This window comes from Pseudochaenichthys georgianus, chromosome 16, assembly GCF_902827115.2.
Source record: "Pseudochaenichthys georgianus chromosome 16, fPseGeo1.2, whole genome shotgun sequence".
In the NCBI taxonomy this organism is placed as follows: domain Eukaryota; kingdom Metazoa; phylum Chordata; class Actinopteri; order Perciformes; family Channichthyidae; genus Pseudochaenichthys; species Pseudochaenichthys georgianus.
The window spans coordinates 27,478,447-27,550,535 of record NC_047518.2 but is presented as its reverse complement, the minus strand read 5'-3'; the positions used below and the strand labels follow the sequence as shown (position 1 = coordinate 27,550,535).

At 41.3% G+C, this 72,089-nt stretch overlaps 2 protein-coding genes across 3 annotated transcripts; one reads left to right on the top strand and one right to left on the bottom strand.

Moving 5' to 3' along the window:
- Positions 1-15,078: 15,078 nt before the first annotated feature.
- On the bottom strand, positions 15,079-61,447 carry galnt1 (UDP-N-acetyl-alpha-D-galactosamine:polypeptide N-acetylgalactosaminyltransferase 1). The gene is made up of 14 exons (XM_034102717.2): positions 61,017-61,447; positions 41,907-42,020; positions 30,893-31,032; positions 30,637-30,805; positions 23,892-24,058; positions 22,699-22,826; positions 22,514-22,593; positions 22,071-22,241; positions 20,077-20,194; positions 19,637-19,817; positions 17,586-17,725; positions 17,341-17,439; positions 16,658-16,792; positions 15,079-15,740 (listed from the first exon to the last, which is right to left on the bottom strand). The coding sequence occupies exons 3-14, from the start codon at positions 31,029-31,031 to the stop codon at positions 15,594-15,596; spliced, it is 1,674 nt and encodes a 557-aa protein (XP_033958608.1). The 5' UTR covers position 31,032; positions 41,907-42,020; positions 61,017-61,447; the 3' UTR covers positions 15,079-15,593.
- Positions 61,448-68,662: 7,215 nt separating this feature from the next.
- Positions 68,663-71,844, top strand: sun2 (Sad1 and UNC84 domain containing 2). 2 transcript variants are annotated; one of them, XM_034103326.2, is made up of 9 exons: positions 68,663-68,812; positions 69,122-69,212; positions 69,440-69,729; positions 69,855-69,926; positions 70,102-70,200; positions 70,365-70,477; positions 70,579-70,752; positions 70,848-70,937; positions 71,066-71,844. In XM_034103326.2, exons 2-9 carry the CDS (start codon positions 69,124-69,126, stop codon positions 71,189-71,191), a joined length of 1,053 nt encoding a protein of 350 aa, XP_033959217.1. In that variant the 5' UTR covers positions 68,663-68,812; positions 69,122-69,123; the 3' UTR covers positions 71,192-71,844. The 2 variants fall into 2 exon arrangements, with proteins under 2 accessions (XP_033959217.1, XP_033959218.1); XM_034103327.2 differs by lacking the exons at positions 68,663-68,812; positions 69,440-69,729 and having other exon boundaries at positions 69,123-69,212.
- Positions 71,845-72,089: the final 245 nt, after the last annotated feature.

Here is a 72,089-nt window from a genome sequence, read left to right as displayed (position 1 = left end):
TTGTTTGACTGAAAAAACAAGGTTGCTAAATTAACAAATACTTCAAAAGAGCAAACAAAAACAGTGACTGCTTGGCTGAATATAAAATGAATACTATTGAAGCAAGAGGCTGCAAGTAAATTGAACTGCAGGACTCCATCTCCTTCTGCTCTGTTGATGAAACAATTAAATAAAATGTAAACAAATACATTTTTTATAATAAAAAGGAAAATGTTTTTATGCCTTATTTCAGCTAAGGAATACTTTATACAACATTTACTTTCTCTTATTTGTATTATATTATCAATATACAGCAGGGTCTCAAAATAATACTTGTGCTTTGTTTTAATACACCTAAACCTATTTGTGTATTTTAAGTTACACATTATGTTAAGAACATAACATGTAAGCCTTTTCCTTGAACTTGTTGATATTTATCTTTTGAGTAAAACAAAGCTATACTAATTGACATGTACGTGCAACTAGCTCAACTATGTGTCACACATTCACTAATCAACATGTATGACTGTTAGAGCACTTCCATATTTGACTAGTATGTTCAAGATAGACCCCCAACTTGTCAGCATTTTTGCCTTGAAACGTTTCTTTACCTTATTATTTTTATTAGATCTTAGCGTTTGACACTGTTGACCACAACATATTACATTAGACCGACTAGAAAACTGGGTGGGACTTTCGTCAACAGTTCTAAATGTGTTTGAATCCTACTTAAAGGACAGGAAAAACGTTGTTTCTATAGGTAACTACACACATCTGAGTTGACAAATATGACACGTGGGGTTCCTCAAGGCTCCATCCTGGGGCCTCTTTCTCTACCACTGGCTCGGATAATGAAAAACAACAAAATAAGTTACCATGCAGACGACACATTCATTTACATAACCATTTCACCAGGAGACTATGCTCCAATTCAAGCCTGAGTACATGCATTGAACAAATCAATGACTGGAACTTTCTTCAATTAAACAAATATAAAACTGAGGTAAATTAAGCTCAGCGCAAGTTCTTTCAGGAAGACTGGGTATATATACATTCACTGCGCAGCTGCATATAATCAACTCGTCACGGGCGTCTCTTTAACCTATTACATGTCACCTCTTTCTCCAGCAGCCAAACTTTAAAATGGTTCTCCTCTCTCCAGCAGTCAGCATTGATTCAGGTTTCCATGCTGCCGCCCGCCTCCTCCCCATCCACCTCCTTTCATCATATGCCAGAAGAGCTAATCCAAAGACCTCATCACACCTCCTCTTCATCCCATCTCCTCATCAAATCCAGATCTTCAGAATCACCACCAGTGTCTAGACCCCGGGGGGGGGGGTTCCCTATATGCTCACGGCTGTATTTCCCCCTTTAGATATACGATTTCATGATCGGGGTCTAATCGCCAAAGACTTAACATTTATCATATGACATGTGTCAATAAATGTTCTTTAAACAAAATGAAGTCTCTCCTGATTGAATTGTTTTTGGAGCCAAGGAGGAACGAATAAAAGTCAGCGCTGAGCTTCAGTCGGCAATGTTCAATACATCAGAAATAGCCAGAAATCTAGGTGTAATCATGGACCTGTATTTTAATAGTCACATTAAAACAATTACTAAGTCAGCATATCAGTTTAAGAATATATCTAGGATTAAAAGACTAATGTCACAGCAGGATTTGGAAAAACTTGTCCATGCTTTTATCATCAGAAGACTTACTGTAATGGTGTCTCTATGGGTCTCACTCAAAAATATATTAGAAAGCTGCAGCTAATTCAGAACGCTGCTGCCCGAGTCCTCACTAACACTAAGAAAGTGGACCACATCACAAATAATTGATTTTAAAAAACTGCTGCTAGTTTATAAAGCATTGAATTGTTTAGGGCCAAAATACATTTTTGATCTCCTCGATCATCACATCGATCCATCCAGATCTCTCAGGTCTTCTGGGACGGGTCTGCTTTTTGTCCCCAGAGTCAGAACTAAACAGCAACATTCAGTTATTATTATGCTCCAAATATCTGGGACAAACTACCAGAAACATGCCGGTCCACTGCAACTCTTATTACTTTTAAATTCATTTATTTTTGCGGCTGCTTTTAAATGAACTATTCATATCTTTCACTGCACAGTAACTTTTATTCATCTATTTTATATATAAGCTTGTTTTAGGTTTATTTTATTCTCTTTGCTTTTTAATGGCTGTTTTCAAAATGCAATTGTATAATGTGTTTCCAATGCACTATTTCTAAATGCTCTTAATGTCTTTCATCTTTGTAAGGCACTTTGAATATCCTTCTGTTAAAAAGTGCTATATAACAAAACTGACCTTGCAGTAAGGTCAAAATGAGCCAACTAGAGCCACTAGTGGACATTTTGACCTTTACTGGTTAAATAGAAATAGAAGTGATCCTGACTACTTAACTAGAAGGGTCAAAATAGACTCCAGTTATTTAGACACTCAATATTTGTTCCTAATTAATTAGTTGCAGTTTCTCAGGCCATCATGTCAACTACTGTGCAACAAATAAAGCAGGAAAATCAGATTTGTTGGTATTTATTTTGTGTTGAGAGCCAATAGAAAGCTTCAAATCACACTGACTTCCACCTTCATATTAGCATTTAATGCCAGTGTGACTTGTGAACGTTTTAAACTTCACAATATATTTAAGACACTTCAAATATTGAAATTTGACTAGTTCCACTCATAGACATTTTGAGTCTCACTAGTAAGGGGAAAAGGGGCTTATACTAGTTAACCTTTTTGCCATAGCTTGTTAACTAATTGAAGAAAGTGTGTACAACTAGTTAAAGGTGGGGTATGTAATTTTGGAGAAACCAGCTTGAGTGCGCTAGAATTTGAAAATACACAACCGGAAAAAATCTGCCACATCCTTACAGAGCCCCTCCTCCAACACACACGGACGCGCACATGACCAATGAGGGCACGAGATAAGTATGTGCACAGATGGAAGGCTGACAGGCAGGTAGGCCATCCAATCAATAAAATGATTGGTCGTGCTTTTTACAGCGCTACGGCTTCCACAGATGACATGTTTGTATGTATTTATTGTCAAAGCATTTAATATATTCATTGCTATCGGGATGTTAAGAGCATTCCATGGAATATAACAAAAAGTGTTTCTGAAATAAATTACATACCCCACCTTTAACTAGTAAAGTCAAAAGAGACTCCTACAGGTTAACTATGAGCATTTTGGCTTACACTAGTACACGCCACGCCACTGTGAATTTCTAAAATGGGAACTGTGGCTTGCTAAAGTTAGCAATGTCGAATTTGATGGTTTACATGAGAAAATCTCCTGTCAAAAAATGTGTTAAACTCCTGATATTCTTGTCCTTACAAAATGCTACACCACTACTCAATATTACTACACTTAAATAAAAGTTCTTAATAATTAAGTAATATATGCTGGTTGTACTTTTAAAATGTTTTAACGTTTTAAATAATCTAAATTCAATAGATTTGATCAGTCTAAATACATTCTCAGCATCTTAATAATAAAATATTCGACCAACACAGATTATTAAAACAATAAAACAACTACATTAGATTGACACATGTCTGAGATTCACTCTGATCCTCAGGACATGTTTCAATATTCTGTTTATAGCCTTATTCAGCTTTGATCCATTTCTTCAGATCAAAGTCTGCAAACAGTTCTTTTGAAGTCTGCAGCACATAAACCAGAGTGCAGTCTTCCTGATCTGATTGACCGTGATGTTAGCATCTGGTTAGCGAGCTGCACTAACGGACATAAGGAGCTGTTTCCACAACATGCTGGAGGAGAGTCCTCCCCTGTCAGACTGAGCGGCTCAGGTGAGCTAAAGGACTCTCTTTTGTCACAAATTATTCAAAAGATTATTTCCGAGGCACACCTTCATATGATCATTATAGTTATACAAACAATAACAGAATAAATGAAAAACAGGTATGAAATACTATATGGCACAACACACTCTCACTCCCTAAGCGTCCAGGAGTGACGTTTGGTCAGTGTCCGTGGCGTCCAGTTGTGACGTTCCTAGGCTCCTTCAGCGTCATAAAGGGACGCAAATAGCTTTCAACTGATTGCAATGTATTCCCATCTGCGGCGGGATTTGACGCTCATGGAAGCACGGCATTCGTTTGTGTCGGCTGCCCTTAAAGGCAATGTGAGCGTCCATTCCCATTGGATAACGGAGAATTGTACACCCGGAAGTAAGTATTCCTCTTACTGTCGATTGATTTTACAGTGATATCTGCACTACTCATCGACTAAAAAACACCAGATTATCCTTGTTAATTACACAACATTGATTGGTTTAAATTGTGTGCAATGCTTTTGTATTTTTCCCCTTCGATTCGGAGAAACAAATATTTTTTCTGAGTAAAGGATGGCAGAAGACACTACACTACCCAGAATCCCCAGCTATCGTTTGGACTACACCATGTGCTCTGTTTGACAAACCCCGTTTTTTTTCACCATTCATTCCAATGGCTGGCGTCTATGTCACGTGATCTTCACATTTCTCCCTGCAGAAAAAGAAAACATGGCCAAACTTCGTTTTATTCTCGGTGGAAAATGCCTATTTTAAAGTTAGTTTGGCCATTAAAATGCGTTTTGATGTCATTTGATGCGAGAAATATGAGTTGTTATTTCAGATTATGTGTGCAGTGGATGTACATGATCTTTAGTTTGCTAGTTATGACGAAGATTACTTCAGGAAATCGCGACGTTTTCATTGTTACCAAGGTGGTTGCTAGGGACGCTGCTATCGATATTATTTCTGTTATGTTGTGTAACTGTTTAATGGTGTTATCTTTATTGCTACCCCCTTCCCCGTCAATGTATAGTGTTGGTCCACAGCGCAAACATATTAGTTTAACAAAATCCGCATCTAAAGATAGCCTACGTTATTTTCCCCTGTGCAATTCCAGTCTCACATCTCAGAGCACATCGTCATTAACAAATACCGGAAACAGATCGAAAACATTTAAAAAAAATATTGCTAAAAATAATACTTTATTCCGAGTGTGCTTGCTTTTCTCTTTGAAAGGCATCACATAACGGCATTGTAATACACGGTTCGGCTGCATTAAATATTACATATCTGCCGTAGTTCTGTATTTATAGAGCCCTGATGAGAAGACTTCTAGACAAACATGAGGAACTGAAAACGTGACGTGGATCATAAATATATCAGCCATTAAACAACATCTTACATTTATTTTCACACAATACGTCTCCTTGCAGTATCAACACTAATTCGGCTGACTTTTATATTTGATCCAATTGGTAGATAGGCTGTATTTACACCATAAAGGTGCACAGCTGATATAAAGGGACACCTAGTGGTTAAAGCATGTTATTGAATTTCATTATTTTTATTATTAGATATTAATAGGATCCCTATAAAGTATATTCATTACTCGTTATTCTCTACTAATAGTTAATTAAAGACTGTATATAATGACTATTTTGCACATCCCTTTCAAGATTTTCTAAGGTTTATTGACATATCATATAGGCCTACACAACTATGGTGTAGTTATGCATTGAATGAAAAACTTGGGTCGCAGGTTCCTCAATAGTGCATTACAAGACATCTATCAATATTTGTGCATACCTCCAGCAATGTTAACTATGTTGAAGCACTTATTTTAACTGATATTATACATAATGTATTATACTCTTATAAGATGTATGTAGATATTTCATCTCCGGCCTTGTCAGGTATTGAACAATCAATAAATAAAGAACACAGAATTGTTGAATATAAAACACAGAATTTATGTGATTATACTAAATGATTTACAAATAAACACCACTGCATATTTACAACTGTTACACATGCTGATGTAACGCAAATGTTCCAACTTGGGATCAATAAAGTATATCTTATCTTAAGCTGATCGATGGCTACTGCCATATTTGCAAAATTTGCCTCTGAACCTTGACAAGTGCATATATCAGGCTTATCAATTAATGTAATGTAATGTAATGTAATCAATTAACAACAGGGGTCACAAACATAAGACCAGCTGTTAAATAAAGCTCTTCTGACCTTAGCTGGCATGTGTGTATATATATTAATGCTGCCCATTATGGGCACAAGCAATTTTCACCCATTTATTAATTATATGTTTTAAATTTGAGTGTTTCCTGTCCCCTAAACCTCCAGGGATGTACACAGTTTAATACTGGCAACTTCTTATTATGGGAAATACGAAAACGTCTTTTAAAACTACAACTCCCATTAGAGACGTGCCATAGATAGAGAACATGTTGCGAAACAGAATAGCCAGCATGTGTAGTTCTGGGGACGGGGTGGGGGAGGGGGGGACGCGGTGGACCCGTTCAAATCCAGTTTTGGACAGTCTGCCGTGGTTCCATCCCATTTCAAGTGCTGTTCGAGAATCGGCGTAACCCTTGGAGCACACTCTCCAATCACAGAGCTTGAGGACTATCATGGGGTTTGTAAAACAGAGCACATGGTGTAGTGCAAACGATAGCTGGGGATTCTGGGTAGTGTAGTGTCTTCTGCCATCCTTTACTCAGAAAAAATATTTGTTTCTCCGAATCGAAGGGGGAAAATACAAAAGCATTGCACACAATTTAAACCAATCAATGTTGTGTAATTAACAAGCATAATCTGGTGTTTTTTAGTCGATGAGTAGTGCAGATATCACTGTAAAATCAATCGACAGTAAGAGGAGTACTTACTTCCGGGTGTACAATTCTCCGTTATCCAATGGGAATGGACGCTCACATTGCCTTTAAGGGCAGCAGACACAAACGAATGCCGTGCTTCCATGAGCGTGTTTAGAGTATAGGTGAGGTCCTGATAATTTATTCCGGTAAATTACTCAGACCTACTAATTGACCTGACCGAAGTTACTGAGTCTATGTAAGTTTACTGCTTGGCTCAGATCCACCAAACGTCAGCAAGATCTCACCTCTATTAACTCCCCGAAGAACCGGGTTCAATTAACTGCTGTTTCATTTTCAGACAACTCAAACGTGTGTGTGGCAGGGTGCAGTCTTACCTTTGAAGCAGGAGAGGAGAGCACAGATGTCCTTTAAATTGTCCCAGTCCAAAAGGTGGGATCAGTTTATTTGAAGAAAAATAGGTCCAAACTAATACAGGGTTTTTACCTTCTCTCTTTACAACATTATAATCATACTAAACAAAAAAAATGATGCTGTGATCATGTTCAAATATGAAACTTTAATTCACAGTCTTACATTTATTACCAAAATGTTTCACTTCAACTGCCCAATTCAGTTGTGACATTTAAAATCTCCCGATAGAATTTAGAGGCATTTCCTCATAAAAAGACCGGTGATAATAAAAAGCACATTCAACCTTTCATTCACGAAATCGATTCACATCGATTCCATACCTTTTTATTTTCCGTCACAGATGGCGGGGACTAACATTCAAAATCCCACAGTTTTCGGAGGCAGTTCCTCACGTAGGTAGGTACTAATACTCACAAACGCATACCTATCCCACAGTTTTTCAGAGGCAGTTCCTCACGTAGGTAGGTACTAATACTCACAAACGCTTCTTCCATAAAATCATTCCATTCAGCATTCAAAGAAATTCCCTCATTCAAAGCAATTCACTCAGCATTCCAACCAAGAAATTCAAGAGATATTTACCAAGTTTGAGAGAACCTTACTGAGAGCTATTAATCCAGCTCTGAAGGACAGAGCTTACCGGGAGAGAGTATACCAGGGGTTTCCCCCTCTCTCCCCCCGAAAATCCAAAAAAGCCAGTCTTTATATGCTCAAAAAACCGGATAGAAAACCCACAAACACCTCCTCTATACCCAACCAACATATTCTATTGGCTCTGGCATAAGACACACCTTCCCAAGTTTGTGTAAAACAAAACATGACTAGACATATTCTATGACTATGACATAACCACCTTTTTGAGGCCTCAATGTGTTTCTGCTTAAGTCCAGAGCCCCCCTCCCTGCTGTGAGAGGAGAGGGAAGAAACTGCCTACTCCCTTATCAGTGACACCCATACATCATTATAAGTCTTACACTCCATTTAACAAACCACTTGGTTTATACTGTAAATATAGAAAAACATAACATATGAAACATTTTCTTTAGAGTTATATAAGAATATAATGGATTATATTTGATTATATTCGATTATAACTAACTTTCGTTTTAAGTATTCAACCTGTTATGGAGATCTCAACACCCTCTTTTCAAAACGCAAAGTTATCAAACAGCAACAACTAAAATTGTAAGCATACATACATATTCATCAACCATCAAGAAGTATTTTCATTATGGGTTCATACAAGAATATGATTGATTATATTTGATTATAACTAACTTTCGTTTTAAGTATTCAACCTGTTATGGAGATCTCAACAGCGTCAAATCCCGCCGCAGATGGGAATACATTGCAATCAGTTGAAAGCTATTTGCGTCCCTTTATGACGCTGAAGGAGCCTAGTAGCGTCACAACTGGACGCCACGGATACTGACCAAACGTCGCTCCTGGACGCTTAGGGAGTGAGAGTGTGTTGTCCAGGAATGAAGCAGTAACATCAGCATGCCTCGATGACACTTCAACTTTCAGAGCGTTTTTCAGGGTTGACTTAGTTTTGGCCTCCTTCATGTGCATCAAACATTGATGTTGGTTTTGGGGACAGTTTGTGTAACATCAGATTGTTCGTATCAAATTTGCGATGGCTGGACTGCAAAGCCATAGCTCTGGCATAGATCATCTCTGTGTCAAATAGTTTCATATCACCAACTTTGATATGCTTGCGAAACGCTGCCATCGTCGTGACACATTTCTGAATTGGCGCATGGAAGCTCGCTGGCCAACCTGCTTCGAATGTTTCCATTTGCTTTGTTCCCAGCTCCACGGCTTTGTCAACATTCACAGAGGGATGGTCAACTACCTTTCCTGTCACAATATTTACTAGTCCCTCTGGGTGTTGATCATTGTTGAGTGGATCAATGCAAAGTTCTAACTTCTCTCGAAGATGTTTTCTGTCCTCTCCGTCTGATTTCATTCTCGCTTTCATCTCTTCTTTGTGATGGATATGTGATGGACATTTCTGTTGCTCATGGTCTCTCATCGAATCCAGATTCCCGACAACTTTGTTACACGCATGCATGCTGTAGGCCCATGTTTTCAGAGTTTCTGGCCATAGTGTGATCTCGATGATGCCATTCTGACCATGTCCATATCTCATGAACATTGTTTCAATGGCCATGTCGCTCCATATCCCGTTGAACAAACCTGATCTGTGATGCATCGTATGCTGACCTTTCATGAAGTGTTCGCGTACTTCCTCGGGCATTTCTTCCATTGCTCGGAGATAATATAAACCATATCGGGCATAATTGAAGTGAGCAGCTGCATAGAACAGAGGCATCATCTCCTTGACTGTAGCCAGATGAAGTGGCCAGTCTGTTTCCCTTTCCGCCCGAATATATTGCATAATTGTGAAGACCGGCTTGATCAAACAATCGACCCACAGCTTAGTCGTTCTGTTTTTTGATGCTGCATCCTCCAAGATCTTCATTAGGTCATCCATCCTCTCCAACTCATGTTTCTCAAAGACTGGTTTGAGGAGTTCCTCCACCAACATTCTCAATGCTCTTACGTTCTCAGGGAACTTCTTTCCTATCAGCATCTTCAGCACACAATCGAATGATGAACTCAGTACCTCCACTATACCACTGTCCGCCATAAGGGACCCAATGCATCCTACGTAGCTCATCAAGGGATGCATGCCCCCTAGTCGAATATAGAAGTTGCTGAAAAGAGCCTGATTCTCTCATTGCGCATTTACCGCTATCCTGTACAGTTGTTGGTCAGGGGTGAATATTACATAACCTTGACCTGTTAGTTCCGTCAACGCTTTTGCTTTTAACATAGAAGTCATGATGGTTGCTGGGTCTGCAGGAGCTTCGTCGATTAGTGGTAAGTATACGACCTGTGTCTTGGGCTTTGGCGTATGTCCTTGTTCGCGGCATATTTGTGTATTGTATCCGTTATATTATGGACATTCTTGTATTTCATGTATGTCCTTGCAGAGTTGAAAGTCTAACTCTCTAGCCCTAGCAGTGGATATGTCTTGGTATCTTGAAAAGTCAGAAGGAAGATTTGACGTGGGTACTTCTGGCATTGGAGGGTTTTTGTGACCAACATAGTGAGTGATGACTTCCTCGTTGGTGTTTATTGACACTTTCATGTCAACATGCTTCAGCCGAACAATAGTCTCTTCAGCTTTATCCTCGTCGTTTGACATACCAGACGGCTGTGTCATTATCATTGCCAGTGAGTGAGTTGACAGCTTTCCATTTGGCGAATGTATATCAGCGTCAAAGTTGTCAACTACAGTTTGGACCAAACCATTTTCAGATGTGGATATTCCTTGCATAATAGGGTCTTTCATCGCTGAAACTGCTGCTGATTTCTTGAAGCAGAGCACTTCATCGTAGCTGCATGTTATGCCGAAGTCATATGTATATCCAAGGAGCATCTTGGAGTGTCTGAGTATCATCAATAAACCATAATAGCAGACTTCCAGTGATACCGCACATATAATAATCGATATTTCCCCTTATTTTTAGGAAACTATTATAAAAATGTCCGTAGATCGTCCTTGCAAGACATACATTCCAGTGTCATGTGACTTTATTATTCATCACAAAGACATGTATAATACACCGTTGGAAAGGTATGTTATTCCTTTTTACTATGGTATATCATATGCTGTAATATGTGAATGTTACATTACACTAGACGTCAAAGAGTAGCCCTACCCCCTAATTCAGCGATTCAAGAATATCGCGAATAAGGGTACCTGCACAAAATCGTGAATAATTCAAATTGCCCAAGGATGAGAACTCCACACCACCCTAGATATGTTTATATAGACCCTATATATGAATAATCAGCAGAGAAAAAAACGTTATCAGAGAATTTGGGGTTAGGGTAAAAATAGCCCTTTGACGGCCGGACTATCGTGACGTCTGGATACCCAGTAGCCACGCCCAGAGCGATGATGCACCCTCTGCCAGCCAAGCATACTGTTGGAATCTCAGGTTCAGTTCAAAACAGTGCTAACAAAGTTGCTAGCGTTTACATATATCAACTACAATGTCAGCAGATGGCCTTACATGTTTCTCATAGCACGAGAATGTCTGCATCCACACCTATCATTCACACACGAAATACTCATATACAGTTACTCCGGGTGATTTACCATACGCAAAACTTAATTACATTATATTTGGCTTTCCTAGCATGTATGCTACAAAGCTAAACTACAAGGCTACCTATAGCTAGACATGCTAGGAAAAACATTGTTTTTATGCAAGCTAAAAAGAATGACCGACACGTAGCATTATTGCTAGCCTAATATGAACCACTAGCTTTTGTTCTTAGTAGGTTGTAGGGGTGTAACGGTTCACAAAAATTACGGTTCGGTACGTACCTCGGTTTTTAGGTCATGGTTCGGTTCGGTACAGCAGAACATTTTTTCACAAAACATAAAGTATTTATTTTTAATTATTATTAAACTGTGAATAATGTATTCACTCAAATAAATACAAAATATAATAAAATAAACATTAAGGTGCAGCATTTCGATGAACTGAAATAATCTGTATTTGAACTTTACTGTACTAGTATCTAAGCAGCCAGTTTGACATTGGGACTTGCTTGTCATTGTATTTTCATGTTTTTTTAAAGAAAAATTAACTTGTCAACATTGCTTGCCAAAAGGGAAGATCTGCTGGCACTAACAATGTCTCCTGCTGTGGAGAACACCCTCTCGCTAGGGACAGAGGTAGCAGATACAGCCATGGTGCTTTGCTAACATGACAACATAAGGATATTTGGCGTTTGAAATAGCTTTGGCTCGGTCTAAACTTTTTGCGAGTGGTGGAGGCTTAAATGCTAGTGGGAGTTGGGTTTGCACTGGTCTTTTTTCTTTTGGTACCGGTGATATTCGGTAATGTAATTTTAAGTTTGCACATCTTTATTTATAATTTTCTTCAAATGTACAAGTCTTCAGTTCAAACTTTAACGCACAGCCTACTGTCCACCTGAGTGGACATATAAACATTTATTTTTCTAAATTTGAAAAAACTAGATAAAAAGAAACTAAAGTTGAAATCAAATCAAATCAAGTTTTATTTATATAGCACATTTATAAACGATTTTTGTTCGAGTCAAAGTGCTGTAGGCCTATACATATAATAAAAATAGCATACAGTAGAGACACTTTACAGCTAATACAATAGCACAGATTGTTCAGAATATCAGTATGAGAAAAACGACACCCTCTATCCTTAGACCCTCACATCGTACAAGGAAAAACTTCCGGAGAAAACCCAGTTGAAGGGGAAAAAAATAGCCCCAAAAGCAATAAAAACACTTGGTAAAAAAATCCTGACTGAGGCTTTCGTAATTCATGCATGAAAGGGTTTTTAAGACTACAAATATATATAAAATAATGTTTTATTTTACATTATTGCCTCTGCATTGGATGATTATCGGATAGGGTAATAACTTCATAACGTCTGAAAGCAGAAGTCTGGGGCAAATAACTGCAAGTCTCTTCAGTGTGCATGTCACACAACGAGATGCATTGTGGGACATGTAGTTTATGGACAACGTGCTCCTATAAAGCGGCATGTAACCGTATAAACGTATTTTATTCTTTCAGAGCTCTGGCGGCCCGGCCACTGGCCACATACAATTAAGTCGAGGCCGAGGGCCGGAATTGGCCCACGGGCCTTGAGTTTGACACCCCTGCTGTAAGGTGTGCACAAAACCCTTTTGTCTACACGTCTTCCTAATGGCTCTCTGCGGGTCTAAACCACAGTCTATGGTCTATTGGTATTGGGGATCACTAATACATGGAAGCTATTGAAAATAATCTTCGAATATAAGTATTCATATAAAAAATAAAAAACACAAGTCCTACTTTTTAAAATTATACTTACTTGTCCAGAGTAAAAAGGCCGTATCTAATGTCTCTCCAATATCCAACCTACGAGTAATTGAACGTTGTGAGGAAATTGTGTTTTATGAGTGTGTGTGTACAGACAAAAAGAGACAGAAATCATCATGTCCTGGTATTATTCTGTAAACTTTTCACCTTTATTTTCTACATTTGGATCAGCTCAGTGTGGAAGCCTGGACATGTCAGTATAACTTCAAACCCCCCAAAGAATCTGAACATCGTTACACACCCTCTGTCGCACAATCAAAAAAAACTTTCACATCTTTCCCATACAGCCACTCGCTCAGAAATAAAATCAGTCGACAGCCTCCTCTCACCACCATGTCAACAACGAAGATGATCCAGTGTCCTATGTGTAAACCCTCCTCCACTGGAGGAAGCTCAAATGGTGAAAACCTTTATGAAACCACCTCTCCTGCTCTGACTCGCAGGAGTGATACAAAGAAACAGAATAAAGAAAGCATGATGGTTGAAAAAAGACACACTGATGTAAGCGCTCAGCTGTCTGGCTGACTGAGATATGAATAGTGAAATACTGCGGGTGAATTTGCACAGTGAGATATGTAGTAATGGATTAAGATATGCCTGCTGCCGCTGCTGCTGTGCTCTCTGTAATCCACAGTTCAACTCCACACTCCCTTCAATGCTCCATAATTATTAATCTGTCCCTGATTAAGTCTGCTAACACCTCAGCGACGTCTCGTTGATATTCTAACAACCGCTTTCCAGGCTTCATTTCCTGCTGCAGATATGTCCCCGGGAGAGTGCAGAGACTCGGCTCTGTTTAGAAAATAAAAGCAGCTTCTGCTCTTATGTACAACAGACGCAGGGACACGCTGATCTGACGTCAGTCTACGCTACAGGCTCCGTTTGTCCAACAGCGAGGAATCTGAGAGCTGTTTGTTCTGGTAAACAGGGATCTGATGGATAGGGGATTAGTACTGCAGACATAACCTCAATCTCAATCACACACACACACACACACACACACACACACACACACACACACACACACACACACACACACACACACACACACACACACACACACACACACACTCGGCACACACACACACACACACACACACACACACACACACACACACACACACACACACACACACACACACACACACACACACACACACACACACACACACACACACACACACACACACACACACACACACACACACACACACACACACACACACACACACTCCACTGGAGGAAAGAAGCCCTTGGAGTGAATTTTTTAAGAGGTCATTGAGAAGAAGATATGACAAAATGGATTAAAGTATCAGGCTAGAGCCGCCTTTTCCTATATGTATACAGGATGTGTGTGTGTCTATGTAGTGCCTTATGGGAGATTTCCTATAGTTTAACACTACATAAGGCAGTGAATATCAGTTAGTGTTCTGTGTGTGTGTGTACTGTATGTAAGCTCTATGTTAAACATCTTTAAAGACGACAGACAGACAGACAGACTAGGGTTACTGCTCTGTGGCACTCTCACAGGACAAAGCAATGTAAAAACTTGACATAAAAATCTCAAGATATCACAAACATCATATTTCTATCTCTAGATCTCTGCGGATGGCAGACGTCGGGTCCTTTCCTTTTTTTAGTTTGTGCAGTCCCGTAAAAATTCCTCAGTGGGGAAGCTTCAGTCTGTAGGATGAGAAGCCGAGGAGTAACACCAGAGGGAGACATTCACTGCTGCAAGACTGTAGGAGGGGCTCTGACACACACACACACACACACACACACACACACACACACACACACACACACACACACACACACACACACACACACACACACACACGCTCTTCTTCATAGTCGTTCATTTTCAAAATCCTTTACAAAATTAAATAGAAAAAATCAACAAAGGACTTCAGCCCCCTTCTCAAAAGCATACATTCATATCAGAGAACACACACACACACACACACACACACACACACACACACACACACACACACACACACACACACACACACACACACACACACACACACACACACACACACACACACACACACACACACACACACACACACACACACACACACACACACACACACACACACACACACACACACACACACACACACACACACACACACACACACACACACACACACACACACACACTCTCTCTCTTTCGTAAGAGGCAGTCAGTAAACGTGATGAGTTGAAGGGTGGACTGCTGTGTCCAGGGAAGCTGTGAGTGAAAACCTCCTCTCCACTGGTCTCATATCCGCGCCCAGCGAGCGAGTCACTCTCTTCAGTTTAAATTCTCTTTAAAAAAACAAAAAACAAATGTATAACAACAGCCATCGTCTCCTAGAGGGAGTCTTTCCTCTTCTCTCGCTCTGAGGAGGGTCAAACACGCTCCTCCCTCTGATCTCTGGCAGAGGTAGTACCGTCCAATGCGTCCTCCTCTCTTCGCGAATCCCCTCGTGGGAAGTCTTTACTTTCCTTGTGCCCGAATGTAATAATAAACACGTCTGTTCCCCTGATTGCTCACTCTGGGCCGCTGTGTGTATGAGTGTGTGTGTTTGGGAGTGTGCGGAGTGTGGTCAGAAGACTTCCGGTAGTGTGACGTTGCGCAGCAGCCACTGTTGGGAGCGTGTGTGTGTGCAGTCTTTGACGCAGGGCACCTGGCTGTCCTCCTCGTTGGCCTTGTCCAGACACTGGTTACTGTTGACGTGGATCAGGCTCAGCTTCTGAGGAGAGAGAGAGAGAGAGAGAGAGAGAGTGTGTGTGAGGAGGGCAAAAATCATGCTTTTGATTTAATGATTGGAATTCACAAGGGCATGTTAATAAATACCAATCTGGAGGCAGGGTGTCTACTTTTTTTCTTTTTTTATGACTTTAATTTTGAGGCGCAATTCGTTTAGATTTTCTCAGTGCTGTGGTTTGAGTTGTGTAATGTGAAAACTAGGATTTATAATCACCCTAAATCTGACAGCAATAAATATTCCACCAACTGAAATGACAAGTGGTCCTTATGGTGTCACACTGTGTTTACTCTGGGAACAAACTGTTTCAGTTTTTGAAAATATCTGTGAAATTATCTGTGTCCCTTTTTATTTATAAAGAAATAGTTGAAAACAGTTAAAAAAAACAACAACAAACAAGATGAAATGAAAATTAAGGTGTAAACAATTCCTTTACTTAGTTTGTTAGATAATCAGCATCTTATTTGCGTATTTTTCCCATCAATTGTTCTCTTCACAGTATATTATGGGTAATATAGGTATTCTTTTAACAGTGCTTCTGCATGAGGATAATGCTCGTTGTACACTACAGTGATCAGTGTATCCAAAGTGTAGTTAGTATGTGTGGGGACATAACATTGAGATGAAAATCATTTTGTCTACTTTACTGTTTTAACTTCCCCAGGGTTATTGTTGTAGTTCATACGAAACACAACAATGTTAAGACTCCATACTATATCACCTTCTAGGATTTCTGGTGTGCAGTAAAACGTAACTTATTCTGAAGTCTGCAGAACAGAAACCAAAGTCTATGTACCTTTCAAGACCTGCATGAAAACCCCTCTGTGTTTGTGTTCATATTTATACATTTACTGTACCAGTAAATCTGTATTCACAATGTCCTCACAGATTCTCCCACTCACCACGGCGTCGTAGTCCCAGAGCTGGTTGCCTTTGAGGTGATGGCACTTGAGCATCATGACGGGTCCGTTTAGTTTGGACACGTCGAGACACAAGTCGTCTGTCCTGATCTCCTTATTGGCCGTGTAAGAGAAAACCTGCACATAACAAACAGAAGTTTAAAAACACTACTCCATTACTCCTGTTAGAAATAAAGACCATTTCAGACACTTCTTTCTGCAATTTGGCAGAAGAGCGTTCATGTTTAAAGCCCCAACCGACTGGAATACTTTACCTGCTACTATTAGGTCCCTTGCATCATTGGGTATGTTTAAGCATGCATTATCATCTCACCTTCAGCTGGTCTGCTCTTGTTATTGATGAAACTGATCTATTAGACACTACTGTCTATCAAATTGTAATGATTGTATGTATTACTTCATGAATTTTACTTAACAGACTGTACGTGGTTTGTCCTGTTTGTTTGTCATGCTTTGCTTTCTGTTATTTTGTTCATGTATGTCTGTAAGACGTTGCTTTTGTCAGGACCCCCTTGAAAACGAGATGGTGCATCTCAAGGGGTTTATCCTAATAAATACATGTCATCCTTTCGGTCAGTACCCAAAGCTAAGGACCATATTTGAAGGGTTGGAATATGACTCAAATCCTTGTTTTGTGTCAGTATGTTTCTTTCTTCCTCAGATACCTGGTTGCCTCCCATGCCGTGGCAGTTGAAAATGCCGACTTTCTCATTCTCCTTGCGGGCCATGTTGTCCAGGCACTGGTTGGTCTCCACATTACGGATCTGAGCAGAGCACACACAGAAAAAAAACCCCCATTATGACATCAACAAGAGAGCCACACCTCTAATTCAAACAGATTCATTGTGTCTGCTTGGATCTGAGCTAATAGGCAGTGAGTCACAGATGCATCTCTGTCTGAATGAGTTACCTCTCCCAAGGAGTAATAGTGTCTGGGGATCTGAGAGTCGGGGTAGACGTTCTCCAGGTACCAGCTGAAGGGTTTACATTGGAGCTTTTGTCTCAGACCCGTGCGAGACGTGATGTCACCGTAGTCCACTTTGGTCACACCTGGACATACACACACACACACACACACACACACACAAACAGACAGTAACATAAAGGTTAGCCTCTATGGCACTAAACTACCTTCATAATGTCTGCTGACTGGCGGTTAAATCAATGTTACCATGTACGGATTATTTAAGGACTTAACTGGTAGAGTAAAATGAGGTCAGGCCACACATTGATGTGAAGCACCCGGACCCAATATATCATTGCAAAGAGTTTTTATGTCAAATTATTTCAAAAAGCTCAAAAAGGGCTATTGTTACAGTGGCACATGAATATGAAATCTCTATAGCCTAGGTGGAGCTTGCTGCCTGGCAGAGGGCAGCAGCTGCAGTCTGTTTGGTTTCATGACAATTACAAAAGAAGTCCCAAAAACATGTTGTTTTTATAAAAGTGTCCAAACGTTTGAACCAGTCCTGCAGGCTACTTCACTTTGTTGCCAGTAGTTATGTGTGGTTCTAAAAAAATATACTAAATAGCTTGTGTTGGGGTAGCTGCCCTGAGTATGCTGGTCAGATCCCTCTCTGATGAGTGTGAAGTATCCTTGCTGCACATTGTTAGAGGCTGTGTTTGGTCGGACTAGCCAGTGAACATGCTATCAAAGTTCTCCCGAAGAGCTGGAAACATCCCTCTAGTCTAACATGCAGCACAGCCTGGTTACAGATCTCTGAAATGTCCGCATTTCCTTTTTTCTTCAATGATTCATAACCGTCTAGTGTTGATTCCCCTGCTGGGAAACCACCAGAGCTAACCAGAGCCTAGCAGACAGCATTAAGAAAGGGAGAAACGTCTAACTGCGACCGAGCCAGACATCTGCAGCAGAAATAAGGCTCAGAAATAGTAACAGCCTGTACAGGTTGCTGTGAGTGACATGAATTATCTTTGAGGCAGTATCCTCGATTGACATCGTTGTGAGTGCTCTGGGCATGGCTACCATTAATGTTTTCGGTGTGGACTGTATTGACTTTGATATGAAGGACACCTTAGTTCCTACAGACTGCTAATGGCAAAAAAAGACCCCTCCCAAAACTGAAAAGACTAACATGAACACTGGAAATGACTTAAAAACAAAATGATTGTTCACTCTGTCTATCAGGCCTCAGCTGTTAAGAGTCACAGCATGCAGGTGGGTAAGTGTTACAATTGCAGCATCAATTACTTTCCCAGCCTGCAGGGGGCCACATTAAAATATCAGCTGCTGTTACTTTTCTTTATTGTGAACCGAGCAGATTTGGCCGGCTCTGAACAATACCATCACAGCTCCGACGAGAGCGTGCTTCCTGCTAAACAATAATGGAATAATTGAGTGTGTTCCAAGCAAGTTTTTAAAAAGGAGCTTAACCTCTACAAATATTTTCTATTGAGTGTCTTTTGCTTTACTTTTGGCTGCGTCTCCTTTGCCAGCTTGTGTGTGTGTGTGTGTGTGTGTGTGTGTGTGTGTGTGTGTGTGTATGTATGTATGTGTATGTAAGTCAATAGATGCTTCGAGCGTGAAATTACTCGCCGCCCCCCCATCCCGCTGCAACCGCTGCAATATCGCACTGTCACCGGGTTAATGGAAAGATCACACCTGCTACAGAGATTAAACTCCACACATGAGCACATGCAGGCATACTTTCATTAGCGCTCCACACACACACACACACACACACACACACACACACACACACACACACACACACACACACACACACACACACACACACACACACACACACACACACACACACACACACACACACACACACACACACACACACACACACACACACACACACACACACACACACACACACACACACACACACACACACACACACACACACACACACACACACACACACACACACACACACACACACACACACACACACACACACACACACACACACACACACACACACACACCGGGGGAGATGATGTAGAAGAAGTTTTTAAATTCATCCATCCAGACTTCTGCCAGGCGTCGGTTGTTTTTGTTGATGATCTGTCCCGTTCCTCCAGGAAACGTGTAGGGAGTTGCCTTTCTGAACACATGGCCCACGTGAGAGCATGTGACAATCTCTAGAGTCCCACCGCACTGCCAAATCTGTGAAACACAAGAGATTTGGCATGAACACACACATGGGGTATGTAGAATAACCACACTGGGAGAGGTCTGAGTTGTGACAGTCTGAATACGTTTGCCAGTCATTTTGACGCCTGACAGAGTATTAGCTAAGTCAACAATTTAGTCAGGGAAGTCAGTGTAATGTGAATGTGTGTGTTTCAGACACTCCAGTCCTGAATGACTGCCAGTGCATGGAAGAATACAGTCATGTGAGTTGGCAGCGAGTGTGCTCACTCACTCTGAAAGAGATTTCCAGGTTTTCTCCTCCCCATATGTCCATGCCTGCGTCATAAGTGCCGATCTCCTGGAAATAATCTCTGTCTATGGAGAACAAGCCGCCTGCCATGGTGGGGGTCCTGGAAAGAAAGGAGACAGCCGTGTAAATTGAGAGCAAGGTAGGTTAATGGCACTTCATTCACTGAAGGCCTGATTTGTAAGAGGTCACAGAGTACCTTCGGATCCCATCAGGGTTTTACTTTACGCTGCGCTCCCTGTTTGTTGCTGTTCTCCTGCTTTGTCATTCCCTGTTCACCTCCCTGTTGCGTGTGAGTGTGAAATAGACTCGAGGCTCTACCCTATACTTCCCACTAAAAGAATGGTTTCCTTCTTTTCATATCATGCTTATTTTCTTAACTGCCTGTTTTACTTTCATTATACATCCAAGTTCCCTTTCCAACACATAATACATCGCATACTAGCGGCCACACAGATGAGACATATCCTGAGTGCACAGAGGGTAAAGCGTTCGGCTGAAAGTAGGAAATAATAAGAAACAAAAACACAAGCCCATGAACAACACACACAGATGTTTTTTAACAACTATAAATAATACAAACCGTTTATTTATCATGGTATAATAAACCACAATAATAGAAATGTGTGCTTTTCTTTTTACTTTAAGCTCTCTAAACCCTTAGCTTAACATTTCTTATTAAAGACATTCCTCTAAACAGTGACCTAAAAAGAGACGTCAAAAATGTGTTTATTTCACACTGTGACATCGAGATAAACACAAACATGCTACAATAAAACCAACAACTGTAAATACAGCGCAGTATTTCCTACTAAGAATTTAAACTTTTCGCAGCTTTCGGTCTGAAATAACAGCTCAGTCGACACAAGGTCATTCTGTGTGTTCAGAGGACTTTTTATACGTCTTCTTTAAACCTTTGATTCTCTTTTTTCTCCTCTAGCTTAAAAGGAAAACTTTCCAAATGACCTCAGACTTTTGCACAGTACTGTAAATTACAAGGTAGATGAGCCCATAATAACCAGTTCAGCTGTTAAGGTTTCCTCCTCTGCGTGACTGAACGAATCTCATCAGTGTAACAGCAGCAGGCCTGTAGCTTGTCATGCAACACATAATGAACAAAAGATTGTTGAATTAGCAGCTATTTTAGAATCTGTTACTCTTTTCTGACTGATTCCATTTGATCGACTCATCTCCCACATTCTGCACTACAGGAACTATAATGGTGCTAACTCAAACCTTATAAACCGGCTTCATTCAGAATTCGTGTTTATGTGGTAAAGTTTTTAAATCTTCTCTATAATATAGAAAGATTGTCATTAGTCTTAAGCACTTCATCATTTCCAACCCTGATCCTACAAACCATTTTAGTTTTTTAGGCCGTTTACAAAACACCCTTAGGAAAATGCTGTCATGCCTAACTGTGAAAAACAACCGAAAACAGCCGCACAGAGCGTTACACAAGACATATTATGCGTGTGACCTTGAATAATGCCGTAAAGCGAGCTTAGAAAGAAGAGCAGGAAGAAGAGATGATAGACAGGCAGGAATAAGCTCTGCGCCGTGAGAAATTATAGCAAAAAACACAGAGTCTTACATAACATAAGCATCTCGACTTAAGCCACAGAGGAAAGTTCAATCTATTCCATGAGTGTTTCTGCCGAGAGAACGTTTTAAGATTATTAACTGTCTGATTGCTCAGTGCAAATCAATTGTGAATGCCTTTCAGCAACGCTAACGCTCTCAGGCTACAAGTTATTTTAAACAGCTGACTGACAGAGTTAGCGTGAATGATCATGTGGTACTTTACTAATGATACAATCTTGTCCCTGTTGGCACATTCTCTTCTCACTTAACCACACAGGGAAGGGTGAGGGTCAGCTGCACAACATCACCCTGGGGCTGCTGGGGATTTTAAGAAAGTTGAAAAGATTCCTCAAAAAGGCAAGGCCCACCCCGGATCCCCCCGCTGTATCACCCACCTGACGGGCAGCGTGCGGTCTCCTTTGCGGCGGTCCATCTCTCTCTGCGGTACAGGGTACCAGCGGAAGTTGAGCTTCCAGTTGAAGCCCCCGTACGTCATGTCGGATCCCGCCATGTACTCAAACGTGTCATCACTGATCACATCGATGATGGGGCACACCACCGTACTCCTACGACAAACATCAACATGGCAGATTCAATCACAAGTAAACCCTGTGTGTGTGTGTGTTTGTGCGTGTGAGTGTGTGTGTGTGAGTTTGTGTGTGTGAGTTTGTGTGTGTTTATTTGAGCATCTGTTTGCAGGAAGCAGTATACCAAGAATAACTCATTAAGAATGAAATAATCACCGGGACAAGCCCCCTGCAGGCTCAACAAAAGTTTATAGATTTATTTGAGGTAGTCAGAGGTGTGTATGTGTTGTGTGTGTGTGTATGTCTCTTACTTGTCTTGCTTGATGCGGGCGAGCAGAGGCTCCAGCCACCCTGTTGTGCATTCACAATGAGCATCCAGGAAGGTTATGACCTAGAAACATGGGGAGAACACATTAGACAAACGGAGTGGTGCACAGACCATATGGTGAGCAGATCTCTGGGTATGGAAGTCACATATGTGCATGAGCACACACACCTGGCCCGTGGAGAGCGACGCTCCCTTAAGACGAGCGCGAATAAGACCAGACCGCTGCTCCATCCTCACCACTCTGACCGGGACTTCCAGCCTCCTGACGTACTGCTCCAAGGGCCGCTTCAGGAAATCTTAAGATATACAAACAAACACATTTATGTAATAGAATAAGGAAATAAACACAAGTAAGCAAACAAGACAAACTCAGCTAAGGCTGTACCAATTGTCAAAATGTAGATATATTCATTTTTATTACATTCAAAGCTACTATTGTCGTTTCCAATAAAGCTTCGAATGTCCTTCTTGCAAACAATAAATCTTAAATCTTTGATTAAAAATGTATTTTAATTAGTATTTTTTTATAACTTGTCAGTGGGTGCTTGAAATAGTGGAAGGCATGTGGGAACGCAACCAGTTTTACAAACGCAGGAAACCTTGTTTATAAATGCCAACAAAACAGGGTTTCATCTGAATATTTTGATAGAAACATGTTGTTAATTTTGAAAAATATTGCAACAATCTTTTTAAATGTTGACTTTTAGACATTACAGTTATTGGGATTTTTCATAAAACAAGTCGGAAACAATCTCACTCAGCTACTTACAGGAAATCTACTCCTACAAATAACGATGAAAGGAGTGTAGCAAATTTGCAAAAATAAAAGGTTGAAACACAATCAATAGACAAACAACGCTGTGAGGGATTCACATTTTATTAATAAACTGCATTATAAACAAAGCCTCAAAACCAGGAGATGGATTTCAAGCCACTCCTCTAAACTATTCGTCTTGTAGCAACACAGATCAAAGGGAAGTGTGTGTGTGTTTGTATTTGTGAATGCGTCATAGCATGCCTGCCGACAATCCCTCTACCTGCTGAGAGATCCCCTACCTGCACCCCCCCTCACAGAAACACCCACGCCCTCTGATTTGCACCTCGAGGTCCCGTCGGGTGACATGGTGCTGCAGGGTGGCGGGTGTGTGGGGGGGGATTGAGGGTAATAACAGAGTGTAATCCCTGCGGCTGGCGAATTAAAGACCTAATCTCCCCCAAACAGGGATTAGCAGCATTGCACAGGGTGGAGTGGCACACACAGGCCATATATGCTGACGGGCTGTTGGGCATCAGCACGCACGCACGCAGAGGCACTGAAGGAATTATGTGCAGTGTCACTGTGTGTGTGTGTGTGTTTATACCTCTCTCGCTGGCATCGTCCACCAGGACAATCTCCTCCAGCAGAGTGTGTGGAGAACGGTCGATGACGGAGTGGACGGTGCGCAGCAGTGTGCTCCACGCCTCGTTGTGAAATACAATCACCACGCTGGTACGAGGAAGATTATCGGGGTATAGCTTGTTCTTGCACCTACAAAGAGAACACAAAACAGAATCAGAATACATTTTATTTTAAACTACAAATATGGAAATCACTTCAGGACTGAACAGACAACACACAAATCACTAGAGAAACAATAAGAGGAAGTGTGAGAATTGCATCGAACACACACAGACATGTTATATAAAAGGAAACCACATGAAGTTGTTTGAACACAGACAAAAGTGAGCTGACAGAGACCGAGCGAGAGAAGAGAAAAACACTGGTGGAGACATCACAATCCAGCCTCTGTCTAATCGTAAGAGACTGCTACAAAGAGCTGCAGCTAAAGTGAGTCCACACAAGGGAGAGCTGAACTGGAGTCAAACAATTGGGACTCAAACATCAACTCTATCGCATTAGTCAGTCATGGAATCACTACATTCATCAGATCATTGTTTATGGCCTCGTGAAAAAGCATATTTTATGGACTTCAAACGCTGAAAGCAGATAATAATGAGCGAGCAGCCGAGCGTATATTCCCAAATTTAGACGGATAAAGATGGATACACAGAAATATTGGGTCAGCATGATGACAGTTGATTAGTGATGCTAATTAGAGACCGAGTCATTATCAGAGCAGTGCAGGCACACACACACATCACACTGTCTGATTGAGACACACAGGGAAGTAAATGTCTAACAGAGGTAGGAACTAGTGTCAGTGACTTATTTTAATCCTTCTCGACAATATTCCCTGAGGTTTGCATTGTTTACGTCATTAAGTACAAAGGTTGACTTGTTTATGTAACCCCCGACAACATCCCCAAGCAGAATTATGGATTTCATATTTATCTTGTATCTCCCAGGCCGCCATGGGAGGAGTTTAAAATCAGTTTGCAGAGAAACTAGCTTGAGGTTGCTCGTCTAACACATTGAACCCTTACAGACGTTTTTTTTATTGTTTAGTGGTAAAGCAGCACACATTCCCACCTGGCCATCTATAAAAGTGTTCTCACATGCATTTCCATAAAAGTCTCCTGCTGTATTTTACGATACTTTCATTATACGTCGTATACAGTGACAGAAGATTGAAGCCATATTGCAGCGTATAAACACAGTCATTACTTTGGCCAATAAAACAGTTTGGGGTTGCAAGAAAGAGCATCTTGCGGGTTCCTGCAAGAGTGATTGATGACATTTGAGGCAGTTTTATTTCGGTGTTATTGAGACTGGAGTAGATGCTGCACAAAAAACACATGTACACTACACGGTATCTCCTCTTGCACTTTATATGTCGTAGCTGCTACATTGTACTGCCATGTGGTTAATGCGTGTATGCTGCTCATGCTCTTTCTGCATATCATGTATTTATTTTTGCCACTTATATAACTGTCATGTTTATAAATGTTGTTTGTGACGGGACTACGGATAGAAATTAGCTCAAAGCTAAAATCCGGCTCATTTAGATGTGAAAGCATTATGTTGTTTACTGAACATGGCGCGTGGAGCTTCTCTGCTGGGGGATTTTGAGGGGAGACAGGAGGATTGCGGTTCACTGTCCGCAGCTCTCCTGTCTGACCCTGTCAATATGGCATCTCCTGTGTAATGTATTGTGTATGTAATGTCCTGTGTATGTCACAATCAGCTGTCTTAGGAAGTCACACCCCCCCCCGTTATGTTTTGTTTAGTTGTTACATGTTTTGTTGTTTGTTCTGTTATCTGGAGCAATGTCTGTTTATTTTATAACTGCAAAATAAAAATAAATAAAGCATTATTTTGTTTAAAGTGTTCATCAATGTGCATTGTCCCGGGTTCAAATAAACTATTAAATTAAATGAAAATGCGTTATTTTCTCATAAAAGATGTCTCCGAATAAACTATGTGTCGCAAAGAAATAAAAACACCGCTTTGCATATCATGTCCACATTGTCAAAGAAATACAAGTCTGTCATAATCTTCTCACTGACCAAAATAAACAGTGCATTTCCTAGGAAACAGCTTTGAAAGAATGCTCTGTTCATTGTAAACAATACACAGGAAACAGATGGATTGATTAGCACTGCAGATGGCATAAAATATGTTAAATGTTACTCTTCAACAATAAAAAAGAGGAGTAAGCGACAGACACAGAGGCACACGGCTGTAGGTCCAGACACTCTGCAGGAAGCCATGATACCCGTGTCTCATTCACTGTCCAGCACATAATTTATGTGTTTTTGTCAATAGTGAACTGCTCAAACTGCTCAAACCAGCTTATGATTTCCAAACTCTGTCAGATTTAACTCCCAGAAAACCAAATGGAAAATGATCCCTCGTCATAACCCCCCCTCCCCGCGATCATCCAGAGCGCCAGAATGCTTCCTCTCTCCACCGCTGATCCTGACAGGAGGAATGTAAGAGCGACAGAGGAGAGGAGGTCAATAATACACTCTATCCTGCAGCTGCCTCCGGAGCTTGTTAAAAAACACACGCACACAGATTCTCAGTCAGTCAGACTGCATAAAAGGAAAATTGATGATGGCACAACATGATTCACCCACGGATAAGCGGGAGAAGATGGATGGACAACATGATTCACTGTAGAAACAGAGACACCCTCTTAACTTTAATACACAGCGGTTCATTATTTGTTCTGCCCTCAGAAACACAAACAACAACTCAGACTGTTCACTTTTCAGACATGATCGTAACTGTGCAGCTGATGGCATAACACCCTCTGTAACTCCAACAAAACAACATGTGTTCACAGATGATGGACAACACATAGTGTCACATGATGTGGATTGTAACAACTGAGGAGTGGTTGTGAGTCCAGTGGATCCAAAGAGTAAGTGGAGCAACATTTGGCAACGGCAAAGCACGGGTAATGAGTTACAGACTGTTTCTCCAGCCGGTGGATTGTGGGAAAAGTCACAATGGGCAGGCAGACTGGTTAGGATTTACTGCTTTTGCAAATGTTACTAATTTAACTCGGGCACATACACAGCCATACATGTATATAATGCATTCTCATAAAAATGCTGCAGTTAGGGTGTAAAAAAGGAGAACATGCCAAGTTGTCTGAAAGGTGTGGTCACGGAAAGTGTTACATAGTGTCATATATTGCAGCTACACACACACACACACACACACACACACACACACACACACACACACACACACACACACACACACACACACACACACACACACACACACACACCCACACACACACACACACACACACACACACACACACACACACACACACACACACACACACACACACACACACACACACACACACACACACACACACACACACACACACACACACACACACACACACACACACACACACACACACACACACACACACACACACACACACACACACACACACACACACACACACACACAACTTAATGTCTTGTCCTCTCCTGTTTTTTTTTACACTCAATGACTGCACTGCTGAGTATAAGGAAACAAAACATCAGGGAGTTTCCAATTCAAAGTTTGGGCTAATGGTGTCCGGCATGACAACGACGAATCCATTCACGCAGTTTCCCTAAACCTTCTGATCCACACACGCCACACTCATACACACCACACTGGCACAAACAAACACCATCGCACTCGTGCCTACCTACACATTGCTGTGCTTGATATTGACTCGGCCTTATCTCCTAATTGGAAAAGCAGATAGACGGAGAGAAGGCTGAGTGAAAATACACCTAGTAATCAACCCTGGCTCAAAGACTAAAACCCATTTCACGGATCAATGTCCTCTTTCTTTCCCGCCTGTCTAGTGTGCATATGCCCCCGCCTGTCAGTCTCGTGTCTGTCAGTCAGTCTTTCTGCCGATTGCTCTGAAAACCTTTATTACTGATCCATGCATGTTCCTCTACTGATGGCATGAAGGGGCAGAGGGGAGGCCGGGCTGGTTTCCATCTGTTTGAACTAACCTCGACATATCTTCTGAGCTGCAGGTCGGATGCACACCTGTCTAATGACTGAACAACCTGTAGCAACTGGCACTGGCAGACACTTAAGTGACACTAAACTCCTCTTTATAGAGAAGGACTTCCAAATTGCACATATAACCTAGTATTATTGAAGTGAAATATAAAACGGGGCAGCGTGAAATGGCATCATTACCTCCTTAATGTGACAATGTGGGATCAATCTTTTGGGTGAACTAATGGGCTATTAGTCGTGGAGAGAAAGGCATTTTTATTTTATAGGAGAGGATGAAATGGAGAATTATTGAAAAATATGTCATTAATGTATTGGTTGGACCTTGTAGCTAATGCAGCACCAGGTCACCACGTAATAACACTGTGCCATTGGAACAACTTGTACTAATTCTAACTGGTTTTGAGTCTGCACTGTGTTCATTGTACGTGACAATGTGTCTCTTTGCATACTGACAGCGCATCTGTAGTTTGGTCCAGACAAGATAAAGGGGCGATATATTGTTGCAAATGAGTTCTGGCCCTTTTCCTGTTCACACTGGATTTTCTGAAAACAAACCAAAAGCCATAGGTAAGTTATAGAGACTGATGGGAATCTCATTCATGGAGAGTTTTGGCCGCTGTCATGATCTGGGTCATCGGTGTAACGTGAAGCCGCGTTGGGGAAATCCCAACCCAGTGACTCGGCATGGTGCACTTTGATACTCTTGATGTGTTACTTTATGTTCTCCTGTGTCACAAGGAGCTCACAAAGAAATACAGTATGCGCCTTCATACTGATTATATACTGCAAAAGAGGCTTAACAGCAATACTACAGAGAGAAATGACTACAGCATTTTTATTCATAAACTGGCGAAGTAAACAGAACGCAAACGGAACGGATTTAACTGCTTTTGATCAGGGAAATCCCACTCTCGTGCTACATTCATAGCTGATTTACATACATCTGCACGTTGCTAACGCAGGCTTGCTTCCTGTACAGTTCACGATGAGCAGATGGTTCAACAGCAGTTTAGCTTTTTTTTTCATTTGCTTTCAGATCACAAACAAACCGCACCAGAGTTTGCTCGTTTCTCAGACCCTGGTCCTTTCAGCGAGGTTATTAAGTTCTCAGTTAAATCGACAGCTTTCACACCGACCCAAAGGAGTTGCCGTTAACTAACAAAGACTCATTTTGAGCACATAATGTGTACGATCACTTTATGGTATGCAGTTTGGACACTTTCTAGGAAGTTCATATGCCCATGGAAGATGTCCGGCCACCACACCCTTTCTAATTCGCTATCTGTGTTTTATCGTTTTAATCCCTTTGTAAAAGCACACTCTTTACTTTATCTTATATATAAAATTAGAAATATTTGCTGTGTTTCTACTGTAATCAAATCAAGTTTTATTTATATAGCACATTTTTAAACGATTTTTGGTCGAGCCAAAGTGCTGTACATATAATACAAATACCCTACAGTAAAGACACTTTACAGCAAATATAACAGCACAGTTTGTGCAGAATATCAGTAAGAAACGACACCCTCTATCCTTAGACCCTCACATCGTACAAGGAAACACTTCCAGAGAAAACCCCACAGTTTAAAGGGGAACATGGGAGAAACCTCAGGGAGAGCAACAGAGGAGGGATCCCTCTCCCAGGACGGACAGACGTGCAACAGATGCCGTGTGTAAATCGAAAGAGATAATACATTTTACAGCATATAGACCGAATGTTAGGAAATGCGTCTGTAATAAGAAGATGAATCCACGAGGATGTCAGCTACAATCCTGTGGAAGCCATCAGGGAAGCAGCATGACGAGACCCAAGGCAGGACCGCAGTAATGTCATCATTTATTGTCATTTTGTCTGAATGGCTCGATATTGTATTTCATTATATTATACCTAATATGTCCTTTAAAGTGGACCTATCATGCTATATTTGAATAATATATTGTAGGGCCATACCTATACAAAACATGTCTGTGAAGTTTCTTTTTCAAAATACCAAACAGATCATGCATTTTAGCCATGCCTCATTTCGCTCTATTTGCTCTTTTCCAGCCCTGTTTTCACAAGGGCTGATTCTGTGGCGAATGAGATGCAGCTGACTTCACGAGCACGAGCGTCATGTTACCATGCTGTTACCATGCCACGGCAACCTCTCATTCCCCTGATAGGTGGAGAGTTGCCCATATAGGCGGAGCTCCTTATTTCAAATCTGGATCAGTCTGTATCAGATCCGTTACAGCCCCGTTTTTAGAGATTTTGGGTATGAAAAGAGAGAGGGTTGTGTTTTCTGACACTTGGTGAGTTCTCTGACACACCGGGGACACATATTCATGTATAAGAGACGTACAGAAGTGCATTTTGCATGATAGGTCCCCTTTAATAAAACACTTAAAAAAAACAAAAAAGCGAATTATAGTTTTTGTCGAGGTTATCCTATCTACCCTGACTTAGGCCTCTACACATCTGCTGTTCCACCCTTTGTTGTTAATCCTGACTAACCTTTACAGAACAACTGTGGCTCACAGTGTGACTGATTGGCTTGCGGTTTATAACGCATCACCAGTGTGCACTATTCCAACAGTGGATACCAGTGAAAGCCATTTTGAGTGGAGCTTAATGAGTGGAATAAGAGAAAGTGACAGGACAGACGATTAGCTGCAGGGAGGCTGCTCACCCCTCCAGCCGGACGTCAGGCAGTGACCGATTGAGAGCAATCATCTCCGAGGCCATGAGGTTGAACTGGTTGATCTTGAACATCTCCTTCATCTTCTCCTGGTTGTCCTTCGGGATCACCACCGGCTTCCCCCCTTCACCGGGCCCGTCCCGCGGCTTGGTCAGGGTATCTGCAGCAGAAACACACACATTAAACAGGCAGATGACAGAGTGTGTCTCATTGATCACAGTTAATATGTACGGCAATATTCACTCACCTTGTCTCCCGGGCAGCCCTCTCTCCTTTTTGTCATCGCACTTGTTGCACTCGCTGAAGTAGAGCAGAATGAACATGTCCAGCATCACCCACACCAGAGAGGTGGCCAAAATCACCTTGCAGTAGGCGAACCTCCGCATCCTAATAAAGACATGAGACAGAAGTGGAAGAGAGAGATGTTTAAAGCTCTGGCTGAGGTGAGGAGTGATGGTTCACACAATCACAGTCTTGAGGAAAGCTCTGCAGAGGAGATCACACATATTTTTTACTCATATACCCCACTTCCTCCCTTCTTCACATATTTCAACAACTCCATTTGTCCTTCTGCATCCCTGTCCGTCTGTCCGTCTGTCCGTCTGTCCGTCTGTCCGTCTCTTATCTTATCTTTTGGCTGTCAAAATGAGCACTTGCTGAATTTCTGTTTCACTCCAGATAAAAAAAGAGTAAATCTACATGCACATTTGTAACGTTTAGGTTGGCGTTTGTCACCATTACAAGCACAGTGAACATAGATATGTGTGTTTTGGACAGGAGGTTTTATGAAGTCTTAGCAAAGCTTCAGCTGATTTGAAGGCCTTACACGGCGGAAACAGACATCTTGTCAGATTTCCCAAACACCCTGCAGAGTACAAGCCAATCTTCCCTTTATGCGTGTAACATACAAAATCCTTATGTGCTAAAGAGCAGTCGGAAACACTCACAGGTAAGCACACACACACACACAGAGCAGTGAGAGAGGAGCTGTGATAGTAATTGCTTTTCTTTGGCAGGGAGAGACAGACACAGCCACATTGAAATTCCTCTGCTCCCTTTCCCTCTCTCCTCCAGCACCGTGTCTCCTCTCGTTGGCTGACTCTCTGCCTCACTGATCCCTCAGGTTGCCGGCACAAGCAGAAGGGAGAAAATTAATTTGGCCACGGTGATTTCTCTGGTGCTCCTGGGAGGGAACATTTTTTTGTGCATAGCTAGCTTAGCTTAGTTTAGCTTTGCTTAGCGGCCACAGAGGATGAAGAACTGCAGAGCAGCATTTTCTAAATTCAACCTGATAGGATTCTGGCTGCACAAAATGCCTCCCACAGCAGTTCTCTCAAAGTTTTCTTTTTTTCAGACGTTTGTGCCTGTTGAGCCAGATGACAATGTAATAGTATGTGACCAGTTACAGCTGATTAAAGCTATGCAGTATATATTTTGTATGTATGTATGTATTAGGGCTGCTCAATTAATCGTATTTTAATCGCAATTACGATTATGGCTTGCAACGATTACAAAAACAACGTAATCGAAATAAAACGATTATTTATTTATTTTATTTTAATTTTTTTATTGGTTTTTCAGTTGAATTATGCTTAAACTTCAAGGTAATCAACTGTTAAAAACATACTGTTCAAAATTGTTTTCTCCAATAAATTGATGTTTTCAAAGAAAATGGATAATCGTTTTTAATAATCGTGATATCAATTATTGACCCAAATAATCGAGATTATGATTTTTGCCATAATCGAGCAGCTCTAGTATGTATGTATGTATGTATGTATGTATGTATGTATGTATGTATGTATGTATAGCAAGACATGTCTATAAGCAGAAATAACAAATTAATTAGGAAAAAACAATACTAACAACGAATAGCCAATATAACCATGCAAATTGTAATATATACACTCGCAATGAGAGATGAGGTCTGCAACAAATAGTCAATTACAGCGAGCACTATTTGTGAAAAGGTCATGCAGACTGCTGCAGTTTGATAAAAACCTAATTACTGCTGCCGGATGCTGAGCTGACCGCGAGACCTATCATTTCATATTTCTCATGAGGCTTGTCGTGCAACTCACGGGAGTTTTGTAACCTTGCAAGATTTGATCTCTCAAGTTGACAAAGAAAAAATAGGGCAGAGATACCACCAGTAGATAAGTCAAAGGCTTTGCTTGTAAGTACCCATAGAAAAAGAGATCATTCAATCAAATCGAGTCAACAAGGGTTTTGGCAAGGTTAATGAAAGAGCATCATGTTACATCAGTTTTTCATGTCTTTTATACAGAAACATTGTCCCCTCTGTGTAAAGAGATTCTGAAAGTTGCAGGATGAAAGATTTGCTCACTTTTTGTCCTGATCCATTTATTTAAAAACCTGTCTGAAAATGAGCTGATCAGATTTTGGCCACTTTATGATGTCATAACGATTTTTTTGGCTTGTGTAACCATTAGCCAATCACCAACCAAGGTAAACCCCCCCCACCTTATCACCTGAATCTCCTCCTTGAGCACCATTGAGTTCTTTTTAACCAAATATCTTTCAGAGGGGCGTGGGGAGGGGCTCCTTATTTTCATATAAAGTAACAGACACAGAATCAGCGCTTTTGAAACAGGGCTGAAACAGAGGGGTTTATGGGATGCTACAATGCACGATCTGTTGGGTATTTCTAGCCAAACACTTCAGAGACAGGTTGTATATATCTGAGACCTATCATATATTGATGAAAAACAGTATAATAGGGGACCTTTAAATAGAACATGTTTTAAATTGATTGGGATCGTCTAATGAAACACAAGTAAAATATATATACAGCCCAACAAATAGACTTAAGGCCCTGACACACCAACCCGATTTTGGGAGTCAGAGGCCGTCAGAGGCTGTCGGGCATTCGCGGCGCCGTAGTCAGGTTGGTGTGTCCCGCACCGTCGACCGTGACACGCCTTATTTGGACTGCCAGACCCGATGCATGGCCGATTCAACATGTTGAATCGGCCATGCATCGGGTCTGGCAGTCGGACCAAATAATCACTCTGATTGGCTGTTCAGCTAGCAAATCAGTGCATGAGAAGCGAAGCGGAAGTGAGGGACGTAAACAAACGATTTAAGAAGGCACACACAGACTGCTATTCATTTTCATCTCATCATGGCGATCTGGAATGATGCAAACGAAGACCTGCTCATCACCTTGATCCAGGAGAGGCCAGCTCTGTATGATATTACGGAGAAAATATACTCTTCTTCTTCTCTGTCTTCCGGTTGTTGCCTCTTTTGAATGACGAATACACACTACCGCCGCCTGCTGGTAAGGAGAGTTATTGCCACTCATGCACTGAAGTCGGTGCGGTGTGTTCCCGTGCGACACATGGCCAAAACGCAGGAGAACACGGCGAGGCAACAGCCGACTTCAGCGTCGGCTAGTCCTCTGGTGACTGCTTGGTGTGTCAGGGCCTTTAGTTTTATCGTCACTTATACAATGAATCAGCTTATCAAGTTAATGGACAGATAATCCGCTAATAATAATAATAACAGATAGTGATTTCAGCTTTATTATCTTAAGAATTTGCTGCTTTTGTTATGTGAGAACAAACCAAATATCTTTATGATTTGGATTGAACTAGGTCAGTGGTTCTCAAACTTTTTCTGTCAGGCCCCCCCTTTGGAAAAAAAAAAAAGTCGGGCCCCCCCAACACAAATAGTCAGGTTCAGTGGCGGCGCCAGAGATTTCTTTTGGGGGTGCTGTGGGGTAGCTTGACGTTTCATAGAGGGTGCTCAAACATTTAGGGTTTCCCATTAATGTACCGGGCGCTACAGTGGAATCTTCTACTGTAACATTCCCCACACACACACAGTGCACCCGCGACTGTTACAATGAAGCCTCGATAATCAGCTCACGGCATATAGGTGTAAGCAGGGGTAAAGTGCTATTTTTACAGGTGGTGTGTGGACCTCACATAGGGGGGTCCGGGGGCATGCTCCCCCGGGAAGATTAAAAGCATCAATCTGGTGCACTTTGAGAGCAAAATGAAGAGTTCTATGGATACATCTCTCAACACCCAGATGAAACAGAACTGTAAACAGATTTACTTTATGGATATTTTACAAATCACCCTTTTAAACGTTATTCTTTTTTTACTGTCATATAGTATTTCATACCTGTTTTTCATTTATTCTCTTATTTTTGTATAACTATAATGATCATATAAACATGTGCTTCGGAAATAATTGTTTACATTAATGGTGACCAAAACATTTGAGACTCACTGAGAGAGTCCTTTAGCTCACTGAGTCTCTCAGTCTGACAGGAGAGGACTCTCCTCCACTTTGTTGTTGAAAAAACTCCTTATATCCGTTAGCGTAGCTCGCTAGCAACAGAAGCTAACAACAATGATCTCCAGTCCCGGTGAGCTCTCTCGCGCGCACACAAAATGGCTCGTTCCACACACACACACACACACACACACACACACACACACACACACACACACACACACACACACACACACACACACACACACACACACACACACACACACACACACACACACACACACACACACACACACACACACACACACACACACACACACACACACACACACACACACACACACACACACACACACACACACACACACACACACACACATTAATGAAACACAGAGACCCAGACGTAATAGTACTGCATCATATTATTTTCGAATCAATACGTTTTCAAATTATGATTTTTTTATAACCAGTTTTCCTCCTGGTCTCTCGCGCCCCCCCTGGCATGCCTCTGCGCCCCCCAGGGGGGGTGCGCCCCCCACTTTGAGAACCACTGAACTAGGTCAAGCAAAGGAATTACACCACCTCATGTTGGGCTTGTGAAGTTTGTTTCTTTTTAAATAATGGATAAATCAAGAAAATAAAAAGCACAATAACTGACAATTAAAATATGTGCGTACTGCACAAATGCATTTCAATTTGTGTGGCTGAAAGTATAACGAAATATAAGAAAGAAGTATAATTTATTAAATCTAGAAATGTTAAGATACATGTTAACAAAGTTTCAAATCCCCCACCCCTCATGAAGTAAATGTAATAATAATATCACCTTTTAATTCCTAGTTTCACAAGAACCTAATTTACCGTGTGGGATGATTTTCACATGACATCCTGTGTGTGTGTGTGTGTGTGTGTGTGTGTGTGTGTGTGTGTGTGTGTGTGTGTGTGTGTGTGTGTGTGTGTGTGTGTTTTGTGGCATGTTCACACCATTGATTGCAGTTATGGTTCACCCACTAAGGTGTTACTATGTGAGCAGTAAGTGTAGAGACACCACATTTGTGACAGATGAGTGCAATAGTATGATTCTGTATCTTATCATAGCTTGGTTTGTACTTCTTATTTCTTTGTCATACAACCTGTATCTGTATTTTTTTGCAAGCCAACATTCAATACCCAGGTTATCTCCATTTTTAATTATTTGTAACCCTACACATAACAACATAGATGTGGTAAAAACCCTATCTAGTATGTTCCTTTTAAGTAATTGTTTGGAAATGTAACAGATCCTCCCAGATTTCCTCAAAGAACCGAATTGCTTGTCTCACGGTATGCCTCACTCCTCCTACAATTCTTGAAATTCCAGGATCAGCGGGAAGCCTGAAATCAGTCTCTGCTCTACAGTCTCTCTCCTCTCAGTTTGTCTGACCGCTGCTTGTACCGGCCCGGCTTGACCTCCAACAGAAACATGATAAAAACCTGATATCACAGCAGAGACTTGGATCCTTTTCACCTTTCCTGGCGCACAGGCAGAGCTCGGCACATATGCAAAACACATCACAGCACACTGGAGCGAGACACGCTCACATGGAGGCACTCCGCCTCCCTACCACATTAAACAGACACACAAATCTCCATCTGTGTGCTCTCTACCGAATCCATTAACACATCACGTTCCCTCCATCTTTCTTTTATTTCTCCATCCTTGCTCTTTCTCCCTCAGCCACCCCACCCCCAATCCCCTGTTCGTCTCCTAGTGATGTCGTCTCCTTTCAAGAGCGGTTGCCATCACTACTTCCCTACAAGAACACCATTTCCCCCTTCACATCCTTCTCTGTGTCTCTCTTCGTATCCCCCCCTCTCCTCTCCTCCACAGGCGTAATCCCTCTTTAGAGATTGCACAACCACAGTTTCTCACAACCACTTGGAAAAACTGTGGAGCGAGAGGATCCAGGACTTCACAATTTATGACTTGGAGCGGGGTGCCTCCTTCTGGGGTGCTCATGTTTATATGTGTAACAGAAAATGAAGAGGGAGGAGAGATAGTGTTTGTATGAGGGAGTGCCAATGAGAGAGGAGGATTTACGAGTTACTAATCAACACAAAGTTTGCGCTGCTAATTCATATAATAAACTGTTTATTTGCCTGCTCTCAGAACAGCCTAGTTTATTCTTTATGAAACCAGATGCCTTTTAATCAAACCACTCTCTCCGTCATTAACAAGTGTGTACAAATGCTCTTTCAAATCAAATCAAGCTTTATTTATATAGCACATTTATAAACGATTTTTGGTCGAGCCAAAGTGCTGTACATATAATAAAATTAGCCTGCCTACTTTGAAGCCCATTCAGTGAGAACACTAAGATGGTGCTGTTAAAGTAGCTGTCCTTGGCTAACATGGGCTTGATAAGCTCTCTGATGGGAGTGGCGATTTTCAGAACAGTTCAACTGGAGCAGGACGAAGCTAATATTAGGGAAGCGAAACAGAACAAGGCCGCCTGAAGCCCCGCATTGCTGGCTCTCTATGGAGTAGCTGATGTAAACTGCTGCTACTGGCAAATAGGTTGGGGTCACTTCATTTACCGTTCATAAGCTTTACTGCAGAACAGAGACTCCATGAAGCAGGAGAGAGAGAGAGAGAGAGAGAGAGAGAGACAGAGAGAAAGAGAGAGAGAGGAGAGACAGAGACAGAGAGAGAGAGAGGGAAACCTGCTAATGTTGATAGAGAGAAACAGTGTGTCCACGGCACCTGAGGATATTTTATTCATAGAATGCATTCGTACTGCAGATCTAGCATGTGTGACTGAATTCACACTTATATATTGCTTAGTACAAGATGTGCTCCAGGGTTTTGTATTCAATGTATTTCATCTTGTAGTTACAAGTTTTTACACTTAACCTTTAGCGAAAAAGAGCAGACGGTAGTTTCACACTGAAAACACCATAGATAGTTATTTTATGAATGTCGCGATAGTTTAGTCTGTAATAGGAAATTGTATTGATCACAAAATGAGAATGGCCAGGAACTGCGTGTATATGTAACATTTCTTCCTTTGACTCATGACGGGCTTTGAATATTAGGGCAGCCTCCTAAACATTGATGATTTAAAAAAACATTCTTGAAGCCACTCTTCTTTTTTCAAGCAAGGCCATTGTGGATGGAGCATCCAAGGATAACACCATCGCAGTGTTTACACTTTTACTAACACAATCTTGTCTTAAAAGGACCTAACTACAAAGCTACAATGGAGAGGAAATTGAAGCAGAGGGGGTGAAAGAAGCAGAGACGGTAAAGGAGGGCAACTCGATTCAGTTTGTTGCTCCGATGCTCTTTGCTCCTACTCCATTTTGACGCTTGTTTACCTTGAGTGACACTCCAGTTGAAACCTATCAGACGCCATAGAAGCAGGACGCCCCTAAGTGCGCCAAGATCTGAGGCACTCTTCTCTTTTTCTGTGTAGAAATGTGATGTTTTGACATCACAAATGCTGAACAAAGACAATAAAAGAGATTTGCGATCAATTTTAACTATTTATGTTTACTATATAAACTATATATATATATATATATATATATATATTGAAATAGTTAAATAAGCAAATATTGATTGAAAAATAAAACTTCTTCAAACAATAATGAACTGATATAATTGATGGTCAAAAGCAGTGGTTCCCAACCTTTTTCAACTCAGGGCCCACTTAAGAATCTAAAAAGATTTCACGGCCCACATTTAACCATAAAATGCTAAAGAGCATAAGAGGCTAAATGAAGTTCTCAGAGTACTTTTTATTTTAATTAGAAAAGGAGCTGGCCATCCGTAACAGACATTTTTATTACGAGGTTTAGTTGAATACTCGATTCTGATTGGTCAATTCAGAACACGTTGTTAATCCAGTAGAACAGACCGCTGTCAAGGACTGTAATGACCGTTGCTAAGGAGGATCAAGAAAAAAAAAGAAATTCTTAATGAAATGTTTCCACACAAATCATAATATTTTGCAAATTATTTGGCGGCCCACTTGCAAATTGTTGCAATGCCTTCGCGGACCACAAGAGAACAAGTATTGGTCAGACAGAAGGGAGAAAGAAAGAAGAGAGAGACATCGGAATTTAAAAACTCAGCGTAAGGCAAAGAGTGAAGCAGACAGAACTGCCCATGGCAGCGTGAAAGTCCCAGCTGGAATAGATTACCAATGCAAAGCTTGGCACAGGAGCAAAGTGGAATTAAACACTTAAATCTCCAATCACTTGCTTATTTCCGGCCAAAATCAATACACATTATTGTCACAGGGGGTGTTCCCTTGACGGTTGGAGAAAGCGCAGGAGCCTGGCTCTTCAGTCCCAGCAAACCAAAGACACACAGGCAGGCATTGCAACGGCTATAAGAACACACAAACCACAGCATTGTGCCTCTTGGTCTGTGTGCCGCCAGTGGGCTCTCATATCATACCGAGTGGAGGTTTTGTTTAAGCCCCTGTCACACTGTCCCGAAGTTGACACCCGATGGACACACGAATATGGAATTGTGAATTTCGCACGAAGATGGCCCCGAACCACACACGAAGGCAACATTTACATTACATTTAAGACATACAACTGCAACGAAAGTACCACAAACAATTATGTTAAAGTACTATGATACTGTACTGATATTTTCAGACTTTGTTCTTTACTTTCTCCGTCTTTATATGTAGAAGATATTACGTTTTCTCCGTCATGTTGCTGTTTCCATAGCAACAACAACTTCCTGTCAACTCGCCTTCAAAATAATATATTATATCCTTTTCAGTTTCACAGAACACACATTGGGTTATTTACATAATATGTTTACATGATTTTGTTGTGCAATAAAACAACCCGATGGACACACGATAAAGGAAATGTTCAAATTCGGCTCTGATCGTAGCAACATCGGGCTATTCGTGAGGGCATCTGAAGCCTTCGTATGACCGCCGGTGGAGTTTCTCAGGCTCCGGTAGCAACTTCGTGAGCGGTGGCAAAATCTTTGGCATGCCAAAAAATAGTCGAAGGACCTTGCGAAGGTTCATTTTCGTGTTGAATTCGTGTGTCAATTTTGCCCTTCGTAAGGCCATCGTGAGGGCATCTTGTTATCATCGGTGCCATCGGGCATTCGCCCCGATCAGAGTGAGGGCGAATGCACCGATGATAACACGAAGATGACACGATTTGACAAGATGCCCTCACGAGTGCCTTACGAAGTTGCCGCTCACGAAGTTGCTGCCGGAGCCTGAGAAACTCCACTGGCGGTCATACGATGGCGTAAGATGTTGCTACGATCACAGCCGAATTTGAACATTTCCTTTATCGTGTGTCCATCGGGTGTCAATTTCGGGACAGTGTGACAGGGGCTTTACACTGATCGGCACAGTTGAAGAAAAAAGGCACACTAATACTATTTACATAATTAACAACTGGTGTTTCCAGGGTCATCCACAATCACAAACACACCCTGATCAAATCCCAATACTTACAGTCTGAGCAGTTTGAACTGTAGGTTAGTGTGTCTGGCCTCTGCTGTGTGTCAGCTGCTCTCAGCGTTGCTTCTACCGCTACGTGTGTCAAGCAGGCCAGATTTACGAGGCTCTTGCATCACAGCGGGGCTTCCCTGTCTATTAACCTCTACAGTCTACAGTCTACCTGGATTCTTTGAACATAAAAATGTGGAATATGTAAAAAATATTACTGTGCTTTTACTTTCTAGTATTTTGCGGCAGATTGAATCATGTACAGCCGCCCTGAGCAAATAAGAGCAATGTCCCTGAATCTCATTACAGTTTCTGGAAATCAATATTTCATACAATGATTTGTTCTTCGAGAATTGTTGAGTACCATTTCTACTAAGAAATACTTGAAAGGAACATGTTCAGAACATAACATTTTAGCATGCATTAACACTACCATTAAAGAAAATCCGAAACTTGTGACCCCAAAGGAGTAAGTAGTACATTTATATACGCCCGCAACACATCATCGACCACACACATCAGGAAGAGACACACGTGTTTCACCTCCGTAAGCAAGCTAAGGCTAAGGATGCAGTGTTAAAAATAGATTTGTTTTTTAAACAAAAGAGTGATGGTAGATACAACCCTGCGCCAGTGGAAGCTCCTAAGCGTATGGTGATTGAATATGTCCCTGAATATATTAATTGTGCAGTGATGGGTTAAAGGTTAGCAGAATATCTATTTCCTTCATTATAGCTGAACGTTTAACACATATGCACACAACACATATCAACTCTATGTATTCAGACACATAACACTTTCTACTGTAAAAGGTAAGGATAAAGAAAAGAACATGCCTGATTAGCGCAGTCTAACAACCACAACTGAAAGCATCTGCAGTGACCCCAAGCAAGACAGTTACATACATTATTCACTATGGATTTGGTTTGTTAGTCCCATGTTAATTAAAAAGAATACAGCTACATTACTAACAATCACTCTACCAAGTCTATCTGTGATTTGGGAAATAAAAAACATCCACATCCTAATACATTATAATGTGTATTATAAACCTCTCTCTTCAATGAACATTGACCCGAGGCGTTTTCTCCCACTGCAACAGAAAAGGCTGTTCGTAAAGAAAGCTATTATTGAATCTGAACAGCAGTTTGGACTCTGCTAAAATAAGTAATACCCAGAATAATACAACACTAACCATAGTATTGCGAGTTCAGAGATAGGTATAAACATACATATTATACAATATACTTGAGTGAGTGACATCAACAAAACCAAACGCTGTAGGAAGAAGGTTGAGGTGGTGGAGGGAGATGTAGCAGCAAGCATTGAGGGCACCAACCGAATAATAGTGTGGACTGACAGGTTATGATAAACTTCTGAAATAAACATTACATTAACTGTCTTTTCTGCAAGTCATTTTGTTCGTATTGCAGTTCTTTGTCTGTGGAAAAATACGTTGTGATAATTTGCCAACTGTAAAATATAAGTGACCCCCATCATTCATGCTCATACCTGTCCAAGTGACTAATGGGGCTCTCTGGTCAGATGTGCAGGGTGCTCCACCAGCAGAGGGGGCGGAGCTTCAGAGATCCCACTTCCTCCTGTGCGCGTCACTCAAACATGCTCCTTTACCAAAAGAGGAACAGACACAGAATAAAAACATGGTTTCAGTGCAGAAAAACAGTACAAGAGCAGCATGCATGTGAAGAAGTTATGCAACAAATCTCGTGTGATCTTAAACCAGAGAATCTGAGCCAGGGAATAATCTGAAGGACCTTTGTCTTTATTTATCTCTTTAACATTACAGTTACAGTATGTGCATTGGGGACTGTGGTCAAACAGCTCGAGAAAGAAAGCGAAACTGTTCCGATCGTACCTCGGATTGCCAAACCACCAAAGCAACCACAGGAAGCCCAGAGAGAGAGAATGTCAGTCAACGGCCTCAAACATACTTCCTGCTTGTGCTCACACAATAATAACACTTATCTCTCTCGCACTATCACACCGTCAGAGTCACAATGTCAACAGGCATGTTTCCAGTTACATCAACACTTCCCGGTGTTGGTGGAAATGCATCATCCTCTTCCAATCCAACCTTTATGAAGAGAGGACTCTGGAACGTTTTCAGTCGTTTACAAACTGCCAGCCTGGCTGTGTTTTTCTTTACATTGTGTTAAGTCAATTGCCCTTAATCCTTCCACACCCACTTCAAGGTCGAACCTAAATAAGTACTTTCTGCCAGCCTTGGAATAAAAAACAGAAAGGCAGAGAAGACAGAGGGATGGAGGAGAGGAGGGATATGACGGATTGACAAATGACGGATTCTCAAATCTGCTCATTTCAAAGGATTACTGTTTTAAAAAATTCTCAGAGACTAAAAATGAGCGTGAATATGACTCGGTGTGTAGGCATACATGCATGTGTTTGTGCACGAGTGTGTGTGTGTACGATGTGAGAGTGTGTGTGTCCTTCATCTGGTCCTTGGCCTACTTTAAAGCCAAGTCATCACTCCTAATGGGGCCTCATATTGCCAGCCTGTGTGTGTGCTCAGAGTTTATATTACAAAAAAAGAAGCATACCATAAATCTCTCCCTGCCGGCCCACACACTCCTGCGTTAGTGAGTGTGAGGAGGCTGTACTGCAGTGCAGGTATGCTAAAGTGTGTGAAAGGCCCTAACAATCAAAAGCTGTCTGTGTGTCTCATCCTCCTCTCCTCCCTACTTTTATCTTTCTCTCTCTTCCTCTGTCACAGGTCATAAACTGTCTCTCTTTCCATCCCTCTTTCCTCTCTCCTTTTATCTTACACACACCTACACAACGTTTGAGTGGAATGTAATCCATCTGCAAATTGGAAGCAGGACAAGCAAGAGCTTCTATAATAATCATCAGATTCCCCTGACAATCACAAAATGAACCTACAGAACACCACACACACACTCTCACTCTCACACACACTCACACACAATACTGCAGCACAAATAGCAACCAATCTCGGTCTCTGTGGGCAGAGCGAACCTCTTCCTCTCCTCAATCTGTTCGTGCCCTTCTGTAGTCGCTGCAGGAGAACTATATGATTATGAGGTAAACAACAAAGACAGCAACCACAAAGGGCAACAAAGACAGCCAATGAGCACATAGAGACAGAGAAAGAGGAAGTCAACATTGTACAACTGTACTTCATTACTGTAAAGCACGTAACAGTTTTGAATGAGAGATGTCTGTGTTGGTGCTCAACTTTTAAAAAAACACATATTTTGCACATTTTAGGCCAAAATTGAAATATGGTTCACCATTTTGGAAGGAATTACATTTTTTGACAGTTAATCCAGCATACACTATAAAAACATATCATATATTCCTGTCATTGTGTGACATTATGTAAGGGTCTCAGTGTTTCCCCTAGGATGGAGTCATAGCAGCGGTGCTAAGGCACGTGGGCCTAGCATAGTGTGTGCACGGAGCGCGTGGAATTTTTTAGTGTGTGCACGTGCGAAGAGCGCCCCGCCAATTTGTTTCTATGTGTCTGCCAGCACAAGAAAGGCTCTTGAGGCCTAGTACCAGGACCGGTTCTACCTCACTGAGCCTCTCAGTCTGACAGGAGAGCTCTCCTCCACCCTGGTTGTAGAAACATCTACTTCTTATATCCGTTAGCGCAGCTAGCACCAGATTCTAATAACAACAGCGCCGGTACCGGTGCGCCCTCTCTCTCTCTCCCTCGCTCTCTCGCTCCCACGCTCGCATTTTGGCTGTGAGCTACGGGTGCCTGATAAGCCAACATCCCCCACTTTCATCACTTACAGCGCCCATCGTACAGGGCAAATGAAAAGTGTAAACGGGGTGAAAAGGGTGTTACATTTACTTAATTATGAATGTTGTTACACCAAGGCCGAAAATTAGGATGAGCGCCAACGGTAAAAAAAAAATGTTCCCCTCCCAGAGCTACCAGCGCAGCGCCCCCCAGATCTGGCGCCCTAGGCGACCGCCTATGTCGCCAAAAATTGGCCCTGCTTAGTACATACAGTGGCAATGTCTGTTTTTTTGGGTACCTGGCTGGCGCCCCCTAGCAGCGGCGCGCATATTTCAGCAGCGGCGCTGCACCGCCACTATTTGTATATAGGGGAAACACTGGGTCTTAACCAAACAATGTATTTTTCATAGAATAGTATTTGTATTTCTTGACATCTCTGCAGCACCATACTATTAATCAGATTGGTATTTTGACACTTATTTTGCAAACAATTAACGCTCCCCTGCCATTTCTATAATTGTACCAGTTGATATTTCCTTAAAACTCTGATTCATTGTTCAGCTCTCGCCTGTGTGATTCATCGGGCTGTTCTCCAGCAGTTCTATGTTCTATGTTGGGAGCTCTTCCAACATATGCAGCGACCTCAGATTTTCCTCCACCTGGGGATTAACTGCTCTACTATTAAAAAGAAAACCCTGACCTCAGTCACTCAAAACACAATTATTAATAGGACTGCAGCTATAAGACAGACCTACTTTTATACAAACACACTATGTTGGCTTACAACACGAAGACACACAAGTACTCCTCATACATCAGGATGCCATGCCCCAGTGGTCCGGCGACAGATGGACACTTATGGCGCATTTCCACTGCAGCGGGTAGCCCCGTTTAAGCGTCCTTAATAGTCCAGGCCAGTTTTTGGTGGCCTTTCAATATAGCGTAGCACCGGCTAGCAGGTACTTTTTCCCTCTTTTTCCGGCCCCATAAAATCAAGGTTCTATCAGGCCAGGGCTGAACTTGTGACGTCAACACTCTTGACTGCTGATTGGTCAGAGAGAATCGTCACAAGATCGCGCGCGAGATCATCCCTAGCGTCGCATATATATCTAGAAGCAAGCTTGCAGCATTTTTATACACAGCATTTTTGTAAACGGAGGAGCTACAAAAATGGCAACGTCAAAGAAAAGCACACCGTGGTCGACCGAGGAGGTGACGAAGTTCCTACATCTCATTGGGGATGATAAAATCCAGCGGGAGCTCGACGGAACAACTCTAAATGTGAAAAAAATAAATAAAGCCGATCGCCCCGCCTACACTGCGTTGCTACCCCAGGTCCTAAACTGTAATGGAAATGCGCCACGGCCTCGGACGGCCAGCCCGAGGCCTGAGTGAGGACGCTTAGGGGCGCTTAAACGGGGCTACCCCGCTGCAGTGGAAATGTGCCATTAGGCCCAATCCCAAATTACGCCCTACACCAGGGGTGCCCAATCAGTCGATCACGATCCCCAAAATATAATGTTCACTCCGAGTGGGAGGATGATTATTTTTGTATCTATTCCAATTCAAAGTCCATCTGTCTCATCTGCAATGCGAGCGTGGCTTTATCGAAGAAGGGTAATTTAGGAGCGGCATTTCAAAAACAGTGCACAAACGCTACGAGGCGGAATTCCCTCCTAATTCTGCCCTACGCTCCCAAAAGGGGAGGGGCCTGAAAGGACAGCTAAATGCACAGCAGTCCATTTTCACCAGGCCCAACAACAAGAGCAAGGCTGCTACCATAGCATCTTATCGTGTCAGTCACGTTCTTGTGAAACACATGAAGTCTTTCAAGGTAATGCTTAAAACCAAGGTAATGCTCTTTTCAAAAGCAAAAAAGACACCAGAGCCTGTTTTAGATATTGTAACTATGCAAGGAACAAAACTTGAAGTTGTTGCCTGTTACAAATACCTTGGTATCTGGCTTGATGATTGTCTCTCTTTTAAACTTCATGTCAATAACCTGCTAAAAAAACTGAGGGTTAGGCTAGGGTTCTTTTTCAGAAACAAGTCCTGTTTCTCGCTTGAGGCCAGGAAAAGGCTAGTCACTGTGACCTTTTTACCTGTGCTGGACTATGGGGATCTGATGTATATGAATGCACCTGCCCATTGCCTGGTCAAGTTAGATGCTGCGTATCACAGTGCACTGAGATTTGTGACAAACTGTAAAGCATTAACCCATCACTGTACCCTGTATGCAAGGGCTGGTTTGCTTTCACTAACTGTACGGAGGCTCAGTCACTGGTACATTTTTATATACAAAGCCATGCTAGGGAAACTTCCATCTTATATCTGCTCCCTGATCTCACGGAGAATTGTAAGTGGCTACTGCCTGAGATCGCATGCTGTGGTTTTATTAAATGTGCCAACTGCTAGGATTGTCTTAGGGAAGACAGCTTTTAGATGCGCAGCTCCTCTGTCTTGGAATAGTCTGCAAATTAAATGGAAACTGAACAATCTGGTGCCACTAAATGTTTTTAAAGCTCAGTTGGATGCTACTCAATCGGAAGCTATTGGTACCTGTTTATGTGGATAATTATGTAAATGATGCTGTATAATGTCCTTTTGTTGTTCTGTTTATGCTTTTATGTTTCATGTGGAACTACTTGAACAGGTCTCCCTTGAAAAAGAGATCAATGATCTCAATGGGATTTATCTGTATAAATAAAGGTTTGAAATGAAATGAAATGAAGTTAGATACCATTATTAATCAGCTGTAAGTTTTAGTTTGTTTGAACTTATTCATTATAATTATTGTACAAAATGGTATAAGATAAAGATTATGGTCTATTATCAACTCAGGTTAAGAAACTAGTGTTGCTTGCATCCTATTTTAAAAAAGGCATTTATTTTTATACTCTACTAAAATGCAACAAAAAAAGGGTTTGATTCTATTAATTTTGTCTTTTTTATTGCACTTTGGCAGCAGATTCCTGTGTAGCTTCAGATCGGAGTTGTCTTATTAGTAAGCCTAATTTATACTTTTGTATAATAGCAACACTACTCAGTTTTATACAAGTAGAAGTGTGTATTTACCTGGCAGTAGGCTGTCAGTAATGGCTACGCCTCTCTATTTGGACTGGTAGATCTCGGCAGACTGGGAACTTTAAAAGTAGCTCTCGGTTAAAAAAAGGTTGGGCACCCCTGCCCTACACCCTGACCCTACCTCTACACACTCCCACTCAGTGACGGAGTGAACTCTGTGGAGTGACACATGAGGCTCCCTCCTGTCAGATGGAGGGAGTAAACACAGCAGCAAGCTTTGAGACGGCCTCCCCTCTCCCGCAGAAACAGAAAATGCCGAAACTGTATGTAACAACGGTTTCAAATCAGCATCTATTTAGACAAAACATTCTATCAAGGATGTAGAATACCTTGGTTGAAGGACATTCTACCCAGAGACCCAAAACAAGAACTGATTGGTTGCTTTCTTTTCTAACACAAAACCACTGAAATGCGTAGTGCATGGTCCGAGAAAGACAAACAAATCAACACTGTAATATTACAGATCAACAACACAGATACGATTCTCATTTATTCATTTTATATACATTTAATTACATTTTATTTATATAATTAAATCGATTTTTTGTTTGTTTTATCTGAGTGTTCCAGGGTATTCTCTGAATACCTTGAAGGCCCTGACGGTTCGCCACTGGTGGATGTTTGCTGGAACTACTTAATGTGGCGGACCCTCGGTGCGAACAGAGGGGTAGTGTGTAGGGGTAGGGATGGGAATTTCAAAGCAATTGTATATTCGAATATTCGACCCCCCAAAAAACGGTTAACCGAAATGTACATATTTTTAAAAAAAAAAATTGGGTACACATTTTTTTTTCAAACAATGTTTCAGAATTTTTTTTTTACCCAATTTTTTTCCAATAATTTTTTAGAAATACATACATGTTCAAATAAGTGTAGAAACCAAGTCAAATTTGTCAAATGTATTGAACTGGTGATCACAGTTTGACAGCTATAGGCCTACAGCTTTCATGTCTGGAGGCGATTCACAATCAGGCCAGCTGTAGAGAAGACCCTCTCAGCTGGAACGGAGGTTGCGGGTATAGCAAGGTATAGCATGTATATATCAATTTAATTTGGCATAGTTTGACCTCTACACCGCACTCACTAACCTGGTCGAAATATTTCCACACATTACTCCTTTTTGACGCCATGTCTGTTGTGTAGGACTCTTCTTAGAGTAACATTTGTGATATTGGGCTATATAAATAAACATTGATTGATTGATTGATTAGAGTGTAAATAATTACCGGACTATGACTGGTAAAATATGTTGAATACCTGCAAAACTAAATCTCTCCTGTCAAAAAATGTCTATGTACTTTGCCGCCACACACGGTTGCCAAGCAGCGCTTATTGTTGTTTAGGCTGGCCACTCATGTGTCGCGAGTGTTGACAGGGAGCGGGGGAGCACGCTCATGAACTGTTAGCGCCGGAACCTCGCAACGGCTGCAGAGCTCATTTGCACCACATTTGGGCCTAAGATGAGGTTTGAGTCTGCGTGATCTGCGTGTAGGGAGGGGCAGCAGCCATGTCATTGGCTAGAACTAGCTAGATCTGATGGATTTGGACATAAACGCGAGTGAAGTATAACCGGACACGAGAGAGAGAGATCAGCAGCTGCAGCTCTGCCCGCTGTGAGGGACCGGTGAGCGGAGCAAAACACACCTTAAGACGTCACCCAACACATTTAGCTATGGCACAGTCGTATATATATATATATACACATTGAATTATTCAATTTGATAAGTATGTAATCAACTTAGGCATCACTCCCAAAAAAAAAAAAAAAAAAATCATAACTCATATTTGAATAAATGAATAATTTCGAATATTCGATTAATCGTTCCCATCCCTAGTAGGGGGCGGTTTGGGATTGGGCCTTGGTCAGATGTGTAATGCAGAGCAAGTGAGCAGAGATGGACATGTCCAAACAGTGAGCTGTGCCAGTGGAACATGACATTATGTCGGCCAACGCTACACTGAAACAAGGATCTAGAGGCAGAAATACTGAGTCCACTTTGTCGCACAGTTGGAGGATTGGTGTTGTTGTAAGGCCTCACAACTTCTGTTATAAAAACATCAGAGCATAACGTGAGCACCATTTTTACAACACCAGTTCTCCCTTGAGCACGACAATTACCATTCTCTGTAGAAATAAACCAATACAATCTGTTGGACTTTGTGCCAATACTGACCTTATTAGGGCGGATCAAGTATCGACCAGAAGTGAGCAATTCACATTCATTTGCTGCAGTGCGCTTGTTTGATGTGGTAAGCCCTGAAACCTGGATACAAAAAATGTTGCTTAAACTGTCTTGCAGCATAACATTCATAAAAGAATAAACAGAATGAACATGTTTGAATGTTTACACTAAGAGTAAAGACTCTTACAGTGTAATGCAGGGAGGAAGCGTCACATTGATATTCGTCCAATCGCACAACCCTACAGCTGAACTTTGCTCCAGCTGTGAGCGGCTGAGAACAAACGCAGCTAATGCAGCTTGGCAGCCACAAGGCTGGGTCCTCATCATCTCACCCTACCCTTGCGTATATCTCTGTGCTCCAGAACACTCCCTGTTTATAATCCACCAAGTCTCCCACGCAGGCCTCTTTCCATTCAGTCTGGGTCGACGTAATTCCTGTCGTAAATCCAAAAGGCCAGTGACTGAGACAGACTAACAAATGCAGAGGTGAGGAGGAGCTCATGATGAAATCACTGCTAGCAAGCAAAAGTTATCTAGCAGCAAGCACAACTAAATCACTTTGCACACACATCATGTGGTTTATACCCGTCGGCGCCCACCACATAACACCCAGCAGGCTATGGTTGGCATGCTAAGGCTTGAGGCCACTGAGGTTTCAAAGCAGAGCCAAACAAGGTTGAGCAGCTCTGAAACAACCTTTGTTCTGCACAATGTAGAGGGTAGTGTGGGCTGAGCTTGAACTAACAGACGGTCAAATCAGTCCTTCACAATTCCCCAAGCTCAGCGTGAACACACTGTGACCAACCGGCCATGGCGAAGCATTAAACCCACTGTTCCACTCTCTCTCTGCCGGAGAAACACAGAGAGATGAGAAGACGGAGAAACCGGGTAAGACTCGAAAAAAGTTTGTAAAGACTGAGTGATAACTAGAGTACAAAGTGTGTGTTCCCATCCAGGGTTTCTATATGTGCAGAGGGAGTCCAAAGACGGCATCTTTGCACTGAGCAACAACAAACAATGTTGTGCTCATCCTGTGCCAACTGCACCTTCTCACAGCCCTCCCTCGACCCCCTGCTCTGTCAAACACCTCACGTCTCCAGTGGTGTGGGAAAGGAAGGCCTGAAGGGGCCTGCAACCCCTCATGCACGCACACACACCAAATCCATGCTAAATAGGGACAAGAGGAAAGGCAACAAAAGATGACAACACCAGTTCAACATGGAACTGTAGCTGTAGCTCACCATTTCTGACAGCTTTCCAGGGGAAGCCCAGGGAGGAACAGGAACGCCAGGAATAGCCCAAGGAGAAAATAGGTAAGAAGCAGCTCGCTCCCTGGACATACCAACCTGTCACTCTTATCCTAGAATAAACTTCTCCCTAAACGGCCTGTTTGGCTTTTCATAAAAAGGATGTGTTGTGGAACTTTCTAGATATAGGCCTACTGTTTGTGGTCACAAAGGGAGACCTGGTAGGAAGAAGAAGAAAGAACGCCGATAGAACGGACAGATGAAAGGAGACTCGGACAGAGAGAGAGAGAGATATGCTTCCTGTTTACTGAAAGTAGAGAGCAGGACGCTGGATCACTGTTAACATACCTGGCAGAGATGACACACTCGTTCTAGGAATGCCACGTGAGGAAAACTTCCTAGCGGGTGGTCAATTTGTTATAACACCGATGTTACTGATTACCGCAGACATTTTACAAGAAAATATATTCGTTGATGAAGCTCAAAAAGCTTACTTTGATCAATAACAGCTGTGTGGCCGTACTTTGAAGGTGGGCGCTGACCTCCTAGGAATGACCTTAATAGGTTTTTTATTTCTTTTTTGTATTTTAAGCTATGCCAGTGTGTGGCACCGGGCAAGTAGCCTCATTGGTGTGTGGCCAAAGACAGCACAGATTAACACACAAACTATATTTGTGTTTCTTGGTAACATCTGGAGGCTTGTTATGCGTTCTTGGTTCTGAACCTCCCTGCTGTCCCTGCTCTGGCCAGCAGCCGTGTAAAAGAGACCAGGCTTAAGAGCGTGCACACTCCCAGCTGCGTGCTTGAATGCTCCCGGCAACATTCCCAATCCAGGAAAGACTTCCTCGCAATTTGACACCTCATGCAATCTTTGCCTCTTCTGTGGCATCTTGGCAATGTCTGGGATTAACTTATTTGCTGTACTGTATTTCCACATGTAGCACTTTACAAACAGCAGAGTAAGTACACAACTTGTGTATGTCCAAATATAATATAACTGGCTAGCTGAATGTGGCTAGTCACTGCAAGCGTATGTAATATCCACAAAGTCAGACTTCAACAAAGAACAGATCTGTTGTTCTTTCGATGGAGAGAATTAAATGGTTCAGTCCCTCAATGGCACTCAGCAGCATCATGTAACAGTCCTCTGTCCTCATTATTCCTCCTATTCCACAGGACCGGGCCTTTTAAAGAGGTCTGATCTATTAGACTGTACGTCATCCAACTGACAATCAATAGCCTATTGGTTTCCACAAAATCACATTACTTGGCAAAGGTAAAAATACACATTCAACTTCACTTACAACTCCCCCACAAAGACACGCATCACCTTTTCAATGAAGCAGCACCTGACTGAGGACACACACACACACACACACACACACACACACACACACACACACACACACACACACACACACACACACACACACACACACACACACACACACACACACACACACACACACACACACACACACACACACACACACACACACACACACACACACACACACACACACACACACACACACACACACACACACACACACACACACACACACACACACACACACACACACACACACACACACACACACACACACACACACACACACACACACACACACACACACACACACACAATACACGAGCACAGTGTGCCTGACATTTGTGGCTCGTAGAATTGCAGTTTCTGAAAAACAATGGGCCTGTTGTTCTGCAGTCAATGAGCCAGAAGTTGATACTGCCATCAGTGTGACCGGGCCAGAACAACTCCACTCAAAGAGTCCTATGACACACAAACACACAGACCCACACACATGCAAACAGACACTCAAGAGTAGCAACCTGGTAGGAGATAAGGGCTTCGAGATGGATGGGTGTGTGTATACAGGCCCAGGGGGGGGCTGTACCTTGGTCAGGGTGAGCCCGGGGCAGATAGCTCGCTCTGTCACACGAGACAGAGCGCAGAGCTGTTACAGCTGGAGTCTGTCCTTTGTGCCCTCCACAAGTGATCTCCTTTCCTCTAAATCCAAAACTTACAGAATCCATCCAGGGGACACATCGCCTACTGTTTTCAACAATGAATGAACTAAACAACCTTGCGAGTGCATACACACTTTTGACAGAGTAATCACATGTGGAAACATTTGTGTTTGTTTGGGATCATACATACACTCTTGACAAGTAAACTGAACTTTTTTAACTCATTCACTGCTCTAATGGAAAGGAGTTTTAGAGAGCAAATCAAAACTGATTGGTGAGCCAGTAACTATAAACACAATTGACATTATATTAATCTCAAAGTCCTTTCACACTTGCTTGGTCTTAAAAATCTTTATCAGGGACAACATGTATCACTATCAAGCGCTGTCTTTTGACATGTGCTTTGCAAGAAAACAAAAGTGAAAGCACTGAACAATTAGGAACTGTTATCCAGGAACAAACGGGGTGATCTGCTTCTGGAAGAAAGCAGAGCGATATGGAGTGATACATCTCTATACATCCTCCCTGGGCTTTCTTGTTTTAGCAGCTCTGTGGGTAGAGCAGCTCAGTGACTCAGTGTTTAGCAGTATTGCCTCACAGCAAGAAGGTCCTGACTTTGAACTCTACAACTACCTCACTATGGGGCTGAAGGGGGGTGACAGTGCACTCATGCTGCCATTGTCCTTGACCGAGGCACCAGCATTAGCACTGGTCTTCCGCACTCTGCTCGCCACCCTTTAAAAAGTAATGTTTGGTCCCCACTGAGATCAATAAAGAGCAACATGGCCACCATGCACACCCAAAACAACCTTCCTTTAATTGACAGCATAAAGAACACTAACTTTGAGATCTTAATTCCCTTGTCATTCAAGTCTTAAAAGATAAAACGGTTGGATGAAGAAGGCAACACACTCACACACATTGTCAAAGACATTAAGAAGATGCTAAAAATATAATTCAAGGCTGAATTTAGTAGAGACATATGTGTGTAAGCGTGTGAAACACAATTGTTTCTCCATGAGTCAGCAAAAATTGGGACATATTCCACTACCTTCTATGGCGGGTTTGGGGGGGGGGGATGGGCAAGGAGCCGGCCCTGTCGCCATGGAAACTGTCTTTTCCTGTCAGGTCATATCTCAGAGTGAAACAGATGCTGTGAGCAACATACGGACGCATGATCAGCAGCACACTCTCACAAAGACGGGAATTGTTGGAGCTCAGCTGAACACGGAGTATAGTGTTACTCAGTGCAAGGCTGTTCTGTTGCCTGTTTAGCTTTGTGCTATCCAAGCACAGGTAGTACTGTTTGGGAAGTCAACACTCTCATTGGATGATATCAGTAGTAAGTCTAGCCAACTGTGCTTGCAACAACAAGTCAAATTGCAAATCCAATTGGATTTCGTTCAAGCTATTAAAGTTGCAATGACATGTTCAGGTGTGGAAAAGACGTGGAAATAGGGATGCTCCGATCAGGGTTTTTGGGGCCGATCGCCGATCACCGGAATCAGAATCGGCCGATACCGATCGCCGATTCGATCACAGTGTGGGTGGGGCCTATGGGGATCTTCCATTTAAAGTGATGTTTAAAACTCAGTTAATGGGGCTCATTTTTATATTGCTTCAGTTTATAATCGTAACGGATCGAAAAGTTCAGATTCATTTTTCAATACATGATGCGCTTCCACAAACAACCAACATAATTATTACATTCAAATGAAGTACATTATTCAAGTTTACATTAACTTTGAGCAAGAAATGAGCGGAAGCGCTCTCCTTTCCTCTCTCTCTCTCTCTCCTGACAGCCCGTCAGTATCGTCTCATGTAGCTCACTGATCCAGTAATGAGTGACCCGATAGTGAAGAATAAATATATTTATAATTAGTTTAGCTTGTTCCAGAGGTAGATAAAACAGCTAAGTGTGTTAGGTCTAACTTGAAGTGTGTTTCACCGGTCAGTCACCGCGGGCGGAGCTACAGGTGATCCAGGAGAGCTTTCCAACGGAAACTCTGTTGTGGAGCATTATATATTTGCTATTCCATTACCTTTGCTGTTATTTCTTTTGACTTCTTGCTGTCCCTGCTATAGGGTTCCTGCCGTTTAAATGTGTCACTAACTGTCAACTGAGTGGATGACAGAGTTTTTACTGACTTGGCGCTGGCTTGCCTTTCATACTCGCCGTATTCTTTGACGTGACGAACTCTTAAATGTCTAATGAGGTTTGTGGTATTAAATTGTCGTTGTTGCGTTCCACCACGAGGGATTTCTGCTTCACACACGTTGCATACCGCTATTTTATAGTCTTTTTCGGACACCTTAAAATACTGCCAGACTGGTGAAGCCATTTTGGCGAGCTTGTATTGCCGCGCACAGAGAAAAGTGTCATGTATTTGACTTCATGTGATTGGCTCTCCTGATCGGCCTTTATAGAGAGCACCGATCGATCGGCCGAGAGTGAATATCGGCCGATCGATCGGAGCATCCCTAAAAATTACCATCTTTTTTGTCTTCACTAACAAACGCAAGATTATTGTGCATTTAACTCACTCTCAGAATATTCATGTGCCCAAAAAAAAACACTACATATTTTGATTTGTGTATTTCTGATCTACTTGTTGGGTTTGACTTTCCTTGCTGATCAGACTGGTTGTTTTTTTTAAACCTTCATTTTCTCAAGGGTTTTTTGTCCACTTGGGGGAAAGTTTTAAACACCACACTGACATATAAAGTTCTAATTTAAGAAAACAAAATAGTTAGCAAACACTTTCGTACGTGTAGTCGTGTTCCTGGAAACCTGGTGAATCGAACTATTCTTGAAGGCGCTTCAAACATTAACACAAAAAGCTCCTATGGTATCATTCAAATGGCACAACTTCGCCACGTGTGTTAGACTAATCATTGTAAATACTTGTTTCTACCATGTTTTCAATGACAACATGAAGCAGGTTATAGTTTCTCGTGAGGAAGTCATTTGCTGGAATGTGGATCACATGCATGTTGAGACTGGCTCATTCAAAATATTTATGTATTCCAATCCAAAATCATGAATCAGATATTTGAGTTCCTTCCAGACAGCTATTTATGTTTGACTGGTTGCAAAGTCAACACTGGAGGAAGAGGTTGTGTAAATAATAAATCAAATGTAGTATTTGCTGCTGAACTCTTGAATCCCTGCACATTTCACACCTAAGCTCCTCTGTCCAGTGGTGAAAGTGGGTCATTGTTAAAAACATGCTTTCCACGTCATTTGGAGACGCAGCTTTTATTCATATTGGATTGAAGTTATGTGTGATCTTTACCATATTGTGCAATCATTCAGCCTTGTACTTTGCTTATATTACTGTCAACGTATTACCTCATGAAGTCACTCAGCAATGCAGGGACACTGAAAAGCAAACTGAGAACAGAAATAGATCACTAAGTCCTTGTCAGAGGAGAACCAATGCAGAAAACTAGAGACTGCAGCTACGAGATGAAATAAACCTCTGCTGAATACTGGGCTAAATCATATTTCCTTATCATTAAGCCGGCAGAAACACTGAGTCCATCCAGCCGAGACACACTCAGTGTGACAGTCTCTGAATCATCTGTAGAGGCCCTGTATGCGGTCTAAACATAAACACATCTAAACATTTCTCCTTCACAGCTTTACAGAGTTTCAGTTTCCAGCCACGCTGTTTATAAGGTGTCAAAGTGCAGTGAACAAGGCGGGGGCATGTTACCTCAAAGAATGACAGAATAGCAAAGATCACACTGCGTCTGTGAATCTGTGCATTAACGCACACATACCACAAATCGATACCAACAAACAAAGCGTACACATCTACACCGAACACACATGCACACAACCGAGGTTCGTGTGTGAGCGCTGGCCTTTAGTTGGTTTCCGCCTGAGAGGGAGCAGGGAGCTGGCAAGACTCCCTGGTGGCACTGGCTGACCCACTTCTGTGGAACTCTATCCCTAATGTGACCCGCTGTAAAGCCAGAGGACACACACATATGCAAATACATACACGTATGCACACACACACAGCTGAGATTGAGAGGACTGAGAGAAATAACTAAATGTTGTTCATGGCTATCTCTCTCCCTCTTTTACTCAACCTCCTCTGTTTTCTGTTTCTCTCACTTTGTCTGAAGACCAACCATTTAGGTCTGTGTTATCTCATCTAGCTAAACTACATCCGGAGCGTCTCTGGAATATTAGGCTGCCAGTTTCCAGACAAAAAGTCAATCTAAGCAAACTAAAACAGAAAAAGAAGCACACCCAAGCTCACTTTTACAATAAAGAATAAAGATAAATGAATATAAATAATCACACAGGGGTTGTTTCTTGCATGTGTCCCCTACCTCTCTATCCCAACAGTTCCTGTCACTAACTAGGGATGGGTATCGTTAGGATTTTATGGATACCGGTATTTTTTCGATACTCTTATCGATACTTTTCAATAATTTGGTGCTCAAAATTATAGACATGATTACAAGATGTGAAGATTAAACAGTCATTTTATTGTAATTTATTTGTATTTATTATTTAATGTAACTTTTTCAATGTCATACCAAGCAGGTATGAGTGTGTGTGACAGTGTGTCTCTGGAAGGGGGCCGGTAATTAGGGGCAGTTCATAAATCCATGTAAACATGACCATTATTCAGTTAAAACGAGATGTTTTCTTGGTCTTTCCTGGCTGCTAGTTCAGTGAGTTTTGTGCGTACAGTGATGAGACTTACACCAATGGAATCAGCTTTCATGTGATATGTTGTTTGTGCAGATAACATGACGAAGACAAGATCGCTTTTGCCAGCTATGTGCTAAAGTAGCCGTTAGCCCAGAATTGTTTAAACTAAGGAAGTAGCATAATTCATATATTGATAGAAGCACCGTTTGTCCAGCGGCTTAACGGTATACCAATACCGTCCAATCAGGTACCGGTACTGACTTAGTACCGGTTCTCGATACCCATCCCTACTCTTAACTGTCTCTGCTCTAATAAGGATAACAAAGTTTTAAGTTATGTCAATGCACATATCAAATTATGATATCTTTGGTAAACAAATCTGGTTATTGCTGCACTGCCACATTGCTAAAAACCCATTAATGCAAAGTGTGGAGATAAGTCTCTCTGATGCGTGCCGTGATCAGACGACATTATTAAAAACAAAATCCAGTAAACAAAACTCGGTAATCAGATGACTTAGAGCTGATTATGAAATGTGTTCTTGTGAGAGAAGAATTTGATTAAAGAGAGAACTTTAAAATAAACAAAGACATTTCGTCGGCTGGCAAAGCCGACGTGTCAAGGGTCACGACGCTTGCGCTAGTCTCTCTACGACAATACGTGTTCTTTTGAATTGAAATTTCATTTCAAGGTCTAAGCCTTTCAAGTCTGGTTAAATGTTTGTCTATTATTTTCCTTTAATAAGAATTTTAGGATTAAACATAAACAAACAACAATCCATAAATCTGTCAATCATTAGATACATCACTTATTTTGTTGATCTAAAAAATGACTGATACGATAGTCAAAATTGCTCATTATATTTTGTCTGGCTCAAGTTGATGTTATCAAACATCAAAAGTTTGTCCTGAATAATAATACAGAGAAAGGAGACGGGGACAGCATCAATAGTGGGCTATTTTAGCTAGATAAATGACTAAATGATTAACTGCTTCTCTTTTGTAAATAAAGTAATTGATTAATTGAGCAATTCCTAGAGTACTGGTTGCATTTCAAATCACTGCTCATTCATTTCACATGTCTTAAGTCTTAGATTTAGGTTGCAGATGATCAGATGTGATAAACGGCATAACAAAAAGCGTGAGTACAAGAAATTCAGCACACAGATCTGTTTCTGTGCTTTGCAGCTAAAAATACCCAGCAGCCACTCAGACAAGCATATTGCTCTGCTGCTTATGTCAGGTCTCAGTGGCAGGCAGAGGCTTGATGTTCCACTGTCTATTTATATAAGCAACGTCCACGTTACAAAGCAGGGTGACCTAAGTTTTGGGGTTGGCAGGAAGACGATATATAAGAGCTCTTCTTCTTGCAAGCTATGTGTCCAGTGTGTGTACATGCATGTGTCTGTGTGTGTTTGCTTGTGTGTCTGATCCGGCCATAGTCTGGAAGGAGGAACAATGGCATTCCTGTGCTCTGAGCTCCAGGTGGCTGTGGAAACCCAATCCCAAACCAAGCCTTGCTGGCACACAGAGTGCCGGGAACGCCGAATGCTGCTGCCTCTCTCCGGAGACATGGGCCAGAATAGAGCTATTGTTCCTGAGCAGCTCGGAGCAATAAATGCACCACAGCCACACTCTATGGCGAGCACATACATTCATAAATACCAATACACACCAACGCTATGGATAGCAGAGATGTTTTACCTTTACATGTTTCACTTTCAGTTTAATATACTTAATAAAAGAATAATTAATTTCTACAAATAACAAAAAATGTAAGTAATCTAGTGTGCACAGGCTTTATAATTGGGAGTTTTGTGCACATTAAACTAACTACATTCCCAAGCATACTATTATCATGATTATTATCACCTGTATTTCCATTACACAGTGGAAGCAAACACAACCTTATACTTACACTTGCCCTCTATATGAGCTCAAGCCACAGTGACGTATCTTAACACACAAACATCTTTGTAGTCTTATACATGCTGAGGGCCCTCAATCATGTCATTCATGTCTTATACAAGAAGCTAATTTTATCATAATCTAAACCTTTAACTGAATTTGTGTACTGAAGATTGGCCAAAATGTTCCCAGTTTGCAAAACTCCCAAATGAATGATGGAAGAGAGGGACATAAAAGCAGGCACATCTGCTGAGGCTTGAATACACACTCAACACAGCAGGAAACGCATCATGCCGACTCCACGGCCTTGAATTGAGGAACATGATTCATTTCCTTCCAATGCTGGACAGTCATGCCTTAAAACAGGGTTGAGTTCAGATTTACAGCTCTGAGGCTGGGTCGCGAACATGGAAACAAAACTGAAAAAATGCATGTGCTGAGAACTTAAAACATATACAATTAAAGGCAACAACCACTATATTTTACGATTCTGACCTACATGGTCATGTCAGTGCTTCCCTTTACGTAGTTTAACTGCACCACACAGATATTCCTGTGATCAAAGCAATTAGCCTTTGTTCTGGCAACTTGGGACCAATGCTACAGGTAGCAGAAACAGAAGCTTCCCTCCAGCTACACAGGATCTTGTCCTACTGCACACGTACTGTACAGGCAGCCACACACACTGAATAAATAATACATGCTCCTCTTTTCCCTCCCTTTAAGGAACATGACAGATTAATTTAATTGGTTCCCTATCTCTTCATGTGCTCTGCTCTGCAACTGAAGGCTCTTACAGGCTTGATAGTGAATACATTTTATATCTCTTGACATAATTACAGCATTGTTAATGCATGCTCACTCATGCACGCTCATTCTCTCCTCTTTCATTCACTCAATGAGTCTCTTCACACACAACCAGGCCACACATGCTTCAACCAAACCCTATGAAAAGGTCTCTTATGATGAATTATATGAAATGTGATTAACCTCTGTTCAACGGAGCAGGAGGACCCTCAGTATCTGCAGCCATACAATGAAGGAAAGCGGTTTCATCTGGCCACTAGTTATTTACCTCCTATATGCATCAGACACAGACAAATCATACGACCTCTATCAGGAAACAAAAGACACAACAAGCAGGGGTTGAATACCAAATGTGCAGCTCGTCTTTCCAGGTTGTGTTGCAACACAAAGAAAGGTTCAGAGATAAATGAGGAAACGTCCACCAGGAAGAGTACATACAGTCCATATAGCAACCATTATTCCTTTAAAAAGGGTGCTTCTTTTCATTTTCTGTATGGGTGGTTTGGTTGTAAGGAAGTATATCTGATAACTGTCCTAACCGTCATTTGCATAGACCGTTAGAAAAACTCACTGCAGTCAAATGCGGCATGTGTGAGTCTGAGATAACGTGAACCTGGCAGTGGCCCATTCACCACAGCGACAGAGTAGACGCTAACGTAGGATGAAAGTATGAATGAGGGACGGTTTTATCGACAAACGATCCGTTCTTTTATGTAACACACTTCAGACTGGTTGGGTATCAACAATGGTCGAGTAAATAGAAACGAAGTAAAGTGAAAATATGTGTGTTTAACGGTGACTCGCATCCCATCCCCGTTGCTTGGCTGCTCCTGTCAACAAGAGCCCCTCAACCATAGCGCCAGTCTGCAGCCTGCTGATAGATAACGATAGAGCCTCACTGCCCAGAAACCAGCCAGCGTTTGACAGTGTGCCTGAAAAAACACAAGTATACCAGTGTAATTCACATGTAATGTTCGCTTACCTTTGGGGACAGGGCACCTCCTTCCACCACTGTGGCGCAAGACACCGCAGTCTAGCTATGAGACAGAAAACTGACGCCAGTACGGTACAAAGTATCACGGCTAAGTTAGCGGGCTAGCTAGCTTAGCGAGCTAACGATGGGGGGAGTGTGGTCCTCTCCGTGTCGTCGAGAAAAAACCCGAAACAACCAAGCCGGGGATGATGTGTTTCTCACGTTGAATGCGGCCACAAGAGCACCGTCCAGTATCAAAAGGCGGTATAAGGGGAGACATCCATTAGGGAAGACCGTGAATATGATAACGGTTCAGCCGGGAGTAACGCTATGCGCTGCGGTGTCTCTCTCCGGGCGGACGCGCTGCCTCTGCCTGCTGGCCTGAGAGAGAGAGGAGCTCCGCTGCTGATGTGCGGAGCAAACAGAGGCAGCATCACTGCTGCTCATCCCTCCCTTCACTACCCCGACCCGGAAGAAATACTATTTCTGGTTCCATCCTCTTTTTAACATCGTCCAAAAATGTAACAACTGCAACACCATGCTGCTGAGGATCTATCCTTTGCCAACAAACATAATGATTGCAGTGTTTGATTTAATATAGTTGACAATAACGGATGTAGCCTTAAGAATGACAATGATGAAGGCTGAGCTTAGTCATTTAATCATTTACCATAAATTACACCAACGATCAAGTCAGACATCAGAAGTCCAAGAGCAAACAGTCAAATAGCATAGTATTTGCCAAGCAAACATCATAAATCACTAGAGGGCAAACTGTGCAGTGTATCTTTTTAGAAGCAAAGCATTAGACTTTTTAAACTGCAAGGATATAACCTCCTGGGAGGCTGCTGCTTCTTGTTGACAAGGCTTTAAATAATCATAACAATTTCAGTAAGTATGTTTGCCTGGTGTAATGAAATAATGTAAGACACGTCACTTAGATTAACATCAACATAAAATGAAGGTCCATGACATCCACCTTGTGTGTGTGTGTGTGTGTGTGTGTGTGTGTGTGTGTGTGTGTGTGTGTGTGTGTGTGTGTGTGTGTGTGTGTGTGTGTGTGTGTGTGTGTGTGTGTGTGTGTGTGTGTGTGTGTAAGTGTGTGTGTAAGTGTGTGTGTGTGTGTGTGTGTGTGTATGCAGCCCGAACACACACACACACACACACACACACACACACACACACACACACACACACACACACACACACACACACACACACACACACACACACACACACACACACACACACACACACACGCACGCACGCACACACACACACACACACACACACACACACACACACACACACACACTGACTGCAAAATTAGTTTATTTTTGGTATTGACTGTATGCTCTTCTCTGGTCCACTTCCTGCCCGGCGCTATGCAACGCCTCGCGTCGAAAATAGACTTGCATCGGAGCCCAGAGACTTAACGTAAAGGCTCCACGGATTGGTCCATTTTGACCAATCCACGGAGGGGTCGTCATTACGTCACTTGGTTCCCGGAAGACAAAAATTGAAAAAGAGAAATCTCCAACGAGGCGTTCTGGGGCAGCATAGACACGTATTTTCTGTGTTAGAGTTTTACTCGCTACAGGGTGTACTTTGAGGGTTTTTGACTCTGCAGACCGTTTACATGCAGAAAAACCTTCATAACACACAAGGGGACGGGTAATAACCAGAAAAGCATGACATGGGACCTTTAACAGAGGCACGATGATCCTCAGGCAAGCCGCTTCTTTTCATGCACAACTTGTTATAACTTACACTAAAATTATACAACAAAAACACTTGATGTTGAGAAAAAGAAACATATCACATTGAAACAATACTTTAAAGCCTATTTAAAAGTAGCTGTATCCTTCCCTTTGCAACCTGTTAAGCCCCAAAGACCCCTTCGGCGGGTCTTTTTTTCACGACACAGTGTCTCAGGGCATCTTAATATTTAAAAACCTATTAATGTGTTATACCAGATTAAAGGGAAGAATCTCAGCTAACTGACGATACAAACAATTTTTACCAAAACAAAACACAAGTCCCTTAACACTAGAACCGCCAGAGGTCGCTGTATACCTATATCCGCCAACGGGTAAAGTGTACCCGCTATTGATTTTCAAGGTACAATGTACCATACAGAACGGTGAGTTTTGATCGCACAGGGATGACATGTATACCAATATAATCTGTGGACTCTCAGCTTTTCATATTATGTGACCCGCTCTATCAAAATCAGTCGGAAGTCACAACGGCTCATTTCAGAGTAAACGTGGATTTACGTAAACAACTATTCTTTTCAGGGTTCGGGTGTTTTGTTTGATTTTAAACAAACAAAGTCTTGGCTTTCAGAATATGAAACTTTTATTTCCAAAATCACACGATAAATACATTTTTGAAGCTTGTAAAGGGACGAAGACAGGCACCTCTCACTCGCAATCTGCTCTTCCAGCAGCGCCGCCCCCCCTCCCTCCGGCTGAAATTATGAACGTAAGAGTAAAGTAATCATAGATAACACGGCAGGGTCCGTTACAGTTTGTTTTCATCTGATTGAAATTAAACAAAGTCTTGGCTTTCAGAATATTAAACTTGTTTCGGCAAATTCAGATGATAAATATAACTTTGAAGCTTCGGCATAATTACAAGCGGAGAACGGAGTAACTTGACAGCAGGCAGCAGCAGGCACAACAACAGCCGGTGTTTCTCGTGAGGGTTTTCTCTGGGAAACAAACACAATACACACAAACGCAAAAATACACAAACACACACACGTATACACATACACACACACTCGCGAGCTTCCCCTCCAAATGAAAATATCTTCCTTCCGTAGTATTTTGATCATTTTGATCGCAAAATCAATAGCGCGAGGAGCGCTGCATTTCTATGAGGTAAATATTACCCGCTGGCGGAAATAGGTATAAATATCAATTTTTTTGGCGATTTTTTCAATCTGACTTCATATTGACCATTTTTAACAACACAGGGTGTTACATAACACACTTTCAGGAAAAGTCACGGACTGGGAGACGTTAATATTTTATTGAAAAAAAGTTACATACAATAAAAAAACAGCTGCGGGTAAAATTTACCCGTTGGCGGTTCTAGTGTTAAGAAGCATCTAAATAACCCCTGAGCGGAAAAAAAAGAACTCAAGATAAAGATACCCTTATTACTTATCGTAACTGCACATACACGATATCCGATTAAAGCTGAGACTCCACAGATTATATAGGTATAGTATCATCACTGAGAGATCAGAACTCGCGACAGGGGAAGCAAACACAGACATCACAACATGTAGCATTACGGAACAAAAACGGCACATCGTCTCACCTTAGCTGTTATTCTGATCAAAAGTCGTGTTCAATGGCATTAAAACTAGAAAAAACGTGGCTGAGGGTTAATCCATAGGTTAATTGAATGTGTCTGTCACTTTGAAAAAAGTATTTATAATCCATAATTCCATTTTTATGTAAAAATCGGAGAGTAAAAGTTAGCTGCTAATGGTAGCCACCAGAGTTAACGCAGCTTCCGGTTTTGACTATGCGTCACTCTCACTCCTTATTTGGTAAGGTGTGTGTGTATGTGGGAGTTCCCCTCGATTCTATTGGCTCTAGCGGTTATAAAGAGATGTCAATCATCAAAATCGACCAAGGGGGGCCCGAGATATGGAAAATCCACCCAAATGACCCCAGAAGTGTTTTTTTGTTGCTAAATCTCTCTAAAAAGGTCAAATATCACTTGTTTTGCATCAATCTTGATACAGGGTACTTATTATCTGTTGTAGTTTGGATTCCTAAAGCTTTTAGTCTACCATCCCATCATTCAAGGGTGGTTTTCACTATAAGTAATCTTTTTTTTTGGACGGACACTATAATTTACATTTTTTTACTGTGTTCAATCTGAATTTACTTTAAAATAAAAACATTTATATTGAGTCTGACACTTCTACATCCAACTCACAGATGTAACCTTGCTTTGAGAAAAAAGATTATTAATTTAACCCTTTTAGAAGGGAAGATATGGTCTGGGCATGTCATTTTCGAGCCTGAGACCTGAAAAGAAGGCTCTGGGCTTAAGTTTCTAAACAGGGGTTAAGAAAAGTTGATCCTGTATCCAACATCTCTGCGATACTTTTATAGTTTAAATATTCTATCCATTTATCTCCTGAACACCAGTCTGTGTTAACCAGAGCTACCCAACATCTTATCAGGTCATTGGATAGTAAAATCTTTATAGTGCAAGGTAGTTTCATATCTAAATTATTCGGGAAACTTCAGCTTCAAAAACCTTGTTAAAGGTTAAAGGAAATATACCTGTGTGTTGAAATATGTACACTAAAACCCCAAAACACTGCTGAGACTTGTGAAACAGGTCAATTCGAGAGGGTAAATAACTCTCACCTGTTTTTATTGGTCACTACTTTCAAACAAAGCACCAACCCAATACAAATTAAGATGCTGCAAAGAGTTGCCATGTATTGCTATATATTGAGGATAAAAAAAGGAACTGAAGAAGTAGCGGAAAAAAGATGGGGAGAAATAAAATTGGCTTCTATTTAACATGGCAAGGAAGAAGAAACTGTTTATAGCGAATGGAATCCTCTGTTACAAGATGCTGTAAATAAGATGTAAACGGTATTGCTTACTATTACCTGTCCCATCAGGGGAGAGTTTAAATGTCTTGACTGCAGGCATAACCTTTTTTTCATCACAATTTATTACAAGAATAAGAGAAGCACTTCGGAGAGATCAGACCAGGAAAGTTTTAGCTTTATACAAATGTATTTGCACTTATTCACAGGGATAGTCAATTCTGTTTCTGATTTGCAGCACATTCCTGGGTGTAACTCTGTGAGAGATTTAGTGTGGCAAGATATGGAGTCAGTCTACTTTTTCAGAGTTACACATGCACATTGGTTTGTGTTAGCACCGCTGCCAAACTCCTGTTGCACATAATGAAGTCAGAGACGAGCCGTGTCTAATTTGTATGACTCAAAGTTATACCTGCACTGACAGAAAACACTCTGCCCCAACTTGATGGGATGAGAATTGCAATTCAGCTGCACTTCTAGGTAAGGTCATGCAGAATGAATACAGTAATGGAAATTCAGCACAGTCAATGTTTAAATATGTGATTCAGCCTTTTTTGCATCCCCCCTGCAAGCTTGAAATCTTGTATAAGTCATGATACATCTGCAAAAGGTTCTCACAACCCTGTTTTTAGTTTGCCTGTGATTAAAAGAATATTTTTGAAAGAGAAAACTGTCTTTTGATTACAATTGGAATAAAGCAAATCCACTTTAAGAAAGTTAAAGTTTTTTATTTGATAAAGCAATTGTATGTTATTTTTTAGAAAATAACAGGCTACACTGAAAAAGATGTGTGCTTCGCTATCTTTCTGTATTTGTCTTCGGCCCCCTCTTACTGAAGCCTTATATCACAGCATAGCACAGCAATACATTGTAAAAGCACACTTTTCTAACATAAATGGTCTTTCACTCACCACACACAATCATTCAATACTCTATGTCCTCAACCTATGTAGGATCTAAACACACATGCATCCCTCCACACACACATGTGAAAGCTATCCATCCCCATTATAAACATTGACACATATCCAGCACCAGTCAATGTCCTGCTCACATAGATCAATAAGCTGTGCTTACAGCACGAGAGTCATAGCAGAAAACTCCCCAACCTGCTTACATAATCTCATTTCAATTGCCATGCATAGCAACATGTACTGTATGCACATGTGTGTCCGTGTCAACTTGAAAATCAACATTAAATCGCTTTTTTTCATGGCAATCTGTGTCAACAGGATGGTAGCTGAGAGCAAGAAGAAACAGTTTCCCCTCCCTAACAGGTGGTCTCTGTGTGGCACACAGGGCTGTTTCGACTAAGGTTGAGCCCATTTTGTGCAGAAATCTTTGACCTTTGTGTCGTTAATTCCTGCATGCTGCTGCAGCCGACTGTATCCCTGTTGCGTTGCAGTAAGTGATGTATCAATAAGGAAAAGGGGTGTGCGGGTCCAAGGCCCAACAGTTACAGCTCATAGTTTAACTTCATCTATAAAACATTCATATCTGTTTTCAATTGAGCTTGAGGAGAGTCCCTAGGTATACTTTATTTATAATTCTGGCAACAGCAGTGTGCCAGTGCTGAAAAATGAATGAGACATTTGAAAAGACCTTCCTGTGAATCAGCATTTCCCCTCCTCCAGAGCCCTATAATATCTATACCACGCTGCCCTCCTCTATTCACTGTAAAACAGGACAAGGACAGCAAAGAAGCAGATGGCTTTTCTGTGAGTGTCTCAAATACACATATAGTATAACAGCAGCTCAGCATCCCCCAGTTCATCAAGGTCTCAGCAGCAGCTCTCTGTGTTGAATTTCAATGTAGTAGATCTTTTTTTGTGGCGAGATGCCTGGATGCTGGCAGGTCCTTCCCTGGTGGGCCAGTGCAGACTGATGGATATGCTGGAGGCACTTTCCCCTCAAAGGTGTTTATGCGAAACGCTGTGACTGAACAACAGGGAGAAGAACCATGTACATCCCAAGGCATGGCTTCCTGCTGTAGCCAACCAGCATATTACTGGCAACTTCAGCATGTAGAGAGTAATGCTGACAGCTAAGCTTGTACCGTTTTACCCGAACTATTTCATGTTGCCTGCAGGGAATTTTTTTTTTTCCACAGGTCAGGCCAAAGGAAGTGTCTTTGTATTAATAGCTATAGTCATATTGGGCTTTCATTACTATAACAGACCAATGTGGCGGTGCCTTTTCTGACAATCACAAAAAAAAAATCACAATTTGGTTAAAACTCACAACAGATGGGGGTATAATTTCATTTGAAAGTCTTGACTTTGATGTGAGCAATTGTTTCTTTTCAAATGTAAATGTATTTATTTTTATATAATTTGATTGACATGCTGTGCTGATTTTTCATATGTGGTGTTTCTTAATATGAATGTAAAAGGAAGGCAAATGGTAAAACTAAGAAATGTGGTCACACAAATGTTTATAAAACCTCTCACCAAATCACTCTCACTTCTTGTGAAGAGGGGTAGTGCAAGCTGTATGTGCTTTGCAGCCAAAAATATCAGAATACTTCTTTCAAGACAATTGTTCATGGTGATGTTACTAAAAACACATTATCACAAATAACCTCACAGGAAAGTTAGTTTATCCCATTATTACGATGTGCAAATAAAAAGTAATGGTCTTTCTTCACACACTGTTATCTGATCAATGAGTATTTTTGTACCAATGCCTTCAGACAGCCTTCTGGATGCAACACCTCCCATTAAACACATGGGGGCAGCAGCGCTCCACTGACAGGAGTGAGCTGCTACACGTGTAATTTCGTTATTAAATTCATATTCATTTATTGTTTCCATAGTTTTAAAGAAACTACTTGGTTTTATTTAGTCATTTATGGTGTAGATAGTTGGTGTTTCAATGTTTTCATATGCCTTTATTTAAAGCTCTTTGAATTTGCCTTAACAAATCACGTGATTCATAATGGAATGTGTGTGCGCACTGGCAAGCACACGCACAGTCACGTGTGCGAATGACGTAGAGTTCTAGTTAATTGTGACGTATTTTGAATTCGCAAAGACCAAAGGTAATTCTAGGGTTCTGGAAGGAAAGTGAAGTTCCATTTCATCTTCTTAACTCTCAACAGGCAGCAGAGAGGCCGGAGCAGCACAGAAAGTTATATTAATCCTAGATATATAGATAGATATTCATTTATCTCCGACTACATTTACAGACAGACTTCTTCATCAAACAGCAGGTAAGTCATTGCTTATTAGCTTACAAAGGCCAGACCATATGTATGTGACTTCCCCCTGAGTGGGCAACATTTTTAACATACTAAATAGTTTAAAGGGTAAAATTAAGTAAATTAATATATGATAGCTTTTCCTTAGAAGCAGCTTTTCATCCTGTTTAGATGTTGTGTTATTTTCTATCATTGTAACCTTTGAAAAAGCACATTTACAGCTAATAGTATTTTAACAGTGGTGTTAACTTAAACCAAGGGCAACTACAATATTTGGAGAAGTTGTTTACAGTAGTAAAAGCTCTTTTGTTTGGTTTACAGTCATGCCACGGAGAAGCACACGATTAGACTCCCAAGGATACTACGACAATGAAGGACGACCAATAATTTGCTACAAGGAACACCTGAACAGGTAAGCTATGGTGTGTGTGTGTGTGTGTGTGTGTGTGTGTGTGTGTGTGTGTGTGTGTGTGTGTGTGTGTGTGTGTGTGTGTGTGTGTGTGTGTGTGCATGGGTGAAGCAGACATGCTTGTACATACGCACATGTCATATACTGTATGTATTTACTGTAACACAGTCTACAATTTTCATTATAGATCTCCAGACCTTTAACTTTTTTTTAATTTAAATTACATTCAGGGTTTTTAACAGCAGATGTTCGAGGAGCTCTTCATTCCGTAGTAGAGCAGAGTCCACAAGCACCAGAAACATACATAATAACATAATAACAAACATGGACAAGAACATAAAGAGTTACAAAGACAGCGAAAGCAATACTAACAGACCAAGCAACAGCAACGAAATTGGCGACTCCTACAGAAACGATGTCAACAACACAAGTAGTAACAGACACAGAAACAGCAGGTTCTCCACTATATTCAACCAAAATGTTTTTTACATCCTCTTCTGCATAATCGTCCTGTGTTTTGGTAAGTGTAACAAACAACTATATCGACTTTAGTTCCTCAGCTTTTTACTTTTATATTTTCTGTCTTTTGAAAAACAAATGTCTCTGACCTGTTTCTTCTATTCTTTGTTTCTCTCCGTCTACCAGGATTTGCATGCAGAGAAGAGTTTCTCTTAAATAAATTAAACAAAGAGACAATGACCAACTTCGAGAGTCAAGGTAAGCCATTTAAATCATATTTATCATTTTCATTAGCAAACAAACTAGTGACAGTGACAGCAACACAATTAGCAACAGAAACATTGACAGCTTCTTAAACATTTGCATATTGTCTATCTTTGGAAAATCGTGAAAAAACGGTTTCTTTTATGCTTTGTTTCCCTCCATCCTTTAGTTAACACATTACGTGAAGAGATTCTCAGATTAAACAAAGTCCTGAACTCCCTGCAACCGGTGGCGGACACAATGCCCAACTTCGCTCTGGAGAGTCAAGGTAAGGCATTCAAATCATATTTATCATTTTCATCAGCAAACAAACTAGTGACAGTGACAGCAACACAATTAGCAACAGAAACATTGACAGCTTCTTAGACAATATTTTTAACTTTGAGAATGATTGTATCTCACTCTCTTTGTGCGTGTGTTTGTTCTGTGCAGAGGCAAGAGTTTTACTTGATCGGTCCTCACAAACGTACTCCAAAAAAGGAGGCTGCGCCTATCTTTTTGGAATTTTTTGTAAACGACCTGTACACCCAAGGACAGTCCTTCAGGTAGGAACTACACTCACCAAAACAAATGGCAAATGATATAAAGGTTTGGGATTTTTAAGCAACCTATCTCAACTCTATTTTTATACTCTTTCTTCACTCAGGGAGGCTCACCCCGGGCTGTAGGACGCTGCTGGCCCTTTGAAGGTGGGCAGGGGCATTTATTCATCGCCCTGTCACACCCAGCCTACATCAGCCATGTGACACTAGGTCACATTTCAAAGAACTTGTCCCCAACTGGCACCATTCCTAGTGCCCCAAAGACGTTTTCTGTCTATGTAAGTCACAAATGTATCATTGTTACATTACAGATGTTCAGTTTAAGTGGGAACAACAAGGTGTTCAACTGTGTCTCGACCTTCCTCTCTTGCAGGGCATGACTACTTTAGATGACAAAGAAACCTATCTAGGAACCTCTCTGTTTGATCAGGATGGGGACGCAACACAAACTTTTGAGCTACCTGTGAGTATTACACTATGCAATAAACACAAATATTAAAGGAGTGAAAGCTCTGTCATTTAATCATTTGTTTCCCATACTGTCAGTTTTTGCTCAACAAACTGTTTCTGCTCTTTTCTCACATCTCTTAGGATCATGGAACAGGTGTCTTCAAATATGTGAAACTACAAGTTGAGAGCAACTGGGGTCACCCCGACTACACCTGTCTGTACAACTTCAGAGTTCACGGAAAGCTGGCAGAAGTTACAGACAGGTAAGTATACATTTCATTCAATTTTCTAGACTCAATCCATCTGTGAACAAATAGTCGTACTTTACATTCTGTTGTGGAATTAGCAAGCATTCATATTATTATTATTGTTATTATTATTATTATATTATTAACATATCATTATTATTATTACCATATTATTATTACCATATCATTGTTATTATTATTATTATTATTATTATTATTATTATTCTATTACCTTATTATTATTATTATTATTATTATTATATTACCATATTATTATTACCATATTATTATTATTATTGTATTACCACCTTATTATTATATTATTACCATATCATTATTATTATTATTATTACCATATTATTATTATTTTATTAACATATTAGTATTATATTATTACCATATTATTAGCATATTATTATTATTACCATATTATTATTAACATATTATTTTATTATTACCATATTATTATTATTAGTAGTAGTAGTATTATCATATCATTAACATACGATGATTATTCCTTCCATCTTCATATTGCTTTACTACATAGACATTGACATAATTACACCCAGGGGTTACATTTGGATTTCATATTGTTATGTCCCCACCAGGTGTTCTTGGTAAGAAGTTGATTTTAATAATAAACTCACAATAAAGATGATATAATCAAAAATACAGGCTCTTAAAACCAGATATGTTCAAAATAACGCTACACAAAACGAAGGTCACAGATTATCACAGTCATAGCGCACTATGGGCACTTAAGGCTAAAATAGTGAGGCGTCTCGCACAAGTGGCAGCCCACTGCTCCTAACACTAGGATGGGTCAAATGCAGAGAAACAATTTCCCCACGGGAATTAATAAAGTATATCAAAATCAAAAAATCACAAATCACAGAATAAACACTTAGGCACACACC

Excerpts from the sequence above, each read along its gene's own strand:
- galnt1 (XM_034102717.2), bottom strand. The coding sequence starts at position 31,031 with ATGCGGAGGTTCGCCTACTGCAAGGTGATTTTGGCCACCTCTCTGGTG. Across the intron at positions 22,242-22,513 it reads GCCCGCATCAAGCAAGACAA|GAGTACGGTGGTGTGCCCCA; the intron begins GTAAGAGACATA and ends TGTTTGTCGTAG. Across the intron at positions 17,726-19,636 it reads CTTCTACATCATCTCCCCCG|GTGTGACCAAAGTGGACTAC; the intron begins GTGTGTGTGTGT and ends GTGTATGTCCAG.
- sun2 (XM_034103326.2), top strand. The coding sequence starts at position 69,124 with ATGCCACGGAGAAGCACACGATTAGACTCCCAAGGATACTACGACAAT. Across the intron at positions 70,201-70,364 it reads CTTCGCTCTGGAGAGTCAAG|AGGCAAGAGTTTTACTTGAT; the intron begins GTAAGGCATTCA and ends TGTTCTGTGCAG. Across the intron at positions 70,753-70,847 it reads CAAAGACGTTTTCTGTCTAT|GGCATGACTACTTTAGATGA; the intron begins GTAAGTCACAAA and ends CCTCTCTTGCAG.